We start from the raw sequence: 69,687 nt of genomic DNA on the forward strand, positions 1-69,687 counted from the left end.
AATATAACTCCCTTTTTCCAGCCCTGGCATGCTTACCTTGAATTTGATGGATATGCTGCAAATCTTTGCTCACAAAACTGCAGTTTCCTCAGCTAGTTTTGAAAAAACACAAATATGGAGGCGAGCTGGTGAGCTCCAGTCTTGCTGCAATAGAGCTTCTCAAGTTTTGCTTCTGCCTTAATACAAAAATCTACTGTTCTCCACCCTTTCTTCTATCCTCTACTCCCACCTTTTTCAGCATCATCCTTCTCATTGAGAAATGATATGAGGCAGCTGTAAAGACCCAGACACAGCACTGTGGTGAGCTTTAGCAGCACTGTGGTGAGCACTGAAGGTGGCATGAGGAGTGCATCAGCCAGGCACCCACCACTATGCTCTCCTGATGAATTAAATGCTACAGGTTAGGCTAGCAGACAGGTGAATTTCTCAAAAAGGGGGAACTTGAGAAGTGACTGTATAACTTCTGAATGAGAACCGAAATCCCCTGAAATTCATTACAGATTCTCCGACTGTACAGAAACATGCAGACACCTAAGCCAAGAATGTAAAGGAGTTATTAAATTTTCTCTGCTTCTGAAGAAGTGAAGGTAGTAATGGAGAAAAAAACTCTTAGATCCTGCAATATAGTTTTCAATGACATTTTGGTGACTGCTGCTGTTCAGAAGAACATGGATGTCACAGCTTAGGGAGTCACCCCCAAACCAAACAGGTCGTGCTGTTAGGAGATTCGCCTGTACTTGGAACAGAAGTAAGATGGGTCAAGTACGGCTACAGAGGGTGGCAAGCCAGCTGGAGAAGAGATGTTCATGAGGAAGGGCTTTACAGATGCTAATGCTGCTGTCAACATAGATGCATTTCCACAGGGCCAAGCAAAGCATACTACCCTTCTGACTTCCAACATTATGAAGGCACTGAACATTGGCTCATGGCAGATCAGCAGCACAAAATCACTGATACACACTAAAAATCAGGTGGGAAGGGACCTCCGGAAGTCTCTAGTCCAATCCCCTGATCATCACACCTTCCAAGCCCATCTGTGCATCTCTGCCTACTGCCCCCAACTAATTCAGGTACCACTGGAGACAACTTACTGAACATGTCAAGCCAGGTCTACCAGCCCTAGAAGCCAGCCAAGCAGGATCCCATGACACAAAGTACCACCTATATTAATGGCATGGCCACCGTGAACAGCACAGTTTCCAAACAGACAGCAGACAAAAGGTGTTCAAGCACAGAGCATACAGTGGCAACACGAGCAGATGGCCTGTAGTCATTATTGAAGGTCCAGGGGTGGGTGCCTTGTGTTAGGGTGGTGAGGAAGGAGAAAGAGAAAGAAATCAAGTGAGCTGAAAAAGAAGGGAAGAGCTGAGGTGGGAACATGACAGTCAGATGTGACTGTGGAGGAGGTAACAAGGATAGGAGCTGGAGCAGGCAGCCAACATGGAGGTGTGCGTTTGCCACCCTCGTGGGTCAAAGCTGTGTAGAAGAGCTTGTTACAAAGGTTGTGAGAGAGCAGCTGCCGTGGTAACTTTGGGCTCAGCTGGCTTTCTCCACACATTTTCTTTTCTGAGCTTGCCAGGAGCTGGTGCCCTCAGCAGGAGGTGGACACCCGGCTGTGCTACTTGCATGCTTCTGCTCCCAGGAGGGAGGCCCCACTAACCTCCACCTACCACCCCCTCCAGCGCTCAGTTACCTCCTGCAGTCACTTTTACATTGCTGATGCTTATTTTCTTACCGCACAATCATAAACCTCTCTCAGTCATCCCCTTTCCAGCTACCAGCCCAGGCTGTCAGTGCCACTGGGTGAACTCCACAGCTGGTGCAGCGTGGCCACCCCTCCTCACACAGCTCTGAGCCCTGAGATGGCATGCTCTGAACAACAAGAAGTTGTATAGATGGAGACTGTACCAAAGTTGAGTTTTCTAAGGAAATGAGCCGGTCTGGAGGCAGCCACTGAGCCTGGGGGTCTCTGCTACATGTATCATGCTACTTGCCCTGAGGCCAGCCCTCGGCCAAGCTCACCCCTGTGCACAAGCACGGAGTAAGGATGGCACCTCTTCACCACCCTGCTGCCCACACTGCTCCTCCCACCCCCAGCATCAGTGATTATACACAGGCTTTTAACCACCGCAGTCCTCAGCTGAGCCCAGCTGGTATACATTAGGAAATGCCAGAAGCCCTAAGCACATACATGTGGGATACAGGCACCCCTCACTGGGGAGAAACCTGCAGTGGTGGCCAGGATGCTCTTCCTTGGTGCAGAGAAGGAGCAAGGGCAGGCAGGATAAGTAAAGGGGGCAACGGAGTGCTGGGAAAGAGGGTGAAGAGATCAGTTGTACTCTCCAGAAACATACACCTGTATGTCTCTGATTTTGCCTCCTCCTAAGGAAAGGAGATAAGAGAAATGAAGTGTCTGTGACATGTTAGTCACGCTGCGTCACGTGCTACTGAAGGGTGCTCGGCAGTGTGGAGTGGGAGGGGGAGAAAACTCTAGGCATGGTAAGAAAAAATTAACCACTTTGTCCCACTCCTCAGTTGGCAATTATGACTTTTCTTGTCCAGTATAGGGCATTTTGACAAGCTCTCACAGTTACCAAGCCTAGGCCAGCCCTCTTCTTGGAGGAGACTCTTGGTCTTATTTCTTTCTAGGCAGCACGCAGAGAGGAAGGAGGAAAACCAAGAGGCTACAGGGGACTCTGGAGCAAAGAAGAGGCAAAAGAGACGTCAGGCCAGAGTTCCTCTTCCAAGGCATAAGATTGAATACATTTGCCACATTGCAGAGTGAGAAGGGAAATGTCACCTTCAGAGGTGATCTGACAATCACAAAAATAAACTACATGGGGGGGAAGAGCATTTGTGAATATTCATGAGCAAGTCAACCCCCCCAAATTAACAAGGAAATTAATTTCCAAACTGATTAGGCTTCCAACTCCTTTTATTTAAGTAAATCAACAATTGCCTTCATGTGACTCCTGCTGAGGAATGCAGAGCTAATCCTGGCTCCTCCTAGGAGGAAGTTTTGTGCTGCCTGGGATGACCAATACCCCAGCACCTTCTGGGGACAGGTGGGCGCTGCAGCTCCAGCTGCCTGCCTCTCAGCCGCCAGGAGATTTCCCTTTGCCCACTGCTCCGGATGTTGTGGTTTCATGATCGCCTGAGCCAATCTAACCGCTGGCTGCTATAGTCATGCTCTCCCTCTCTCCCTGGTCCCACCCTCTTACTCATGCTGGCTCTGAAAAAGCTGTTCCAGCATGCCAAGCTGGCAGAAAACTCATGCAACAATTAAAAAAAATATATTTTTCCCAAATCAGAGCACTGAAACAGCTCAGCCAAGTGCCCAGTGAGCAACACCACAGGTGAGGAAGGTAACCTAACCTGACTTGGGAGGTGCACCCAATGCCAAAGTGAGTTCTGCTACGAGCAGTGGAATGAAGTAGATGTTATCTAAAAGTCTCTTTCCACCAAAATGTTAAGAGTCTAAGAGCAGAGCTGCAACAGCCATCTTGGCGATCTTGTGGGGTGTCTCCAGTTTGGTGGTGGGGTGATCAGCCAGCCTGGCTTAGCAATCTCGTGGAGTGCCTCTGTATTGTCTTCTCCAGGAACAGCCTCATGCCTTCTCCTGCACCATCACCAAGGCTCAAGGGACTGACTGCTGCTTCGAGTGCAGTAACTCACGCTGCACAGAAATGCGCCTGGTAGTGCCAGCACACAGGAGGCAGCGGGAAACTGCCAGCCAAAACTTAGGTGGGTTGAATCTGTGAAATCAATGAGCGAGAATGAGGGTGATTTGCAGCCCCCTCTGGGGTCAAGTTGTGAATGGTTACAAATTAAAAAAAATAGTTTTGGGTGTGGTTATATAAGCCACTGGCTTGCAACTATGGAAGGAGGGTTATGCCACTCCCCTTCACGCCTGATCTTGGTCTCCTGTTCCCTACAGCACTTACGGGACTGAGACGGTCCAGTTTGCCGACCTGGCACAAAACCAGCTTGCTAAAAGTCCTTTCTGTTGGGTTAGCATGACAAACACGCTTAGCATTTAGCCAGAGAAGCGCTAGAGCCAGCACATGCAAAGGGACAGGCAGGGACCGCCCCAGGTGGTGGCAGCGACCCGTTGGGTCAACTCGTCTGTAACGACGAACCTGCCCCATCTCGACGGGCTGGCGTGGCCGCCCGAGCTGACCCGGCGACTCCTTCCTGCGCTGCCACCAGAGGCGGCGCCAGCCGGGCCCTCATAGAGCCACCAGGCACAGCAGGCTGGCGGGAAGCCGGGCCGAGGCAAAGCCGGAGCCCTCTACCAGCTCAGCACGCTGAGGCAGCTCGGAGGCAGCCGACAGGGCAGCCTCGCCGGCGGCGGGCAGCCATCGGCCGCGGGGCAGGAGGAGCAGCCCGGGTGGTCACTACTGCCGGCACGCCCTCACGCGTGCCCCAGGCCGCCTCAGCCGGGCGCCGAAGCAGGGCCAACAACACCCGCCCGCAGATAAGCGAGGGCGGCGGGCGGGGGCACGGAGGAGGTGGCAGCCGAATTATTCATGAGTGCTCATGAATATTCATCAGGGCGGCTGTCCCGCACTGCGCACGTCACGCCGGGAAGGCTGCCTCGGCCGGAAGTGGTCTCGCGGCCGGGCTCGGGGATGCCGCGCGCCCGCCCCCGCTAGCACAACTACTTCCGCCCTTCCTCCAGCCCAGGCTCCCCGCGCGCCGGCACCCCGCACTTCCGGTAAGCGCGCGCGCGCGCCTCTGCCCCCGTCGCCGCCCGGTGCCCGGTCCCCGCTTCCAGCCCGGCCGCCCGCGACAACCCCGCTGAGTGGAGACCTGTCCCGAGCCGGCGGTCGCCGCCGCTCCGCCTCTTTTTCAAGCGAAGCCGCCGATGACGCCGTTCCGCTCCGGTCGGCGCCCCGGAAGAGCTGAGGCGCGCTCCGCCCCCTGATCCGGAAGCGACTCGCCGCTCCTCTTTCCGGTGAGGAGGCCGCTGCCGCCGCTGGAGTCGGGGTCGGGGTCGCCGCTGGGGGGTGGTGCCCGGTAATCTGCCGGGTGGCGGGTGTGAGGGCAGGGGGGCCCGGGGGAGCGGGACTTCCGGGGCCGAAGCGATCCGGAAGCGGAAACGGAGGAGGGCTGGCTGGCTGGCTGCTCGCTCGCTCGCTCGCTCGCCCGCCCGCCCGCCCGCCCGTCCCTCCGTCCCGGTGTCGGGTGCAGAGCGCGCTCGGGGGCTCCGCCGCGGGGAAGCCGCGCTCCGGGCCGGCCTCGCCTCGCCCGCCCCGCGCCGCGGGGGGCGACCGGGCGGCGCGCCCCGTCCTCGGCCGCCGCCGCCGTGTGCGCGCGGGGCCCCGCGGGGGGAGGTGGGTCCGGGCCCCCCCTCCCACCCCGGCCGGTCCCCGCGGGGAGCGCCCTCCCCCGCCCATGGCCGCTCCCCCGGGGGCTGGACGTGGACGGCGGCTCCGGGGGCCGCGCGTTGCGCCGCCCACTGTCATGCAGGGCCCCGGGCGCCCCCGTAACCCTGGCGGTTTGTTTGCAGAGACGGCCCTGGAAGGAGGAGAAATGCAAGAAGAGGGAGAGTGAGAGGGGTAAGGAGCTCCCGGAGCTGCGTGAGTGACCCCTGCCCCTCGTCTCGGGGACTCCCTCCAGCCGCACTGGGGGGGACGGGATGGGATGGGATGGGCAGCAGGTCCCGACGTCGGGTGCTTGAGGCCACTTGTGCTCCGGGGTGCGGGAGAGGGGATTGGCTGCCCGGGGGAACCCTGCCAGGCACCTGTTCTCACAGAGGCTCAGTCGGCTGGGGAGGAGGCTACGCATGTGTCAGGGAATGGCACCAAAGTTGTTCTAGCTCTGCTGTGCGGGTTTGGGATTCAGGACTTGGTCAGGCATGTTTGGGGTATTCCTGATGTGCATCCAGATGTGCTTGTTCTAAAGATGTAGCGGTGCTTGAACTTTTTGGTGCTTATGAGCTTTGTGGAGGCATTTTTTGCATTTGATCTGATAGCCTGCATGGCCTTCAGCATCCTTAGTATTTTGCAGCAATTAAGCCTAAAAGTTCCTTGTTATTGAACAAAGATCTTGGGCAGACATAAAACGACATTGTAAATCATTCCCAAGTGTTATATTCGGGGCCTTTTGTCAACTGAAAACTCTACACTGAATAGAAAATAAAAGTTAGGTATCTGGAGAATAAAGAAAAACGTATTAAAAGTCAACCTCTAAATACCTGCATATCCAGCCTTGATTGTGCCTTCCAGAAACACAGCCTCTACCTCACTGTATACTTACACATGCTTTTATCTGTGTGTTTATGATTGAAGAGATTACCTGCAAAGAAGTATAAGTCCAGCACGTTAAGTATGTGATTCTGTGAAGTACTCTGAGATCTAAACTCCAGATTCCTTGTCCCTTGTGAGTTCTCTGGTTCACTCAGTTGTTTATTTGGTGTATGTACATTTGTGGTCTGTACATAGAAGGTGTTTTTGGTTTACATCAGGAGGGTACGTTGACATCTGTCTGATACTAGACTGGTGAATAGGAAGAAGGTCCCATCTCTGGCCTGTTTGTGAAGTTGGGATGATGAAGGCACTGCAGTGGGAACGTGCTGTGGTACAGGGTTGAAGCTCCAGCCCATGTCTGGTAGTTATAGAGCAATTGGAAGGGTTACGTGCAGAGTTCTGGTAAAGTAAGTGTGAGCAGCATTAAAGTGGGGGCTGAAAATAGGGGTGCATGTTTTCAAAATACCCTTTAGCCTAAAAGCGGGGTAGGGGAGGGACAGCTGGGGGTATTAGGGCAGTAGTTTGGTGGAGGAATCTTATCTTTGTTTTCTCCCTTTGGAAGACTGGCTTGCTAGTGAAGATTGCATGAAAGCTTCAACTCTTACACCATTTCTCCTTTTCCTCCACATTCTTATAACTTCATCACACTTCAGCCTTTCAAGCCAAAAGTTTTGAGGCCTGATATCCACTCAAGCATGAAGATTTTTGGATGGGGAGGTGGATTCTAAGAGAGTTTAACGAAAACAGTGTAGTCATCTTTTGAGAATCAAGAAGAGCCTTATTTTGACTTGCACACTTTGTAAACTAAGCAAACAAAAGTTAGGTGCTATATGAAGTTCTGGTAGGGGACTAGATGGAGACAGGCAGCCACTGAGTGCCCTCGTCTGTGCTAGTCTGGAGTTTAGAATCTGGAAATGGACTTGCCTTTCATACCTTGTACTCTTCAAATAAGAAAGCTGTTGTGAGATTTTTGTTTAAATTGGCATCTTTCTGTTTAACTCCTGAAGTTTGCAGTGGAATCCAGGGGAGTCTTGGACAATTACAAAGTTTATTTGGAAAATGCATCTGATTATTATATGAGAGTTTTATATTTTTACAGAATCAGGTTCACTTCGATGTTTTTGATGTGCAAGCTGAGCAAATAAGGGCTTACTTATTTTAAAAACAAACACAAACAAACAAAACTCCCCAAAACCCAAACTTGACATTCCAAACAAAAACCCCCTCTTGATTCGGGTGGTACTCAGTTGCCAAGAATCTTTTCATGTGTGTCCATCCTGTGGAAGGAAAAAGTCATGTAATTAAGCGTTACATACATGGGGCCTTGCTGTGGGCAGTGTACTTAATTATTAATTTGGCTCAGAAAAGAAAGCAGAGGAAGGAAGGTAAGAGTCTTGCCCCATCAGATTCTGATTGAATCACAGCAATGTAAATCCAGAGTAATTCAGCCAGGCAGCTGGCAGTCTGACTGCATGCCACCGATGCAAGGTAAATAATTCATCCTTAAGTGTGTTTATTGGTTGCTTTGTAGTGAGTAAATGAGGCAGGAATACTTGGCTTTGCTGTTGCGTGAGCAATTCATAAAAACAAAATCATCAGGTAACTTGGTTCATTTAAATACTTCTTCTCTACATAGAGGAAAATCATCTTTGCATATTGGCTCACATGCAGCAATTCCACATGTATTTATTCTGCCCTAATATACTTCTGGGAAGTGTTTCATGCTACTCGGGGCATGCTCCTCAGCTTATCTGATGATTGAGATAGGCCCTTCAGAAACAATATTTACTCATTAATTAGACTAGTGCCACACCATAACAGAAATAGGAGTGGGACAATTTGCAGGTAGCTGCATGAGAAACTTACAGTGCTTGCTTTCTCTAAGCAGATTGCTCTGCCATATGTTCTCTGAGCATAGTTTTTACCACATGTCTTTTACCTACCAGTTTTGCCATATTTGTTCAGCAATGGGTGCATCTTCTGCTTCACGACATATTATTTTGTGAATTTCTTTAGCTTTTGAATAGCGTTTTCACGAGTGTAACAAACTTTGTCCACTAATGTTATTACATAGAGGAATGTAAGGATTAGAATGGAAAGGGCTTCTTCAGCTGGGTGCTCCTGAAGAGATTACGCCTCTGTCTTCAGAGGGTTATCTTTTGGTGTCTAGCTGGTCCTCTGACTGCATGGAGAGTTGAGATGGAGCAGCGGGCACTTGACTGGGGACAGACTCCTACAGAATCTTGTCCCAAAGATGGGAATGAAATGGGCAATAGAGAGCCGTGACATGATCTCACTTGGAAATGAGGTATCTCAGGAGCAGGGTAGTCAGATTGTTTTCCCGCTGCCTAGTTTCGTTGGATGAGAGGGGAGGATCTTGTCTGTCGGGAATATTGAGTGATATTTCCGGGTTTCTTCCGAGAGTGGGGCTGCGGTGGTCAGAGCAGTGGGCAGCGGGAAGTTAGGAGCCCTAAGTTTGACTTCTTGGTCTGCTGTGGCTGTCTGTTATCTTGGGCAAGTCTATTTCCCTGTTTCTGTCTGTCTTTCTTCCTGTGTAACACAATGCTAATGTCCCCTTGCTGCATCTGGGTCCTTAGTGTTGAGTTGGGGTGGAGGGATAAGCAGGGTCCAAAATTTTCACTGCTTGTGGGGTCAGACTGTCTGTGACAGTGAAAAATGGTTTTCAGCTGTATTTGCCTGGTTGCAGATGCACAGATTTCATCATTTATGCCATGTACTTGGGTGGATGATAAGTGGGGAATTTTGGAGGTGTTCTGGGTTTGTAGTTAGTCCTTTTTTGCATGGAGGACTATTGGGCAACGGGCATTTGAGATGGACCCAAGCCTGTGGGAATAGCAGACACCTTTTTCCCCTGAAAATAATTTTTTGATTTGGGCAGGTAGCTCAAAAGTGGGGAGAAATTGCTCAAGTAAGAAAGGGGAGATTAAGGAACTGTCACAGCATTAGACTGAGTTCCATGTTGGAGTCTCTTTGGGTTTAATGTTCTTTTTGTGTCTGTGTGTCTGTCTGTCTGTTTGTCTTCCTTCTCATCCATTCCTCTTCCCTCCCCCTTTCCTCTTCCCCCCTGTGCCCAGCTAGGATGGAAGAATCTCATTTCAACTCCTCCCCGTACTTCTGGCCAGCAGTGCCCACTGTCTCGGGACAGGTAAGATCTTTGTCTTCCAACCTATTATGCTGGTCTTGCTTCCTATTAGAAGTTCATGCATGATAAGTGTTGCTATTGCATTTCTTGCTCAGCCAACTGCTGGGAGAAGCTGTGCCAGGGTATTCTAAAAAGTGTTCTTCCTACCCATTTAGATTGAGAACACCATGTTTATTAACAAGATGAAGGAGCAGCTATTGCCCACAGAGAAGGGCTGCAGCCTGGCTCCCCCCCACTACCCTGCCTTGCTGACGGTACCGACCTCTGTGGCCCTGCCCACTGGTATCTCCATGGACTCCGACACCAAGCCAGAGCAGTTGACACCGCACAGCCAAGCCCCTGTGACTCAGAACATCACTGTGGTGCCAGTGCAGTCTGCTGGGCTCATGACAGCAGGTAGGGGACTCCAAAGACTTTGGCAACATATGAAGGAGACTCTGGGATGGGGAAGATGGAGGGTCCTGGAGATTCCTTTTCAGGCTGTAGATTATTCCTAGCCTTACTGATGGTGTGGACTGCCTTGGCATGGTTTCACTGTGAATCTCTAGGCACTCCATACATCCACCCACTTTATGGAAGTTTGACTTCCAGCAGTGGAGACTGGGAACATGTAGGCTACTGTTCTGTTTGGGTTGTAGTCAAAAGTACGTGTATAAAGCTTGCTTCTGTGGGATAAGGAGGTTAGACATAATTAGAGGTGTAATAACTGACTTCCTCCATCTTTCTTTCCTTGCAGGTCCTGGTCTGGTGATAACTTCCCCATCAGGTTCCCTGGTGACCACAGCCTCCTCTGCCCAAACCTTTCCCATCTCAGCTCCCATGATTGTCTCTGCGCTACCCCCTGGCTCCCAGGCAGCCCTTCAGGTGGTACCTGACTTGTCCAAGAAAGGGACAACTGCCCTCTCTGAAGGTGGTGGGGGTGGGGGAGTTGCCCCCAAACCACCCCGGGGCCGGAAGAAGAAACGATTGCAAGAGTCGGGGCTGCCAGAGATGAGCGACCCCTTTGTGCTGTCAAACGAGGATGATGAGGACCAGCACAAGGATGGCAAGACATACAGGTGGGGAGTGGCGTTAAACCTTGACTGTAACATTGCATGGGAATGGGGGTGTGTTTAACCCTTCAGAGGATTACATGGGGAAGAGATCTCTGCCTTTTCCCTATAGAGTCCCTGAGCAGAGAATATTTCAGCTGCAGAAAGAGTTGAGTTTTCTCTTTAATCATGAACGTTTGCAAGCTGGTGGGTTGACCCAAAACTAAGGATCTCCTTCTTAGTGGACAACCTTGATTTCCTGAAAATACAGATGTTAATGGTACTAGGTTAGTTAATGACCAGGATGTTATGGAGGCTGAACCATATCCTTGATGCCACAGCTGGGTAGTATGGCTGGTGTACTGCAGAATGCAGTACTGTCTGGTGCAACTGGAGCACTTCTGATGTAGCTGAGAGCCCTAGTGTACCCAGGTGCCCCAAATTAGGACTCCAGTTTGTCCAGTGTAAAGACTACAAATTGGAGGCATACAGCAGGAAGTGAACTGTGGTGATAGTGTCTGCTCCTGTGTGCATTGCCCCTTGTGATCTCCTCGTATTTCAGCGTTCCCAACAACAACAACAACAAAGTATTTCTGAATTAGGTATAAGGGTGTTTCTGAGCCTTAAGGGTATCAGATAAGAGGGGAGGAGACTTCTGAGCCCTGAGGTTGGGTTTCTGAGCTTGGAGGGATGTGGCTTGAGTTTACAAGTGAGTGGTGGGAAAGGGAGAGATTAACTAGGAAGGAATCTTAAACCAGAGGATAAGGAATGTGGGTCTTTTCGAAAAGGTGGGAACTGGACAGAGCAGGCAAGTGCTAGGGAGGAAATGTGGTGGTCTGTCTTAGTTGGGAAGCAGGAGCACATACGGGTGATTTAGTGATAGGTGTTTCTGAGGGATGGTTAAGATCAATAAGAGGCAAAGTAGTAGCCAGATGGAAACAGAAATAGGAGATGGTCCCTAGCTCTTCTCACCTCCCTACTATGTGCCCATGATCCTCTCTCAAACAGTTACCCTTTAATCATCCTAGACCCTCTTTTTTTTTTTGTACAGATTTAGTTATGTTTCTGGAATTAAGAAAAATATATAACAATATGAAGGCATCTACACAAAGTCAGTGCATCCACCCCAGGCACTGTTTCATTTTTAAACATAGCATTTAAAAAATGTTTACATTTTTAAATCAGTCCATTAAATGGGTACAAAACCAGAGCTTGGATCAGCCTTTTTATTCTCTTACCCAATGTCCCAGTTCTTCCACTTTGAAAATATAATCAGTGTATGGTGAAGAGGGGTGGGAGTGTTAGGTAGCTTGCTATTTGTAATCCCACCATTTATTTTGGGCCTTAGCCACAATTCCACACTACTCAAGCTGCTTACAGTCTGGGTTGCTAATTAGGTTGTTAAATATGTATTTACAGGGGACACAATTGGCAGCGAACACTAGAATTAAAGCTGAACCAAGACTTTAATTATAGCTCCTTGTTTACTTGTAAGTTTGGAAAAAAATGCCCAAGACCAGGTGGAGTGACTCAGCAGAAACTTTATGAACATGCATAGTCTGTGTAACAACTCGTGAAAAAGACTTTGCAGGAAAAAAACGAATTATTTTATATGTAGGAACATGTAATCAGGAAGATTTCCTGTCTTCATGTTTAATCAGAGTGTAATATCTCTGCCTCTTTCTCCAGCCTCCATCCCAAGCAGGCTTTCCTCTGAGCAGAGCTAAGGTGCAAGATAGCTAAATTGAGATTTATTGAAGACCACCAAGGAGTACTTCTGCCTTCCTTGGGATCTTCTCTTTGGCTGATGCTTTCTATGTGCAAGTTTCAAACTAAAAATAAGGGTTGAAAAAATAAAGGAAAATGCTATCTTCTCTCAGAGCTGTGGGAGAGAAAACCTTTGTGAAATACAGTAAAATTGTTTCTCCATAATACAGATATGAATAGACTTGGAAGTTAAAACTTTGAGGACTCCTGGGTTCCTTCTGCATTCTAGAGGATGATATGGGTAGTTCCCGTTACTGCATTATGCAGGCATATCGTAGCTAAATTAAGACTGTGGGTGAGGTTCATCTACTCCTGCTCCCTTCTGAGGCTGGAGGAGGAGTTGCTTGTGGTATTCATATGTCTACGTTTGTATGATTTCACTGATTCTTATGATGATACACTGAGGACAATCTAGTCAGATGCCTGAAAGGAGTTGTACTGTATTGATCGATATGCCTTTTTTTTTTTTTAATCCCAGGCCTTAGGAATTAGGTATTATTTTGTCAAATTTAATTAATTTTTGGTTTTAAGTTTCTTTTTGAGCTCTGTGAGCTCTCTTGTCCTGAGTGCCTGGGCAGGTGGATGATTTCCCTAATTTCTGACTACCTAGTGTATTGGTGAAGACAGAGTAAGGCCTTGAATGGGCAGCACAGCAAGGCAGACTTGGAAGGAATTGGAGTGCAAAGGTGATACTCGTATTGCAGCTCATCCCATTCTCTACCAAATGGAGAGATTCCTGCTCCAGCAAATGGCAGCTGTTTTGCTGTCATATCATCTCTAGAAGTGAATTAGTAGTCTGCTGTGAAAGTGGTGCAAGAATCTTTGTGACTAGGTTTTTCTTTGTAAGGAAAGGTGTGAGGCTTTTGCTAATGATGGTGTTGCTTTTAGATCTTGGACATCTAGCCTTAGGATTAGTCTGGCAGAGTCCTTGGTACTTTGCTTTGTGCTATTAGAAGAATGCTTGCACCTGCAGGGGACAGCATCTAACCCAGTCCTGTGAAACATTTTCCTTCACGAGTAATGTCACTTCAGACTTGTCTGGATTCATTGTCAGCTCTTTGTTAATCTTCCCTGACATCTTTGTAGAATTTACTTTTTATGTGGAAAATGAGATCGGCGTCAAGTGTCTTTCTAGTAAGATCCTGGTAGTGTGAAGCACATGGCTTCTTCTCAGTACTTTAAAAGGTGCTGAGGAAGAGAGAGCGAGCATAGGTCCTGGAGACAGTAGTATTATTTCTTAGTACCGTTTTGGTGCCTGTACCTGTGCACTTTTAGAAGTTTGTGGTGTCGTGATCAGTGGACAAGACATGTGGACGTGTCATCAGTGATGAAGTGGTTCAGCCTATCTGGGCCAGGTCATCAGTTCTCTCTCTCTGACAAACAGTTCTCCAAATAGTTTCTTCTTTGCAAGAGAAAGAGAGCTCTTTATAGGCGTTGCTTGGTTCCAGTATTAAGTTTGTAAAGGCTAGGATGAATACCAGTTTATAGTCTGGAATGGTTTTGTAAGCTGTGCTTTGAAGCCTAGGACACCAGCAGAAAAGTTGTAGGCTTGAGAAGGGCCTTGCCATCATACTGTAACCAACAAGCTCTCTGTTCCCCACCACTAGTTCTGAGTTTCTGTACTTTCACTAGGTTGTGGGAACAGCAAGAGGTTTGGGAGACAATAAGCAGCTGAGAGACATAGGAAGCTTCTGAGGTAAGTCCAGGGTGAAAAAGTGCACAGAAGCCTTTGAAGCCGTAGCAAGAGGCAGAGTTGAGCTGTAGAGTGTGAAGAAGCTCGATGGAGGCCCCTTTTAGTGAGGAAATTAGGGACACAAGGGGAGTCAGTGGTTTGAATATAGCAGGTGGATATGTTCTCAGACGTCTCATTTTAAGCCTTTTTTTCTGCCCTATACTGGATTTAGCATTGCTGTTTGGTGAACTTCCCATGCTTTTGAATAGATTTGAAATCTGGTGGCTATGGCTTTTGTAAGCCACATATATCTGTGAAAATATGGTCAAATTTGGCCAAGTTGTAAGCTTGGAAAAAATCTGTCAAGCATGCTCTGAGATGCTTTGTAGTTTGGTAGTTGAAATATGCGAAGATTATATCCTCTTTGACATTCCTTGAGGCTTGCATTACTCCAGGCACTGACCAGACTGTCTGTCTCCACAGAACAGATAAATACACTCCCACCTCTCTCAGTTTCTATATGAGGCTGGACTATATGTGTATTCTCTTTGCAGCAAAAAGCATCTTCTAGACTAGCACTGAAAGGTCAAGCATGGTTTTCCTTCAGTCACAACTGCTCTTTCTGCTTCAGAAGGGAGACTTTTGTGCCTAATGTTGACAGTAACCTCCCCCTTCTGATGGGCACAAAGGCAAGGTGCAAGAAGACATTGCTTGGTTCAAATGTAGTAGGGACAAGAACGAGATATGGGCAGGGCCTGGAGCTGATTTTGTCCAGGATGTCTGGAAACTTGGTAGGGCAGAGGTGGGAGTCAAAAAGGAGAAGAGAGAAAAGAGTAGAGCCTACAAACTAGGGAATGCAGCAGAGTATGTGATGGGGAGTCTATTTGCAAGGGAGAGATGGCACAGAGATAAGCTGTGAAGGACCAAGACTGAGGAGAGGAAGAAAGAGGCAGATCTGCTAGGGGCTGGAAAATGAGGAGATACCTAGAATTGGCAGAACAGATGGGGACAAGAGCATAGGATATGGACAGACAGATAGAAGCATGGTGGAGCGGAGACAGATGTTACATAACTGGGAGAATGGAATAGGGAAGAGGCACTGCAGTAGAGGATAAGGAGGCTGGGGCATATGGGTAGAGAGCTTGGGCCTGGGTCTTGGTGCAGGAGAGAGGGGATTGCAACAGGCTAGAAGGCTAAGGGCAAAGGGGGAATTAAGTTTGAAGTGTCAGGCAGAAAGTTTGACCACATTCCCTCCAAAGCCTAGAAATATTCAACCCAATATTCCTAAATTTTGCTGTGTCTCTCATGTCGGCACAAGAATGTGACCTCCTCTGGCAAAGAACCTCACCCCCCTCTAAGGCTAGTAAAAGGTGACAAACTACCATTGCTATCACTGATCATCCTAGCTGCAGTGGCAGAGGTCTGTGTAGTGGATCTTAAGATTGCTGATGACCAACGTGGCTGTCAGTATGATGCCACATGTTGGAATTTCTGTTTGCTTTTTTTAACAAGTAGTTCCGTGAGCAGCGGAACTAATGAAGCCTGGTTTCCAGTGGCGCTCTCCTGTGTGGATTCTCTGATGTCTAATCAAGGGTGAGCTTACTAGCCTTTCCCTCAGCAGGGGGCTCCAAGAGGGTGTCTCTTCTTTCCCAGCTGCATATTTTTATGAGACTTGTGGTGACTTTAAGATCCTTACCCCTTTTCCAGATTTGGTTGAAATTGGCTTCTGATCTCAAAACTCTAAGGAGGACAGGTGCACATGCACATCCAAATATACACACTCAGTTTGTACACATAAGCTTTGCTTTGTATATGAATGCTGTGCCTGGAGGTTAGAAAATGTCAGAATTAAGACTGACCACATTCCTCAGGATATAATAAGGTAAAAACTTGAGTTATGGTAAGTTCTCCCTTCTGCTGAGATGTTGTAACTGTGTGTGTGTGTGCATATGTGCGTGCTCTCAGTTCATCGTAGTGCCAAGCAGAAGGAATTAACAGTAAAGGTTCTGTAGTAGTGAGTTTTAATTTTAGCACGTTACTTGCATGTCAATGGAGTGAGTGTGTGCAAGGGAATGAGGGGGGCAGTTACAGTTTCAACTGGGCAGAGAACTTCAAAACTATTCCGTCACACATCTTATTTGATCACACCTTAATTTGGCCCTATTGAGTCAATGCACTTTGATACCATCCTTGATTATCTGATTGTAGTCATTGTGTCATGATGGCCTGTCAGAGTCCTGCATGTTTACTTAGAGCACCTGAAAGGAGTGTTTAAAAAAAAATATATATATATATTGACATAGGGTTGCAGAATTGAGAAGGATTATTTGAGGAAGGCATTTGACTGCTAGTCTGAAACATTGTGGATTACGCTTGCTCTGCCACAGATTTGCTATGGTATCCTACAGCCATGTGGTTCAGGCCCGCACATAATCTTTCCTTGAAGCGTGTGCAAATATAAATTAGGTCTCATCTTCAGTGGATTTGCATTTGCTGCAGGCTAAAAATGACCACAGGCAGTTATCCTGAAATAATTAACATTTGGTGTTCCCAAAACCGTAATCTCTTCTCAAGTATCATTGAATAGTCCTCTGTTAGATGTCAGGCCTGTTTTGCTTTGCAGAAGCATTGCATCTCATAGCTGTAGCATAGAAATCTACAGGAGCTGTGATTTGAATGTATGTAATATGAATTTTCCTTTAAAGGAAAAAAAAAAGTGGTCACAGGTATCAGTTTGGCCACTTGGAATTAGTGGGTACGTCTGTCTTCCTGTGTTTTACTCCCTTCCCTTAGAAAAAATTAAACAGGGACATTGTGGGGATAGATGAGTGCTTATGGAGCACTGATACTTCTGTGGTGGGTACAACAGATGAGTGATTCTGCTTCATGAGGTTGGAATTGCATGTGTTTGGCGAGGCTTGAGGCTATACACAGAGTGGTGATGAAAAAAACTGAACACTTGCTTGTTAAGTATCTGTGCAACATAATAAGGATGCAGTTCTGTGGAAACAGTCAATAAGGCTGTATCAGAATGCACCTGCATTGCGGAGCCAAATTATGGTGACGTAGATGACCTTAATTCTGGCGTTTCTGAATTTGCTAGTGCTTTCTCATTGTTTTGTTAGTCTTTTTGCTAATGGTGACTGATTTCAAGAATTGGTAGACAAGGTCTTAGGCCTGATGTTGTTCAGTGATTTGGAGGTCAACAGAAAGTCATGGCTGATGATTTACAGATAGAAGCAATCCTGATGGATAGCTTAAAAAAAAAAAAAGTAGGGAAGCTTTATGTGGTTGTTAAACTGGAACTATTCAAGCAAAATGTATTTTAATACAGCCCAATGGCAGACTTAGCCTTTTGGGTAATACTGTGTGACTTGCCAGCAGTCAGGGATTGAGGCCTATGTGTTTGCACACAGTGGAAAACAATATCACACAGAAGTGTCCTGTTGGATACTATTGAATGTCTTTGATCTAAAGATAAGGAACATGGGGAAACAGTATCCTGGAAAGCAATGACTGTGAAAAAGTCTTTTAGGAATTAAGTGACATCATGTGAGCTCCCAGTGCGAGGCTGTGACAGAAGAGGGTGAATGTAGTTGTTGAAAACATAAATGCTGGAGTCATTAAAAGAAGACAGGCAACTTGTGAAGCATGCTGAAATACCACAGAATTCTGGGTCTGGTATTTTTAAAAGATCATTTGGAAGAATGGACAAAATGTAGGAATGCCCTTAAATCTAGAGAACTGGAAGAGTGCTTTATGGTGAGAGCATTTTAAAACACTTGCTGCCTTGCCAGGAGAGTATGATTTTCTGTAGCCTTATCAAGCCACCAAGTGACTGAAGGACTGTGGAAATAAGTTGACTAAGATCTCTGAACATAGCTGAAAGATTTGATAATATGCATGCCAGTAGTGTAAATTGGTAAATGGAAGCGTAATATTAACTTTTGAATAGGAGTTGATGCTGGGTGTAGAAGTATGGAAGCAGAGGTACAATTCATATGCTTTCATTTGGCATCTTCATACTCGTTGGCTTTATTTAGGTCTTACCTGAGTTTTCTAGCTGTGTATCTTGGATGTTAGTTCTGTCTTCTTTCCCCTGCCTCTTACAAAATATTAGCAAGAAAATGTTTAACTTCAGCTTTAAAAAAAAATGGGGAATGCAAGGGTTAAATTAGCATTTATCATGAACTGTGCATCCATTATTATGCTATGCTTGCATTAGTTACTTCATTAACTCTGCATTGCAAAGGCAGTGCATTTCTTTCCTTGCTAAATGAACTGCTGACTCTGACAGCCTAAACTTACTGTTTCATGTAGTTTAACTTCAGACCTTCCTGATTGGATTTTTTTTTTTTAACTTGTGGTCTAACTTGTATTTGTAGCCTAACAGAAGGAGCAAGGGCTCAATTAACTTCTAAGACTAATCTCAGCAGATACTAGGAATTTGGATTCTCAAAGCCATGTAAAAGCTTACATAGTTTTCACAACTGTGATACTGATTAATTAAGCACTTGATTGAAAAATGCTGTTAATTCATGTCAGGCAAATTTTACTATGAGCTGGTATTTTAGATGGTATTTTATTATGGTATTATATTCAGATGGTATTTTATCTCATAACAGCATCTGATGAATGAGGCGGAACATTCCATGAAAGTGGAAAAAAATATGGCACTGTGTGCCACAGAGTTGTAGTCTAGTTGCTATAAGCATCATTTTGTTTATGACTCATCATGATGACTTTCATATGGGAGCAGAATTAGAATTGTACATCCACCTTTTACTGGCATTTCATGATTTTTAAGGGTGTTTGTCTAACATGAACAGTCTCTGAATGTCTCACTTATTTCCCTGCAGATTCCCTATAAAAAGAAAGGATTATAAACATTGAAGGGGGTTACTTTTGATCTTTGTCATATGGCCGGGTGCTAAATTAACTATTTATATGAAGAGATACACTTCTGTGTTATTAAGAATATGTTCTCCTAGGCTGTCTAAATTTGCAGAGCTTTAACAAGCAGCTGTAGGGATGTTGTGTCACACTGTGTATGGGAATGCTGCAGTAATTTCTGTTACTTGCTCTCAGAAAGAATACAGTGGAAGTAGTGGTAGTTTAGGAGCACAGTGGGGGAAAAAGATTAAAAATTGATATTAAACAGAGGGAAAAAAATTTTTTTCAGATAGTGTTTTGTTCATGCTTAGCAAGGAGCACTCCCAACTTTTCCTCTCCCTACCCAGGAGAATTTCACTGAAGTAGAATACTGAAATGCTGCTAGTGTCAGATGCAATGTTCTCATTATCCACAGATTTAACATTTTTTTTAATCCATAGTTGCCCACTAGAGGGCTGATTTCATCTTCTCCTTTAATATTTGATGTTGTCTGAGGCAGAATGCGAAGCCCTTAATTAAATGGATCATTTGTTCCCTTGAAAATGCCTGATAACACACAATACAAAACTCTCTGAAATGCAGCTTCCTGCTATATTCCAGGGCTTTTTTTAACTCATAAGGCTCATGAATTTGTTAATGCTACATAACATTCTTGCCCTCTCAGGGCTGATGCTAATTAGATGATTGGAAAATGAGTCCTTGCAAGACTTTCTTTTTAAATGTTGTTTGAAAAACAATACTGGAATTTCTATAGCTGATAAATTCAGACAAGAAGGGTTTGTTGCAGGGCGGGGGGCGGATGTTTTTGCTAACAGTCAGATTTATCTTCCATTTTTATGCAAGTACCAGAGAGGTTTTGAATTATGTTCTTCATATTTTTATTTTGAAAATGGAAAAGGACAGTCAGTCTGTTTCCCTTCATTAAGGTTTATTCTAGGGAATTTCTGACCTGAAGGCAGATTCCTGACAAAGCAAATAAGTAAAGGAAAGGATGCACAGAAGTTATGGAAAATAAAGTAGATGGCTTTATGGCACTACAGATTTAATGCATGGGACTACTTAGACTTGATGGCGTAGTGAAGTTCATGAATTCTTCAGAACAGAATAGGCTGTTTAAAATATATAGTCATGTGTACAGCACCAAAGAGATTAATGCCCAGCATTGTACTTAAACTAGAGCAAAACTTCTAGAAAGGTATTTCTTTTGGAAAGGTAGCTGGATTCTCAAAATATTGATTGTAGGGGCCAAGTGATTGAGACCATACTATAGCCTCCGAGCGTTATTCCAAAGTTGCATTATTCTCATGGTTGGAAAGATCCTATTTCCTCTTGGATTTTTTAACTTCTACTGTCAGTTATTGTTTTTCATTCTACTGTTATTTGCTCATAAAACAAGCCCCTAGTAACTGATATTTTTCTCCCTACATAGATTTATATGGGTATTGACCAAGCTATCTTTTAAGCTTTTCTCCAAACCTAGATAGACTGGACTCAGTGAATCTTTACTGTGAAGCCAATTTTTCCACATGCCATCATTCTTTAAGTTCGCTGAACTTGTCTGAGTTTTTCAATAATTGTTGACTACATGGACTTCAGAATTAGACATGCTGTTGCAAGAACAGTCACACCATTCCTGTTTACAAAATGATACCTGCTATTCCCCTTTGTTTTGGTTAGGTATATTAGCACAGTATTGCACTGGGAGCTTGTTCTCAATTGAATGGTTCCTTATCAGACGACTGATATTGTGGAACCAGAGTTTAACTGAGAGTAATGGAAGTAAGCATCTGCTGAGAAGGAGCTTGATAAGTCATGCATGGGATTATGCCATAATTGCTTGCATTAGCAGGGAACGGGACTTGGTGACTCAGAGGTATTTTTCAGTTCAGTATTCACCTCAAAGTTCTTTCTAGTGTTGCTGCTTTCAAAGATACAATCCTCATCCTGTAAGTATGACTTGATGACTGCAAAATGCATATGCTGTATTCAAGTCTAGCTTTAAACATTTCAGAAAGTCTGGAACAAACTGCACAAGTGTTTGGAGATAGTTGGGTTTATAAACCAAGAGCTACTTCTTTGAAAAGATGATTCTGATGTTCCTTTTTACTCCTTGTATCTCTAATAGACCTAGGGATAAACAGCCAAATTGCTTCTGTTTGTTGATTCCAGAAGGGATTGTTGTGTGTATGTGAGGGGGGATTTATGTAAGGACGTATTTAGCTTGCATGTTCTGTTAGGGTTTGCAATTAAAGTGGATTAAGAGAAAGATGAAGGTAGGAAACGTGGGAACAACTGTTAGAGATTATAATGAATTTAAAAGAACAACAATGGAGAGGAAAAAATGTTACGGCGGGTGTGTGGTAGAGTGCTTTCTAGGGAAGTATGGCTTCCAGTTAAATGGCTTAAAATCAAACTGGCTTGGAAGGGCCTGTGGAAGTTAAGGTAGGTTCTGGATAAATATTGCCTATATTACATACGCTAATCAGCACACTTCATAAAGCTTCTGGCTCCAACGTAAATAGTCACAATAGTAGATGTAAAGAAGTATCCTCCTGGGAGGAGATAGATATGGGGAAGAGCAGGATCAACTCTCTGTGGCGTGTGACACCTGCAGAGACTTTTGTCACTGAGCAGTTTTGTAAAACTTGAGGAAATTCCCAGACAAAAACATAAGTCAACCTGCTGTGAAGGTTGAATTCATGTTAGCCAGTCTTCTGGGTGGCATTTTTTCTCTCAAATGTGACCCTGGAAGTTCCAAGTGCAGGTTCAATTTCATCTTGCTTAATTGAAAAGTCTGCAAATGGAAAAACTAAGTTCAGAGAAGCCTTAACTCTGCCCCTTGGTTGGCACACATTTGGGGAGAAAAAAGAAAGAAGTCCAGTAACTTGGATGCAGCTTCTATCTCTGTCAAATTATCAACCACAAAAGCTTTTACCATCTTGAATTGTGTAACAGTGCAAGCTTCTCTTAACAGCCTGGTGTCATGATGGAGGAACAGTTTTTAACAGCAGCATCCATAGCAGATAGATGCCAACTGCTTCTTCCCGTTCAAAGAGTCTGTGTGTTACCAAATACGTTTTTGATCATTACGGGAACAGAGGGGTCCAGACTCCTAGACAAAACATTTTCCATCACATCAGTAAGGCAGAAATGATGAAAACCCATTAGACCAGTGAAATACCACATTTGATATCCAGAGTATCTTTGTGAGACCCACTAGGAAAGCAGCACTGTTGTTATTCTCAGCATTTTGTATTTTAAATACTCGAGTGTCTTCTCCAAAAACAGGAGCAGTGTTAAGTGGGTTTGGTCATAAGTGCTTTTGCAGACTTTGCAGTACATGGAATTAACTTTTATTATGAAGATGAACCTTAACCTGGGATTTCCAGGTTTTCCAACCTTTTTTTGACTGAAATAAATCATAGATTAACAAAGTGGGTTTTGTCTGGGAATTATTATTCCTGTCCCCTTCAGATTGCTGTTGGAAAATTTCCAAAGTGCTGCCCTGTCTCCCTTGTAAGCCCAACAAATTAACCTCTTTGATTCTTCCAAGACCTTTACTTGTCTGGCTGCAAGGTATTGTTTGTTCTCTTCTGCCAGTTCCTAGCTTAAGTTTGTCCCCCTGGGACTGGAGTACTCACAGCCAAGCACAGTGTCCCAGGTGAAACCTCCCCAGAACCACATAGTGAGAAAACATCCCTTCTTCACTCAGTGTGGAAGACCCCGTCCAGTTAGAGTTGATACATATTGGGGCTTGCCCCCGTGTGACACTATCTCTTCCCCTCACCCCGGTCCCAGGTGCCGGATGTGTTCGCTGACCTTCTACTCCAAGTCGGAGATGCAGATCCACTCCAAGTCCCACACGGAGACAAAGCCACACAAGTGTCCTCACTGCTCCAAGAGCTTCGCCAACAGCTCCTACCTGGCCCAGCACATTCGCATCCACTCAGGGGCCAAGCCCTACACGTGCAGCTACTGCCAGAAGGCCTTCCGCCAGCTCTCTCACCTGCAGCAGCACACACGGTAAGGGCCAGAGGAGGCTGGGGGCCCTCCGCATTGCATGTTGCTGTCATCCCAGCATGCTGTGAGCACCCTCAGTGGGCGACTGCCTGGGGAGACTGTGCTGTTTTCCCCAGGCTGGTCAGGTCTTGTACACAACGAACAGGCAGTAGTGATATCCGACACATGAGACTTGTCACTTGCTGTGAGGGGCTGGGTGTGCACAGAGGTTAGCGCTGCTCACTCTAAGGGGTGTCAGCAATGGAGTAACACTTTCTGACAGAAGGTAGGGCTGGTTGTGTCAGAGTGAGAGTAGAGTGGGCATAGGAGGACTGTTCCCTGTGACCCCAGCGTAGTTCTGCCAAACGTTTCAGTCCAGACTTGCAGCCCCCCTGCTATTTCAGCCGTAGGCTTCCCACACACAGCTCTGCCAATGCCCCTCAGTCCAAACTCTATAGTTCCTCTCTCTGGATCCTCCCCCGGTGCGGACAGACCATGGTCTCTTGAATCCAAGGGGAGCATCATGGTTTGAGACTGAGCGAGCCCATGCCGTGTTTGGAGTTCCTCCGTGTAGCAGATAGCGTGGTGCTGTCCCACCCCCTTTGTGCCCTCATTCCATCAGCACTAGCCAGATGGCGGTCGTGTCCAACTGCTGCTGCTCCTCCTCCTCTTCGGCAGGATCCACTCCAAGCTCCACACGGCGATTGTCAAGCCGCACAAGTGTCCTCACTGCTCCAAGAGCTTCGCCAACACATCCTACCTGGCCCAGCACCTCCGCATCCACTCGGGGGCCAAGCCCTACACCTGCCGCTACTGCCAGAAGGCCTTCCGCCAGCTCTCCCACCTGCAGCAGCACACACGGTAAGGGCCAGAGGAGTCTGGGGGCCTGGCCCTGGCCCCCCCGCGCTGCCGGCATGCACCTGTGGAGCACGCGCGCCAAGCATGCGGGGGGCGGGCGGGGAATGCGGCCGGCTGCACCCTCAGAAGGAGGTGACCCACCAGAGTGGACGGAGTGGAGGCTGCGCAGGAGACACTGACCACGTCAGGGCTGAGGTGGGCACACGCTGTCCCTGGGGATCCTTGGTCTTGCACCGTGGGGGGCACAGAGAGAGAGCGATAGAGAGAGAGGCATTGGCTGTAGGGGATCCCAGCTTGGCACCACGGGGGTTGGACTGAGTGTGTGGAAGCTTCTCCTGGCGTTGCAGGGGGACAGGGACAGATGAACACTGTAGGTGATCTCAGCCTGATAATGTAAAGGGAAAAGTGTTTGAGTGTCTATCCTGAGAAGGAACAGAGCTGCTTTCTTGGTACTGCAGAAGCAAGAGAACAGACTCCTCTTGGTCCTATGGGACTCCTGACCTTGGAGGAGGGACGCTGGACCTTCATACCCCTTCCCAACCCATTTTCAGGTGGTCCACATGCTAAGCTGGCCAGGCATTCATAAGCTCTTGCTCCTCAGTCCTAGTCACTCTCTGAAATCTGCTTGACTGCCTGTCTTCTCTAACTTCTAGCTGGACACAGGAGCTGGGCAGAGCTCTCTTTGTCCAGATAGAACAGCATCTGGAGGCAACATCATCCCCTTTCCTGCTCTCCTGAGTGGCTGTGAGATTTGATCACAGCATCAGGCCCTGGCAGCCTGCCCTGTCTGCTTGCTCACTGCCTCCCATTTGTGCTCTTTCTCCTCAACAGTATCCACACCGGGGACCGACCCTACAAATGCGCTCACCCTGGGTGTGAAAAGGCTTTCACCCAGCTTTCCAACCTGCAGGTAAGAGTCTGGGCTTGTCCTGCTCACCAATGGGAGTTGCAAGGGCAGCTGTCAAGTGGGAGGAGAGGCTACTTCCCTGTGGTGGAGGAGATGGAGAAATTGGGGCAGCTGGGAGGAGGGTGAAAGAATACAGAAAAGCTGTTGCAGCCCTGGGCGGGGAAGAGATTCCTGGCTTTTGTGGCACTAGTGACCCAAAGAAGTCACATATAAACAGTCACGTCCTATAAAATTGTAAACTTGACTTGAAAGCGGTGAGACCTTGGTAAAGTTCCTTCCATCTGTTCTGCAGAGTTTTCTAACTTAACTGGGGCAAGACTTTTGCTAAATGTCATACAGAATAAAATCTGGGTATCTGATTGGTTTTTTTGTTTGTTTTACAATGAAATGGAGGGCATAAGAGTAGGGATTTAGGGAAGCAGAGGTGGTGTGTCCTGTTGCAGTATCCTGGAGGAGGGGAGCTGTAGGGTGTGCCAAATGGCACACAGCTGTAAATGCCTGTGAGCAGTTAAAGCAGATCCTGCCCTGAAGGGCAGTGACAGATGTGGGGAGCAAATGTGTAGTGAGGCATAAGAGGAGAGAAAAGGAAAAGATTGAGAAAGAGTTGCATGGAGACTGAGAAAATGGGGGTTGTGGAGAGTTGAGAGACCCTGCTCTTCAAATGCCTAGTATGCCTGAGGAAAAAGGGCATCTGTGGGGAAGATGTGGTGGGCTGGAGGGAAAAGCTCTGTTCCCTACGCTAGGAGCCAGGTGTACCTCCCTCAGCAGGCGGGGGCCTAGAGAGCTTGGGGCCTGGCTGGAAGGGGGTGTCAGAGGTAAAGCCTTCTCCGGTACTAATACTCACTTCCTTCCCTGCACTTGCTTTGTCTTTCCTCCACCTGGCTGCTGCCCCCCAGTCCCACAGACGGCAGCACAACAAAGACAAACCCTTCAAGTGCCACAACTGCCACCGTGCTTACACGGATGCTGCCTCGTTGGAGGTACACCTCGCTACACACACGGTGAAACACGCCAAGGTCTACACCTGCTCCATCTGCAGCCGGGCCTACACCTCGGTGAGTGTTTGCTGCCCTGGGGGGTAGCAGAAGTGGACACACTTCCCAGGGAGTAGATCCTCCAGATCAAACGGCAGCAGCCGCTGAGCTGTCGTATCCCTCCCCGTTGGCTTTGGCTTTTGTCAACATCATTCTCTCCTCTCACATAATTCTTCCCATTGCAGGAGACGTACCTGATGAAGCACATGCGGAAACACAACATCCCTGACCCACAGCAGCAGGTGGTTCAGGCACAAGCCCAGGCCTCTCAGCAGCAGCAGCACTTCCAGCCGCAGGGTGGGGGGGCAGCAGGGGGCCCTTCTGGAGACACTAACCAACCCAACCCTCCCCCCCAGTGCTCCTTTGACCTGACTCCTTACAAGACTTCAGAGCATCACAAGGACATCTGCCTCACTGTCAGCACCAGCGCCATCCAAGTGGAGCACCTCTCCAGCTCCTAGAGAGACCTCAACCCAGGGAGCAGAAAGCCTCTTGTGCATAGCCTGCGCCTAGGGGCACCGCTTGTGCAGCGGCCCTCCTCGTGCAACAGTCTCCGGCCTCTCCTCCTGCAACAGCCTCTTCTGGCCGTGTTACCCTGTTCATGGCAGCCCCTTGAACAACAGCCTATCTCAAGGGGGTGCTCCTTCTGTGCAACAGCCTGCCTGGTAGGAGGATGCTTCCTTGTGCAAGAGCCCCTTTCCTGTGCTGGGATCACTTCCTCATGCAAGAGCCCCTCCTTTCAAACCCAAAGAAGGGCCCCCGTTTTGCCTTCTCTCCCACTGTAGGATGCATATGAAGGGGGGTGCATGTTGAGACATGCATGGTGGATGGGATGGAGAGACGGTCCTTGTACATGCAGGGGCTCGGACACATGTTTTCAGCAGGCCACAGAAGAATGTGGCAGGGTTCCCAGCTGGATGGGGTTCTTTGAGGATTTCCTTGAGTGTCTAAGAGAGAAATATCCATTCCTGTCCCTCCTGCTTGTGAAAGGGAGGAGGGGTCGCTCGTCCTGCCCCAAGGACTGGATGGGAGAAACCTTCTCCCCAGTGGAAGGTGAGACCAGTGGCGGGAGAGAGGTGAGGCGTGTTCTCTGGGCCGGACAGGTGCCTACACTGCCCAAGGGCTGTGGAGTATTGCACTCTTTCTCCTCCCCTGGTGGAGAGCAATAGAGAGGAGTCTGTCTGAACTGGCTGCTGCCTCTCTCTCCCAGCTGTCTGAGCAGCACGATGGCCAAGGCCCCATAGGAATGTGGGTTCCTGTTCATTGCTCTTCCTGCCTGTTGTGGATGATGTCCTAGCAGCTTGTACTCCTCCTGCTCTCCCTCCTGCTTCCCCCCCACCTCCTCAGAAAAGCCTGCAGGCATCAACAACAAACCAAAAAGCAACTGGAGGGAGGGTAAGAGACTGCCAAAATAATCATCACCCTTCTCTCTACTCCCTTTCCTGAAAGGCGGAACCACAGCAGTTCTGACTCTCACATGCCTGTCCTGCCCCCAGTTTCCCAAAGGGAAGGAGGAGGAGGAATAGACCAGTCTTTTCAAGGAGCCAGCAGGAGGCAGGGAAAGGCTAGCTTCTCCTGCTCACCTCCCGTCAGAGTGCTCTCCCAGGCTCCCTCTTGCCAAGACGGGCTGGACTCACATGGCAGTGGTGGCCTCTTCTGGACCCTGGTCATGGAAGAGAATCCCCAAAAGGTGGACAGTGGAGAGAAGGGGATGAAGATCCCCACAGAGACACCAATCTAATGAGAAGGGGGAGCCAACAAGAATAAACTGAAGGCCCCTTGAATTTATATATATATATATATATATAAATATCTATTCCCCACCCCTGGCCCGCTCTGTCCTTGCTGTAACTGTTTCTATCTCTGTGTTTATAAAACGCATTATCCTGGCGAATTTTTATTTTCCATCTTCGTTTGTTTTTCCCTTTCTCTTCGTCTTCAATTCTCCTTCCCTTTTTTTTTTTTAATTGGTCCACGTGACTATTAGTCTTGTGTGTCACTTGTTAGTTTCTTTGGATCATGGAGGCTGACTCAGAAGAGAATGAGAAGGCAAGGGAAAAAGCATGTGTTGTTGGGATTTAAAACCAATCACCCACCCAAAGCCTATAGAATCCCAGACTTCTGTATGAACAACCAATAGGGGCTTCTTTTTTTTTTAACCACCTTGTATAGAAATAAATTGGTGTAAAAGGCTCCTTGAAGGTGCTGCTTTGAGCACCCTGCCCCTGTGACGTGTGTTCCTTCCCCCTGCACCAGACCACTGCACGAGCACCTTGCTGCTGTGAGTCCCGAGCGGCTGTGTGGGCGGATGCAAGGGTAGCACATTCCAGCCTTTGGGCAGCCTTGCGGTTCGCACAAGGAAAGCGAGGAGCTCTGCCCTCTGTGCTCTGCACCTGTGGAGCCTGTGGCAGAAACCTTTTTCTCTGCATTTAGTCACCAGGGTTGGCTGTGAACGGTTGGAGTGTTTTGTAGATCCATAGGTTAGGCTAGAAGAAGCTGTCTGATTTGACTCCTGCATTTCACAGGTGACATTTCAACCCATTTAATCCTGTATTGAGCCCCAGGAACTAATGGATATTTGAAGTATGTGTTGACAAAATGCATTGGCTTGATTTTGAGGCACTGGGACACAGAGAATCCCTTCTGTTGGTAGCCTGCTGCAAGGGAGTCACGTTCTCACTGTTTAAATATTTAAGCCTGATTTCTCCTTTGGATCTGTTTGGCTTTGGCTTCCAGTTACTAGTTCTGGATATGTCCATCCCGCTGATTCAGAGAGCCTTAGAGCACGGTGGGGCTTTTTCCCCTGGACTGGTATTTAAACACTGTAATATCCCTTCTCAATCCACTTTTTGACAAGCTAAATAGATGGAACTCCTTAAATCTTCTACTGTAAGAGATTTCCTCCAGCCCATGAATAATTCTTGTCTTTTCTTTCTACATCTTGTCAAATTTTTCAGTATCTTGTAAAAATGTTCCTTTCAGAATTGAGTGTTCAAGCCCCGGTGCCATGGACAAGGTCCCCCTGCCCTTTGCCTTAAGTCTGCAGAGGACTGTGTTTGCCCTTTTCTCGCAGCATTATACGGGAGCTCACGTTAGCTGCTTGTCTGGTGTGACCCCTAGATCATCCTAAGTCTCGGCTTTCCGTGATAGTGTTTCCCCCTTTCTACAGGTATGGTCTGAGTTCTTATTTCCTAGATACTTAATGTGAGGCTGTATCAAAGTCCGGTTTGTGTGAATGGGCCTGGCTTACTGATGGTCCAGGTTACTCAACGCTTTCCCAGTTTTGTCACCCACAAACTGTATCAGTTGTTATTTTTTACTTTGGGATCCAGGTTGAAAATGCTATACTGCATCTGACCTACACTAACTTGAAAAGCATCATTTAGTGCAACTTTTAATTAGCTTCTTTTTGAGACTTGCAGGCTAGGCATTTCTTAATCCTCTTAGTATGTGATTATGTACAGTAAATCTTTTTGACTTATGGTGCTAGGTCAATGCCTTACAAAAATTTAAGTATGTTGCACCTATGCAGTCCCCTTTGTTAAACCAAATGTATAATGATGTCATCTTAAGAATGAAATTAAGGTTGTTTTTTTTTCTTTTCATTTTTCTACAAAATCTATATTTCATAAAACCTTTGGATTATAGGTTTTATTTTTCATTCATTAATTCTTCATCTCAACAGCTTTTCCATAATTTTGACGTTGAGTCATTTCATTTGCCTTTTGGGAATACTGTCATGAATGTCTTAAGGTATTTCTCTAATATCCCAAGTTTAATTAAAATTGGAATCAATGGGCTAGAGGGCTTGTTAGTGAAGTCTTTTAGGACTCCTGTTTCTTTGCTGACTTAAAAATGTACATCCCTACTAGATGTTGTCTAATCTCCTACTTTGATACTAAGGTACTGGATAGAAATTGCTATTTTTGTACCACTGCGACATCCTGTTTCTTTCTGAATATGGAATTGGAAGTATTTGTTGACTGATTTCCCCTGTCCTGTGTGACCAGAATTTTCACCATTTTTATCTAGCATGAATCAGTACTATTAGTATGAATTCTTGTTTATTTTTTATTTAAAGAAAGGAATGAAAGATCCAAAATCCCTTTCCTATTACCAGTAGTTTTGCTAGCCACAAAGCTCTCCTTACCAGTTTTCTCTATTTTATAAAATCTAATTTATGTCAGTTGCTGTCTGGCCTTCCCCTTTTCCATGTGTATGTTTCAGTTTTGTTTTTTTTTTTAATTTTGTTTCTTCTTACTCGCACACTTTCTCACTGAACCCAGGATGAGCTTTTACCAAAAGTTTTCCTCTTCCTTGATTGTGGAATTAGGGCTTTTTTGGCCACATAATAAATTTTTCTTACAGAAGAGTTTAATTCACTTTTTTCTGCCTTATTTCTTTTTTCTCATGGACAACTCAGTTTATAGTTTTGCCCACCTTGGAAATTAACACAGATTCAGCACAGGTTTATTACTGCTTGTGGCTTGCCTCTGCATGTCCATATTCCATATGAACAGGACAAAATTGCCAGTTTCATAGAATCATAGAATGGTTTGAGTTGGAAGGGATCTTTAAAGGCCATCTAGTCCAACCCCCCTGCGATGAGCAGGGACATCTTCAACTAGATTAGGTTGTTCAGAGACCTGCTCAAGTTATTTTCTTGTCTGGTATGCATCACCTTGCATTGACTGAAAAATTGACTTGTTTTGGGTGCAGCGTCTTGTATTAAGAAAGCTACAGTTTTAAAAGTTGGAAGGATATTTTGCCAACTGGTTGAGTTCCCTGGGGAATATCTCGCAAGTTAAAATTCCTTGCAGTGGTTTTTCATTTTATATGTTCAAGGTGCTTGAAATCACCTTTCCTGGTCCCTGGTTTGATGCGTTGTTTTCTAATGTCTGCTACCCTTCCCCTTCTTGGAATCTGTTACCTAGCATGGGGATCCATATGTATTTAAGGCTGTGTTATCCTGTGTTATCAGTTATTTCAAAGGTATTACTGCTTGTGTTTGTGCAGTTTGCCACTGCTCTTATAGCTTTTACTGTTGCCTAGGAACAGACTAATGATTTTTTCTAAGGGACTTTCCCATCTAGTTTCAGAAATGCCACTTTATTCCAGGAATCTATTTTTCTCATCAATGAGAATTTCTTACTTCTGTTTACCCAGAGTCCTGTTGCTGGTGTAGAAATAATTGATGATACCTTACTCTCATTATCTTTGTCATTTATTTGAGTTTGGATTAGGTCTTCCTCTTTGGATTCCCGAGGCTGTTTAACATATTCAGGGTGCTTCAGGTGGTTTAAAAAGTGTAGTTGCTACCTGTGGGATGCAAAACGTAACATCTATACAAAATTCTTCCCTCTTGAGATGAAGCCTCAGGTTCCACAGTCTGCAACTTTTCAGCTTTGTGCATTCAGGCCAACAATGGTTCAATTATTTAACTCCCACTCACAAGAGTGGAAGATTCTCTAACAAGATCCCATGGTCCTTCCTCTTCAGCTCCCTGAATTCTTTGACCCTGCATTTTCTTTGTGATGCCAGTCCATTTTTTTCTGTACATCTGTAGCCAAGAAGACTTGAAAATTACTCTAGAGCTCTGTATTAGGTTGCATCTTGTATCTTTGCTGGAAAGCAGTAGCACTATTTCTTCTTGTCCTTTACTGAATCGGTTGTCTGTTCTTAGCTGGATTTTGCAAATTATTGTCGCTTTAAAAGGAAATATCATGTAGGCTGGAAATAATTTAGAAAAGTCACCCACAAACAGTAACTGAATCTCAGCTGTGACTAATTATAGTATCACTGGTCTATAATTCAGTTAAATCTTCAAGAAAGATTTAAGACTTTCATAATTTAAAGCCTTATGGTTAATCAACCATGTCTCTTATTAGAGCTTTTTGTTGGTTATCCCTTCCATTAAAACTGCCATTCTATTTTACTACTTTTTTTAATCCATAGGGTGTTGTTATGCCTTTATTCAGTACATTAAAGTCTTCTGCTGTAAGAAGTCTCTTTTCTTCTGTAATGAATTACAGACCATGATCAAGTCACTGTATTCATCTTTCCAAACAGCTAAATTAAATTGAGCTGGTTTAGGTGTCTCACACTAAGGCTTGGCACCATCATGTAGTACTTACCTATTGCCTTTCTTTTTCCTTTATGAAAGACGAGGCTGTGTAGTGTTCAGTTATAAGTCTTGCTACATTAGGCCTAGATGGTTATCTTGAGTCCCCAAACTTACATTGCCATAAAAGGATATGTAGTTCTTTCAATGAGATCTTTTTCTTTAAATTAAAACAAATAGCATTATGTTTCTTTTCTTAGCTACGTGCAACCCGAATCAATTACACTGTGATTTTGAAACTCAGTGTTAGGTTAACTGGCTTATAGCAACTGGATGATCCCATTTACTTTTCAAATACTTTTTAAGTAAAGGATTTGCTGGTCTTCTAGAACACATTCAGAGCTCCAGAGCTGTTTGGAAAAGAAAGCCCATTGCTTCCATCTGCTTGCCAGATAATTCTTTTAAATTACTGATTGTGAGTTTCTAGCTATGCAACTTCTAGGATGTTTTATTTAATAAGTAGAACTAAACATCTTCCTAAATCTCATTGGCAATAGGTAATATTTCATTACTTCACAGATGTCTACATCATCCAACTTTCTTCCTAATATAGAATGTAATTATGAGATTCTGCCTGTCTTCTATATTTTTATTGATTATTTTATCAACTTTATATCAACTAAAGGATATATATCATGTTTAGGATTTTCTTCTAATATTTTGCAGGTAATGTACCCGAAAGCTGCCCAAGTTTACTAGTGCAGTTTCAGAACATAGAATGAAATTGCTTTGTACATTTCCTTAACTACAAGATAGGTACCTGTTCAGTCGTCATTTCAGGTACAACAGATTAAATTTGTGTGCATGGTTTCTTGTTTCTGTATAGTAGAACACCAAAGTGTAGAGAGATGTAGTAACTTGGTCCAACAAACATTTCTATTTCATGTAGTGTCTATGTAATGAATGAAAAAAAAAAACCTGCAAGAAAAGAAATCATGACACCAAAGAACTAGAGTCTATGCCTAGTTTTGCTACTGAATTAAGGTATGTTTTTGGAATGCAGACACAGCTATCATCTGGGGCCTTTGGCATCCTCTTCCATTTGTAAAGCTGATTAACCACCTTGGGGGAAAGTGCTGCAGATCAATTGTTTGATGTTTGTGAGAATGAAGTGTGGGTACATCCAGTCTTTCCTGAAGAGAAGGAAATAGAGAGCAGGGACCTCTGAACTGAGAATGTTAGAGTGAGAAGAGCTGAATGTGTACCTCTACAGCAAAAAGGGAACCAAACAAGACTCTGAAGTTGTAGGCCTCCTACTGGCGTATGCATAAGGATCCCTCTCAAGCACTGGCCTTCACCTTGTGGTCCTTGGACAACATTTAAGAGGTTTGTAAGGTAACTGAAAAGCTGGAGGCTTAAATTTGGTATGCAGATGTTTACATTCCCAAGGGAAAATACACAGGCATCTGTATATCAATAAAGGTTGAGAACCACTACTCTAGACTACTTCTGTAGGCTGTTCACTTTCCCTTTGTGAGGTGCGTAGGCCTTCTGGGCAGTACACCCACTCATCAGTCAGGTCCTTCATCTAACTAGGAGGTATTTACCAGTTTAACAATAGGATGTAATTGAAGTACCAAACTCGAGGGTGGGGCGGGGGTAGTGTGTGATAACCATTGGGGTTAGCGTATGTAGCTTTGTTACTGCAGTAGTTACCTGAGTATCAACATATGAGGCTGGGTGGGGTGTAGACATAAATAGTCAGGTACCTCTAGAGCATATTTCAGCTGGGGAAGCATCTTCCTGTGAAATCATCTGCGCCCATGGCTTTCACTTTGCTGAAGTGTTTACTCTAAAAAATATCACACTTCTTACCAAATAACTACTGTGGTAACACTCCATCTGTGGGTGAGCATCCTTCTGGAACCCTGAGAAATGCACTTCATTAACTTTAGTGCCTCAGCTTTCTAAAGAAAGGAAAAATAGAGAGACAGCAAACTTCCAGGTTCAGAGCTCAGGAACTAGTTTTTGCTGGATTGGAAGAATTTCTACTGCTGTGAGACCACACAGGTGCACAAAACTGCCTCTCCCCTTTGTTTTCCAGCTTCACGGTGGCAGTTAATGAAGTTAAATGTACATTTGTACACTTCACTAAGGTCTACCATTTAGATTTTAGGCAAGTGTCTCCTCTTTTCCCTGTCTTTTGTATCAGGAGTGGCAACAAGCCCGGAGGGAGCTTGTCCTTCCATTTCAGTGGTCTAGTATTTTGACATCTCCCTAGCCTTGGCTTGGAGGATAAGATGGGATTCCCAGGTGGTCTCTTAACCAAATTGGCGATGTCTAAGAATGCCTGTTTCTTAACATCAGCTCCATTCAGCCTGGTAGCTCCAAGCAGGATGCATTTGAGGGATTCTGGTTTAGTACTGTGACCGGGTATAGGCAGCAGATTTTTTTTTTTTATAACAGCCACATCCTTCTCCTTAGTTGTGTAAGGCAATTTATACAAGAATTTTGAAGTACTTTAAAAACAAAGTGAGGCTTAATAATGTTCAGCTAACTGAAGCCAGCTGCTTCACACAGGAACTAAAAAGAGTAAGAAATGTGTTTTGAATAATTAAAAATTTCATAAATAAATGACTACAGGCATAGGACTGGAAAACACTGCATCTTCAGAACACAGTGGATCTCTGAATTAACCACATAGTGTAACAGCAAGGTGGTTTATAGTTCAAACATCTGCAATTAATTTTTATAACAGCCTCTCAGTCTTGCATTGCAGGCTGCTGGAAGACTTAATCCCAGTATATCCATATAAATAAAGGCACAGGGCCTTGGAAGATCTTTGGGAGGAAAGAGAAGAAGCTACGTGTGGTCACTTCTCCTCATGACAAGAATCTAGCAGCAAGCAGTCCTGAGCAATGACTGTCATTATACAGTCTATCAGGAAAAAACATAACGATGTACGTGAGTGGGCAGGAGGAAGGCAGATGAAATGTAACATTTGCCAAACCAACCCACTGCCTCCTAAACAGTACAGGATGCTAAATTAATGCTGACCTCTTGAAACAACAATCCTGAATATTATAGACTAGGGACCAAAAGAAGTAAGATAATTTTGTCTCAGTTGTTTCATAATCACGTGTGACCTCACCCTTTTGACCTAGCACAATACCATACCATGTCATGTGCAATCACTAGCAAAGGACCACCTGGGGAAGGGTTCCTGAACTCTAGCAAGAGGACCTTTAACCTAGAAGTCACTCGAGGTATATGGTCATGAAAGCGGGTCTGGCAAGGTGGAGAAAATAGAACATGGTCACGTGTTTAACTTCATTTCATTGCTTCATTGTTAGCTATGTTAAGTTTGTACCACAATAATTTCACAGTAAAGACAGTCTCTGTTTATAATATAGCAGCAGCTATTCCTCGCTGGTGAATTATATGGTGAATGGAAAGATACAGCACTGTAACAAACTAACAGCACTTCCTCACCCAGATTACCCAGCAGGAGTTCCCAGCCAAGTTGCTGAAAATTATTTGAAGCCAGGAGAGACCTCTGTAGCCTCCAAAAGACGAAGCCTGTTTCTTTTAGCATGGAGGTGAAGGCAGCAGGTATTTACCCTCCCGCAGCTCAGGGGAGTCGGATCAAGGCAGCCCTGGGGCTGCTCTCCCCCGCGCCCTGCGGCGGGGCCCGCCTCCTCCCCGCAACCAGCAGCAGAGCGGCCCCGGCTGAGCCCCTAGGGCACCCTCCCTCCGTCACCCCGGCGGAGCTCTGCGGCCGGTGCTGCTGAGAGACCGCCGGCGGAGCCCTGAGGCGGCGGGCGGGCAGGAGATACGGGAGGGGGGAGGGGGGGGGGCGAAGAGGCGGTCCCCCCTGCTGTCCTTCCCCGCCTCCGAGGACGGGGGCCGCCCCGGGCAGCCCCGCAGAGCACCAAACGGCAGCAGAAGCGGAGCAGCAGTGCTCGGGAAGGCGGGCGGAAGCGGCTTCTGCAGCTGGGCAGCGCTGCTTCCGGCTGGGGGGGCGCCGGTGTCCGGCTCCCGCCGGAAGCGTCCGTGTGTGCGGGGCCCAAGATGGCGGCGGGGATGTACCTGGAGCACTACCTGGATAGTAAGAGCCGCCGGGGGCGGGGCCGAGGGCCGCGGCTGGAGCTGCCCTGGCGAGGGGCCACGCGGGCACGGACAGACCGCGGCTCGGGGCGGGGCCCCGCGGGGGCAGAGCTCTGCCCGGGGGCTAACCGGTCCCCGGGGCGCCCGCGGCCTGCTCCGAGCCTCTCGGGCGGCAGCCTTACCCGGCTGTCCCCGGCCCGGCCGTGAGGGCTCCGCCGAGGCCCGGTCCTGGGGCCATGTGGAGAGTCCCCGGTCGCCGCCCGCTGCCCGGACGCGTAGAGGCGTCTCGGGGTCGCTTAGAAACGGCGGCAGCGTCTCCGGCGGCCCGTCCGGAGCGCCGGTACGGACTGCCCCTCCGTCGTGGGGCAGGGCTTGGCTGGGGTTCCCGCGGGAGCGCGGCCCCGCAGCCGTCCGTGAGCGCGCCGGGCTGACACCGGCGGCGAGCGCTTGGTTTGTTCCCGGAGAAAGGAGCCCGGTGCTGCTCCAGCCGCCTTTCGGGAGCGGCAGCTTGGCTGTCCTTGGCTTTGCCGGGACAAACTGCAGGGCTGGTGAAATAAAGCCGAAGATAGCTTTTGTATCTGCAGGGGGGTATTTTCAAGAGATTCCTTTGCTGTCGTTTTAAAAGTGCAGTCCTGTTTTGTTGGTCAAAGAAGTGCTCTGTAAATACTAATGGAGTTGGTGACATCTGAGCCCGCAGGAGGGCTCAGATGTCACCTCGTCCTGCATATCGCCCTGCATTAAGGTGCTTATAACTTTGTCAAACTCAGACTTTTGGGGAATAAGACCTTGAATGCATGTTTTTCCCCTGTGTTCTTAAAATAGTAGACTAATCAGAGGAGTTTCTTTGAAGGAATGTACTAATGGGTTAAGATTTAGTAACCTGTTCTTTGATGAATGCTGTTTTCTCATTTTCTTTCTGATCTGGTGTCAGTACTAGAAATGGGGGAGCATGATGATGGGGTGGTGTGTTTAAAGCATGGTAGTACTGTCAGTGTGTCTTTTACTTCACTATACCTGGCCAAGTTAAATCTCTTGCCATCTGCATATGCTTGGAAACACTAGAGCTTGGTTCTTCAGAAATTTCGCTACACTAGGTTTCCTCCAGCTCAGAGCTGATATGGTGTTGATATGGAGACAAAGGATCTCATTCTTTGTGTCTGCAGTGCTCCTTTTTCTCTTTAGGAAAGGAAACCTCTTGTGAATTAAATTAAGAAAGTTCAAGAACCATAATAAATTTCAGTGAAAGCTGAAAAGAAGGTGGAATTGAACAGGCAAGGATCTAGGAGTTGTGAGGTAGGAGGGTGCAAAAGCCAGGAGGAATAGTTGGATGAGGAGGCAGATTGTTGGAGAGGAGCCAGGATTGCTGAGCAAAGATGTATGTTCTTCTGCTTTTTTCATTCTGTTGTGGAAGACTGCAGTTGACTGAGGCTCCTCAGCAAAGATGGCCAGGAGTTGGGAGGACAGGGGCTATACAAGAGGGGAAAGAAGCAAATGGCAAGGAGCAAGTGCATGGGGAGGATGCGGGGTTTTCCTACTGGGAGAGCACAAGTATATTTTGAGTAAGAGCTGCAGTGTGAAGATAAAGGAGTGAAAGACTGGGATTTGTAGATGTTAGGCAAGGATGAGAAAGATGCAGCACTGATACGTGGTAGATACCAAGTTGGAGAGAAAAAGGAAGCTGGAGATGAGCTTGGTGGCTAGAGAGTGCTCCCACCATAGTCAAACACTTCTGGATCTTGTTGTCACTGCCAGCTAAAATCAATGAACCCCCTGAAAACTCTTCTGTTCCCCTCTAGTACAAGCATGCAGAGAAAATTACAAACTCTTATTTTCTCACTCAGCTGAGATGTGTGGTCCTGCAATTGAATTACAGATTCTTATCCTATTGAAGGTGGATATTAATATGGTGGTGTAGACTGTAATTTTTAAGGTGTCTTGCTTAAAAACACAGTAATGTGCACAATCTAAAATTACTTTTAAAAAATCTGGCTACAAAGATGTTAGGAAGAACAAAGTAACCTTCACTGCGATGGTTTAAGCTTTTTTGCATACTGGTAGAGCTCTTGAGGCCTTTCTCAGTTTTGTCTGGTGTCCTGTATAGAATATGCAACATTACTTCCCTTTGTTAGCTAATTGTAAGACAGTTGCTGTGCTTAATGTAGAGTTTCTTTCACAAAAGCATATCATATGAATTGTAACACTTACAGCCAAAGAGTATCTGTCTCAGTCTTCAGTAAGTTAGTTTGCTGATAGGATTTCCTGTCATGGTTTTGTGACTTTTGTCTGTAGCTACTTTTCACAGTTCCAATATTTAGTCATTGCACCTATAACGCCTTTTACGTGCCATGTTGCAGTGTCCCCTTATTAAAAGTTTCTTCCCTGTGTAGATTGCAATTGATTAAATCTTAACCTTCTTTCCGGTAACTTAGAAAAAAAAAAAAATTGCCTGTGATAACATATTTTTCAGTTTTCTAATTAGCCATTTGTTCTTCTCCAAGCCTGCTGTAATCTTTTGACATCCTACTTGAACTTCTGACTCTGAAAATGCATACAGTCCTTTAATAACCAATCTTGTTCATGGTACTAACTAAAGAAGTCAGGTTATCATTCTTCTGTTGGGTATGCCCTTATCCCTGTTCGCCATTGTGTTTCAGCTGGGAGCTCGTATTCAGGTAAATATCTACCACAATATTGGTATGATATAGTCTTTCTGTTTCTTAGAAATACGGTCCAGCATCCGTCAGTTATATTGCGCATTCCTAAATGTATTACCCTCCATAAGATATGATGGAAAGCGTCTGTTTGCAGCCCAGCCAGGGTGTCTCTTGCAGTCCCAGTGGTCTGTTCCTTCCATTCTCGTTCTTCCAGTCTGTATCTCACTTCCAAGTGACTAACTTTTCTTTTATTGGATCAAGAACTGCTTCGTGTGTCATTTGCATGAGTGGTGCAGCTACCACTGATAGTTCTCTGTAATGCATTCTAAAGCCTTACGTAGCCATTTGAAGTACTTTTAATATATCTTATATTTGTTTTTTTCTTATTCTAGCTTGTTATGCAAGATACTTTCTGATGCTACATTGAGTATTTGATGCAAGTTGTAGTTTAATTGCTTAAAAAAATATTTTCAGTAATGAAGTGTATTTTCTTACCAAAAAAGGTCCAGTCAGGCAAGTTTGTTTTAACACTTAATCTACGTTTTCACCCTCGTTTAATTCTTTGAGATGATCTCAGATCAGCTATTCCATTTATTTTCATGCCTACCTGACAGCATTCAGTTTCCCCCTCACTCCTGCCTCCCCCCCTTTTTTTTTACATTATTTCAGTATTTTAAAAACATTTGATTCAGTGTTAAAGTAGTTCACTAATGTTCCAAAACTTCCTGAAAATTCATACGAATAAATAGCCCAGAGCCAACCTTTGGTCAGCTCTTTTAAAAATGTCTAATATTTATATTTACTTCTTGGAATGGAATTATTTTAGTATTATAGTGCTAATGCAGACACAGTTTTCAGTTCAATTTTTTTTCCCCCCAGAGTTTCTCTTTCATATGGTTTACTGGCTCAATCTGCTCAGGGAATGAATGAGGAGTTTGTGATGAAGGAGGGCAGTTTTTTGTAGGACCTCTTCAAATCCTTGAAGAAAGGAAGGTGTATGATGAACTAAGTGAAGATTGTAGGAAGAAAAAAGGTGGCCTCATGCCTGAGGCAGTTGAATACTAGTCTGACAAAGTGAGTTTGACGGTTGTGTTTATTTTGGGTGTCACGCTTTTTACAGGTTCTCCTTGCATAGATTGTGGTTCCCTCAAATTATGAGTGAAAATTTGTAGTCAGAGGAGCAGATGCAGCTTCAGTTCAACTGAAGTCTGCTTTGAACAGATAATTCTGAGAAGTCAGGCTATGTAGCATTTTTAGACGTCTCAAGAGGTGTGTTTGTGATTAGCTGGCCTTTTTGGCCTTAATCTCTTTGCCTCAGTAAATCTCTTGACCTTCATTTTATTGGTAATGGAAGTGGGCTACTCCACAGCAGCGCTGTGAAAAAGCATTCTAATGTCACAGTAATGAACACCTTGAAAAGATTACCAAGGCAATTTTCAGATGGAGGTTTGGGTTGTGTATTTGTGACTCTGTATTGAGCAAAGAGAATAAAATAAAAGTTTGAATCACTGCTCAGTCACTGGGAATGAGAAATGCCTTGTATGAAAATCTTATGTGGTTAGGTAATTAAAAACTATATGTTAAAATGCACAAGAGGTCTGATACAGCTATGCATACAGCCTCAGTTGTTTCAATTCATAAAGTTTTAGTCCTCTACTTTGGACATCTAAAGTTATTTTCCAGGAGATTTTTGTGGAATAGCCAAGTTAACAACAGTTCTCCTAGTAAAAGGTGTCTGGCAGTCTCTTAGGTCTGGTATTTCAGTAGCTTTCAAGGCCTTCTGTAATTTGAAACTGGGTTTAGACCTAGGATTAGACGTGCCCTTGCCTCTGCTCTAGGCTGTTCATTTCAAAGTATATCTGTCTGAAATGTGTTATGCTCCTAGCAGATGTTTTTGCAGCAGAAAAATATGCACATTCCTTCCATGCTGAACATCCTGACAGAGGAATTCCATATCTTGTCTACTCTGATCACCCTCCTTCCTTCATCCTACTGAAGCTGCCACTTCAATGACTATACTGAGCCAAAGGATTCGGGGAAGGGGAGAAGAGGAATGTTTCTTGTTCCAGTTCTCTTCTTCCCGAGTGTTTTTCTTTGAGCATGGCTCTTTCCTCAGTTCTCTTCAGTGGCTGATGTTAAGCATGAAAAGATTTCCATTTCTTCAAATATTGTCCTCCTTCTGGTGTCTAAACCATTTTATGTCTGCTTCTGAGGGGAGAAAGCGAGATACTGAAGTGCTTTCCCTCACACCAAGAAAGCAGTGCAACTTTAGTAGGGGAAAAACTATGGGTGTAAAGGAGTTAGAGATTTAGAAAGGAATGGAGGAAGAATAAGAAGGAAGAAAACATAATGTTTTGTGATGAGAAGGTTGAATGTGCATGAAGGCTCATTAGAGGAGTTTGTGCTTGCTCAAACTTGAGCTGCTGTACTTGGCTCAGTATTTGCTCTCATACTGGGTTAGAAATACTGTAGTGGAGGCTTTGAGAGGAAGAAAGGAAGGGTGACTAATACAGATTTTCCAGAAGAGGAGATGCAAACACTGAGTTTTCTTCATGTTTGGAATTTTCAAGAGGATTGTAGAGCTGCTTTGTGATAGGCGTCATTGAAGTACACATACCCAGAAAACAGTCCCAAATAGTTTTCTACAAGTCTCTGTTTATATGCCAATGTACCATGAGTGTAGCCATTATCTTTAAAGCAGAGGGAACTGCTGTGCAACCACGTGTATTTTCTACCATCTTCCCTGCTTACCCACGTAGTGGGTATCAGAATAAAGTGGGTATACTTAGTGACAACACACAAGTTTATCTTTTATGGCAACAGAACCAAGGCACGTACCTCTCCTCAACTGTCTAGTGCCTGAATTTATTACGAAATGACCTCTCTGCTCACCTACCTATGCTCTACTGCTGAGGACATGTCTGCCCACTTGCTCAGATAGCTGAGGTGAATGGAAGGGTCATGTTTGTGGGTGTGCTTTCTGAAGCAATCAAACAGCACCTTCCCTGCTGGTTCCAGCCATCACTGTCTACCACATGTGTTCCTGCCTGGACTGATGAGGCTGTTGCTTTATTTGCCTTCCTCAATGGGGAGCACATGTTGTTCCATTTGGGAAGTGTGTGCCAGACTGGAAGGAAGTTCAGATTTCCATATGGTTGAACTGGTCTGTTACTGAATAAATGTCAGCAAAAAATGTTGGTAAGGAATGGTAACAAAACAATAAAAAATGTTTCCATCTTCCCCCACCCCAAACCTCTGAGGAAATAGATTCTGCCAACATTTGGTCTAAATTAGACCTAAGTGCTTGGGAGAGTTGTCGGCAGAGGGCTAGTAACCTTGGTGAGCTTGAGAGGTAGAAGGATGTTGCTGGCCTGTCTATGCAGATGGCTGCTTGATATTAATTCCATTGTCTTGGAGGCCACCAGTCAGGACCTGTTCCAGGAGCAGACACTAGGACATACCTGCCTCAGTGAAGAGCATGATGGGGACAACACACTTAGATGAGGAGTCCTCGGCTGGTAAGTTAACATGGTACTGTCTAGTAATTTCTTTTGGGTTTTTCCCCTTTTTTATACTGATTAGGGAGGCATCAAGTTTCCTTTGCTCCTTCTATTTGCATATGTCAATAGGCACATAGTGTTGCACCAGTTCAGGGCTTGTCAATACTAGAAAACTTATGCCAGCATAAGCACAGAGCAACAGGAGCAGCATACACCCTCTTGAAAGTCACCTTCCTTCTCCTACAACTGACATGGGAATGTCCTTTCATTCCTTGATAACATTAGCTAACCCAGTAAAATAGGATTATTCTTTCATAATAGCTACATCTGTCTGGATTTTCCCCTGTATAGCTTCATCAAATGAGAGTATGATGTGTATTGTCATCTTAATACTCTTAGAGGACATGGGTGTGATGTCAGAACTTGCTGTGGGCTAGCCCTTGGTTCTTTCCCAGTCCTGGCTGCATTCCAAATTCCCCAGCAGTCCTTTTATCTCTCACTTTACCTACGGTCATTACTCTTATCCCCTCCCCAATGTAGCAGGTAACTATACCCTCCTGTTCTTGCCTCTAAAGTTTCTCATGTCATAACTTCAGATATGCAAATCTCTTAATAAATTGTTTCTATATTCAACACTGTTTTAGTGTAGTGAAAGATGCCTTTCACCTTACTGAGACATTGGATTAGTTGCATCTGTGATGCAGCACATATGATCTATGGAAAATTACAAAAGATCTCATGCAGGGGAGAGGATTTGGTAATTCATAGGCATCATTTGTTTCTGCGTGAAAGCTACTGGCACAGCCCACACTAAGCTAATACATTTATTATTGTTAATGACCAGTTTATTTAGAATTGATTTTGTTGTTGACTGGTATTTTTATCAGAGGTGATACAGGATGGCTTTACAAGACAAAGCATACTGCATTTTCTCTGCATTTCTTCACCAAGAGCAAATCTGATGTGACCGTTTTGGCAAACAGCCCTGCGATCTCTTTGGTGGTGGTCCCTGCCTTTGGAAATCTGTGACAGGCTGGAAATGCCTGGAGTGGTGCGAGTCTCATTTGACATGTCAGTCTTCCAAGTCCTCCAATCTGAAATCAAGGTTGATCTTTAACACAGCAATAGAATCCCTTTTCTGAGACTTAACAACATTGCCTACTATCTTGGCTGTGGATGCTGTAGCATTGAACTAATGTAGTAAGAAAAAGACAAAAAGAGCCCCTCCCTCCCTGAGGAAAGGGTCCACTCTTTGGGGGAGTATTAGGTTTCTGTGGCTGTTACATTGACTGTCATTGCTGACTGATATCTGTTTCTTTGGACAGTGCCTGAAGTAGACAAGCCTGCGTGGACTAGTGTGCAGTGTATTGGCCCAGAGCTTGGGGTATATGACATGGCCACAAAATTCCTGGGCTTAGCCTGTGGCTAAGTCAGTCTACCATGCACCTGAGTACCCTGTTTGTAAAAACACAGGTAGTATTATCCCTTACAGAGCTGTTGTGAGGATAATGTTGCAGGTTAGGATGCATATATTGCAGTAGGGCTGAGCCATATATGAATAGAGAGGAAGGTATTTATTATGCTCATGCACCAATTTCATTAAACTGCATAGGAGAATAAATAATTACCGGAGAACACAGGACAGAGTAGAAGCAGCAGTTTAAAAGCGTTATACCCTCTAAAAGGAGGAATTGAGGGATATAAAAGACATCTTTCCCCGTAATGAGGAAGCAAGGAAGCTCCTGAAGATTGCTGTAAGCCAGTTGTCCTGCAGTATACTTCAAATGCTACAAAATTATGAGAATCACGGAGTACTGAAAAGTCCAGTGTGCTTCCCCCACAAGATCCCAGCCAGTTTCCTATCTCATGGGGTAAAGAACTTACCCTCTCATTGTGGCAGTCCGTGGCACAAGCAGGATTTTTTTTATTACCATCAGCAATGTGGTGTTTAAAGTGTTTGCTGAAATCTGTACTGTTCAATAAAGCAACTGTGGTTATGTTTCGAAATGTATTTTCACATTTTTTTAATAAATTTAAACATGCATCTGAACATGGTGGGTGAACAGATGTCTCAGGAAAGGCACCGTGTATTTGTATAGTGCTTGGTGCAATGGATCTTTTTAGGAATTTGGATATTGTCACAGTACAGACCCATTGTTTGGCACAGTTAAAAGACATGCTATGGGAGAGTGAAGCACAGTGAAAGTTAGAAGGTTGTGTAGGCTTGCTCTCTGTGTGTGTATGTCAGAGTTAACATCTGAGTTAAGTAGCTGAAGTTTAAATATCAGTTGCCTACACTTGACACCCCACGTGTTTCTAAAAAGAAATAAAATAATAATAATTGGAGGGGAAGGAGGGTGGTGATGGATTCTGACTTTTGGAGAGTCAGAGAGCATGGTTCTTAAGGGACAGGACAACGTGGTTACGGATGCCTGCAGAAGAATGAATGGGGGAAGGAATGACAAGGAAAGAGGAGAACAAAGGAGATGAAAGAAGAATGGGGGTAGTGAATGGGTAAGAATTGAGGAAGGGAAGGACGAAGGTAGGTAGAGAGACTTAACTTGTGATAAGAAATGAAAACAAGGTAAGAAGGAAGGGGTGGGAAAAACTCAATGAGAGATCTGCACCGATGATTTTCAGAGTAATCATACTGCGACAGGAATGAGTAGGGCACAGTGGGGCTGCGTGTGGCTCTGCACTTTTTTGTCAGATTGTTGCCTATCTAGGACAGAGCGACTGCCCTTCACTGCACTCTTGATCAAGGATCAAGGTGATCAAGGATGCCTGTAGGGTGTTTTTTCTTTACTATGATCCATTTCAGAATCTGAAAATTATTTGAGTATTTTACAATGCGCAGTATTTAGTTATGAAAAGTTTAGGTGCATCTTACAATAAGAAGAAAGAGCAAATGAATTGTAAAGGAAAAAGGAGAAATTCAGGAGGAAATGGAACTACATAAATAACATGAATGTTTTTAGAAAGACTGAGGGAAAGCATGTTGTGTTAGTAGGAAAACAGACCCATTAATGGGACTGTTAATGGGTGGTGATGTCTGATAGCCAGCACAGCACAGGACAAGCAATTTCAGCAACTGTTCTGAACCACTGAGAGAAATTCTGATGCAGACCATCACTTTTTTTTAAAGGGTAGATGAGAGCTTTTGAGTTAAGCTGCAGGTAGTAGAAAACTTCCCCATACTTAGATATATACCAGACAAATAGTTAGTTGCTCAGTTAAAACTTGCTTAGCTGCAGCTTTATCTTGTTTTTGTTCTTGCCAAACTCTCTCTGGATCATAATTTTTAATGTTGTACTCAGCTTCTTTCCACCTTTAGTTTACTAAATTAAGTATCTTTATAACAGTTCTAATTATTAAGTCACTGTACTGTTAATTGTTTAGTTTTCTCCCAATTTATTGACAAAGCAATTACAGAACATTGGTCCAATAATAGATTTGCAGAGTGAAACGTTTTGCTGGGGTTTTAGGAAATCATATTGTGCTGGTTTTAGCAGGGAAGGAATTCAAATGACAGGGGTTTGTCTCATCAGTCCCCGTGGAAACCTGCCCAGCTAATGAGCCTCTGGAAGATCATTGCTTGTATGTGCTTGATTGGTAAATGATCCGCCGATTGTGTCTGTGTCTAGGCCGGAGCCAGAACTGGGTAACGCCTCCCTCTGCACTGCCTAGAGCCACCGGGAGCACATAGCTCTGCATGCGTGGAGGCAGGTAACGAGGCAGGGGAGCCACTGGCCTAGCTGAGGGGCTGGCAGTGATGGGAGGAGGTTGCTGGGGAAGAGAGAGTCTCTGAAGGACAGATGGCCCGGGCTGAAAAGACAAGACCAGGCACATAGCAGCAAAGGGAGGACAGAGGCTTTCCCAATGAGGGCATGTGCTGGCAGATTTTTACAGTAACGGCTGTAAAAACTAGAGCACAGTCCCATTCAGGTTCTGTAGCAGAAGCAAACTCCTGCCTGAGTTTCTCCTGCTGCTAGAACATCACTGTGAAACATGGCCATAACCTCTGTGGGGTTGCTCTGCCCAATAGCATCCTACTGGTTTTTGTGCTGGCTCAGGTGCTTGCTCTATTGAAAAGGTTTCTAGCCCTGCTGAGGGAAAACTGACTGTACCTGGTGGAATTTGTGCTTTTACTGACTTTCCTTTTTAGAAGAGCAAAAGAAATTACATTAATCTTTTTTTAAAACTACAAAGTCAAGAATTTAAAAGTTATGATCTTCCAAGATTAATAAACTCAGTGTAAATTTGACATATTGTGTGCAGTGCAAGAACAGATACTGTTTTCCTCTAGAGGATACCTGTCTTGTCTTCTGCAGGGGATGCTTTGGAGAGGAATGAAAAGTAACATGCTGCAGTATGACCCATGTTTCATTTGCTGTACAAATTGAAAGGTTTGGAGTTGATGAGTCTGGGGATTGCAGGAAGGAAAAAGGCATGGTCTTGAGATTCCCAAGCTGGATTTCATCCCTGCCATAAGTTCCCTTTGTAAGCAAGGATAACTTTCAGCATTGTGCCCCGATTGTCTTCTGAGATGCTTTTTTGAGCCATAGGGATGTAATCTGGTAGTTGGCTGCTGGAACCTTGTGTGAAGTCTGTCATGCCAGATAAACGTGGAAGTATCAAATTTAGGAAAGTGCAGACAGCTTTAATTTTGCTGCTTACTAATTTTTTGAGAATTTTATTTTGCACTGTTAACTGTCCTTGAATGCAGGGGGGCAATGTGTATGTTGTGTGTGATTATGTATCTGGGTACTTAAGGACACCTACTATCTGAGCATTTCTCAGATATTTAAATTAGAAATGGCAACAGAAATCTATTGAAGCAATAGCTTGATTACTTATAAGGATTCTGTATGTAACTTATTATATTCTCTTTGTGCAAAAAAATAAGTTAAAGGAACAGCATCTGAGCACAGTGAGGCCCACAGTTGTTTTTACCTCTTATAGGAATTAATTTCATGGCCTGTTTGTAGTACTTGTTAAAACTTGCCTCTTGCCTACAGACCTTCCCTGCCGGCTGATTGCTTTTCAGGGAAATGTCTCTACTGTAGAAACATATGGCAGTGAAAATACAAGCAGCTGCCGGGACTGATGTATTAGACAGTTTTGGTGATGGGTAGACACACCTTCAGTTACACCCTCCATGTGTTGGAGAGTGGGTTCAGGAAGCAGACATGCTTATGTTGTGTTTCTGAAGAGCTTTTCCCCCCCACCTTTTTTTTTTTTACACCTGCAAGAGAGATGGTTTTTTTAATTAGGTATAAAGGTGACAACAATCAAGCTTGGACTTCAGCTTAATGCAGTGACAGTAGATCTCAGTTTGATTAGACAGGCATGGAAAAATGAGAATTGTTTTTATCAGCTTTGTCAGTTGAGCATCTGGTGATGCCTAGGGTGTGAGTAGCATAGCACATTGAAAATTAATTGACTGTCAACTTCACATTGCTCATTCAGAGCCCTACAAACATTTATTATTCACAATATATAGCATAATTCCAGGTGTTGGACAGACCACACTAAGATTACGGTGCAGAAGGCAGAACAAGGAACACATGACAGAGGGTTAAGACTGCTGTTCACTGCTCCCTGTCCTGCCTCAGACTTGCTCTTTGGCTCTGCACAAAGCGTCTCCTGGCTCCTGTATGTAAAATCAGTGCACTAAAACAGACTCAGTTTTTAGTGAATTAGCATTTTATCAACTTTGATTTTGACATCCTTGTATAGCAATAACTACATGGCGTTGTTTACCAGCTGTTGTCCTATTTTTTTCATTACTGAATGGAGTTCTTGGATGGATATGTTGTATTATGATGACTGACTTCATTACAAATTTTGGGTTTCTGCTTGCTTAATGTAGGCCTTTCTGCATGGCAGCAGTTTTCTGTTAACTAGTATGTATTATAGAACTATGCTCCTGGATTAAATATATCAAGTTTTTATAGTCTGTCTCCTTTGGAGTTGACAACGAATGGAGGCACACTAATGTGCAGCAGGAGAGGGTGTTGGGAATTGCTGGACTGGTGTATGTATTGTTACCAGTCAAGTTAGCTTTGTTCCTGCCTTGGCATTGTGGACAGGAACCTGACTTATATCCTGCTTTGACTTATATCCTCTTTTCCCTGCAGGTATTGAGAACCTGCCATTTGAATTGCAGAGAAACTTCCAGCTCATGCGAGATCTGGATCAGAGAACAGAAGGTGAGGATTAGAGATGGTTTCGTTGATGAGACAGGAAGCATGCAGCTTGACCAGCTTTTCTTTCCTTTGCCTTTATCACGGGGATCTCAGGGCAGGGGAGGAAGCCTGCAGCTGCTCTGATCCTTCAGTCTTTCTTAATGGAGGGCGCTGTAGCGTGTGTGTATGTACGTGTATTTATGTATTTAATGGTAAACTTGTTTCAGACCTCAAGTCAGAGATCGATAAGTTGGCCACGGAGTATATCAGCAATGCACGGACTTTGTCTTCAGAGGAAAAACTGGGGCTTCTCAAGCAAATCCAGGAGGCCTATGGGAAATGCAAGGAGTTTGGGGATGACAAGGTTCAGCTGGCTATGCAGACGTATGAGATGGTATGAAGGGAAGTGTCTAGTGCTTATCGTATGAAAGACTGTACTAAAGCCCCCAAGCCTGGAAGGCCATGATCTCTCTTTTTAGGCCCTGCCCACTCTTGCTTCTCAGCTCTTAGTGCAAGCCCCATGCCCTCTCCTCTTTGCCTGCTTGGGCTCTGTTCTGTGGTAATTCCTGGTCACTGTCATCTCTGCAGGTTGATAAGCACATCCGGCGGCTGGACACAGACCTTGCTCGCTTTGAAGCAGACCTGAAGGAGAAGCAGATAGAGTCGAGTGACTATGACAGTTCTTCTAGCAAGGGCAAGAAGAGTGAGTACCACCACTGGGCTGCAGATTGATACAGGAGGCAGCCAAGTGACTATGAAAGTGGTGGGGATGAAGGCAGGCACTGGAGTGGTACAGATCAAAGACTGTTACGCTGGAATCTGAAGGACAGGTAAAAAGATGGTGACCTGGGCTCTTCTTGTGTGAGCATATTCAAGGCCGCTAGATAAAATTAAGATGGGGTGCATGGCCCAAAGCCAATATACACTCTGAAGTAGGAGTGTATTTTAGTGCTGGAGAGGTTGTTACTATCAGGTATCTATTTTGATGGGGTGGCAGATGCTACACCTTTCTCTCTTCTTACCAGAGGGCCGAGCCCAAAAAGAGAAGAAAGCTGCCCGTGCTCGCTCTAAGGGGAAGAACTCTGATGAGGAGGCACCAAAAACTGCCCAAAAGAAATTGAAGCTTGTCCGCACGTAAGTGTTTAAGAGATTTGCGGGAATGAGGAGCATCACTGCAAATCAGACCAAGGGAGGCCTAGCCAGACTTTCCTGCAAAGGATCTGATCCCCACCCAGGCCAAATGGTGTGTCCCCTGTCCCTTCTTGGGAAGCAAGAGGAAAGAGACCTTTTAATTCTTTTAGGGGAGTGCAGCATGAAGGGGGAAGCAGGTCACTTCAGTGGAGTTGGGTGTATGTGCTTAAAAAGAGAGAAGTGGCTGTCTCTGGCAAAAAAGAGCATTGTCTTGAGAGACATGAAGGGACTCGAAGCCAGTTATTTTGCTGACCCATTTTATTCCTGTCCTGCAGTAGCACAGAGTATGGGATGCCTTCAGTCACCTTTGGAAATGTGCACCCTTCGGATGTATTGGATATGCCTGTGGACCCCAATGAGCCTACTTACTGCCTCTGCCACCAGGTCTCCTATGGGGAGATGATTGGCTGCGACAACCCAGATGTAAGAGCCTGCACTTGATGGAAATGGGGGAGAAGGGAGTGGGAAGAGTCTTGCATGGAAAGTCTTGTCCTGCTTAGGCGGGGCCTGATACAGCAAGCAGTGACAAAAAGAGGGCTTACCTCAGATAGTTTGGAAGGGCAGAGGGGTGGATTGCTAGGGCCTGGTAAGTGCATCTTTCTTCAGGGTTTTCCTTAAAATGACAGGTTGTTTCTTTCCCCCACACTTAGCAAGGGAGGAGGGGAGTTCTGCTTGCTAACAATGTGTAAGCTGGGTGTGAGTCTTCATTCCCTGATCGCTGCTAGGGATTTAGGAGTTTGTGATCAGATGCTAGGAAGCTTCGGTACCCAGAAGCAATGGTTTCAAAAGAAAACTGCTCTTTAACTGACTGCTCTCCATCCCAACAGTGTTCCATTGAATGGTTTCATTTTGCCTGTGTGGGTCTGACAACAAAACCAAGAGGAAAATGGTGAGTGAACAAGCAACCTGGAGGGCCCACTGGTCTTTGGAAAGGGGAGGTCCTGGGTGGCAGAAGGGAGAGTACTGTATTATACACACTTAGAAGACCTCTTAAAAAGGAAAATTTTAATTAAGGCTTTGTCTGGGACCTAGGAAAAGGTCCTCTGGGACTGTATGTTTGAGGTTCACGTCATGCCCTAAATTCTGGCTTTTTACTTCCCTTTCTACCAGGTTCTGCCCTCGCTGTTCCCAGGAGAGGAAGAAGAAGTAAAATCCCGTGAACCCTCAGAGCAGGAGCTCTCTTCCCCCTGCCAGGGCCTTGTCCCAGCTCCCCCAGCCCTTGGGGCCTTGGCTGGGGTGGAGTCTTGCCCTGTTTGTGGTTTGGGCCATCCCTGGAATGGTGTGTACCCTCACAGCGGTTCCTGCGTGTTCTGTATCCCTGGTTGCTTCCGAATCCCCAAGCGAGGCCCTCTCTGTGTGCTATTCCAAACAGGTCTCTGAACCTCAAAGGGAATGAATGAGGGCACCAGGGTAGCCACCAGATTCCCAGGGATTCAGGTAGCCCCTGATTTTCCTTGGCTTTCCTTCAGCCTCCTCAGAGTTCATTGCCCACTCTCTGCTTAGAGAACAAGGCTATGGGATGGGGGAAGGAAAGGAGGTAAGTCTTCAGCATTTTAGGTTTTTGATTTTCCTGGATCTTTTTCAGGAGAGAGGGAGTAACCAGGCCACTTCTTAATCTAGTGGGCTGGATGAGAGACTAAAAATGTAACGTACTCCCTATCTTTAACCATTCCACTACTGACATTGAGCAGCCTCTTTTGCTGAGGAGAGGAGGAGGAGGGAGGATTGTTTAGAGCTAGCTTTGTCTCTCTTATTCCTGGGGTAAACCTGCTGGTCTGGGAAGCACATTGTGTGAAGGAGGAAGAATTTCTGACCACATGGGGAGAAATGGCTTGATCTAGCCTGTCTTCTGGCTCCAAAATTCTCCCTTCCTTTTGTGCAGTGGGGCTTCTCCACTATGTTGATGATGGGAAGTTTGGGGATTCAGATCCCACTTGTATAATACGGAATTAAATAAAGTTCATTGAAACAAATACTGTTTGCCTTGCTGTCACCTCCAAAGCAAACTGCGGCAATTGGTCTCTTTAGTTATTCTTTCTCTCTCAGCTCTGCTTTTATTCTAAATGATGAATGTGGCACAGCTTTTTCATGTAACAATCCTGAACATGTCAGTAAGTGACACTCTGCCTAAGTCAGGCTTGAAAATATACCTAATATACTTGCAAAAGGTTACTAAGCTTTCTAGTGGCTGTGAAAAATATCTGCCCCTTCAGTTGTGCCCCCACAAGAGGGTGGACGTGTATTCACGTTTTGTTGGATTGTTTACTTCATCAGTTCTCTTCTCTCAAATGAGGAGAGGTGGAGGTTATAGAAGGCCAACCCTCACTGTGGCTGTTGGGCAGCACAGCTGAGAAAACAAGCCATCAGGACAAACCACGCGCATCCAAGAATGTGGATAGGTTTGGCAGATATCCTGATAACTTGCTCCCCGGTGGGTCACTTTCATGTTGGATCACCTTGTTGACAGAAACTCCAGCTGCTGTTACTAAGATAATGTTAGGCTCCAAAACAATTACTGAAGACACATTCCTCTTTGTAGTGTCTGCAGGTAACTGTGAGGAAATGATCCATACTGAAGCTGCCCTTTGGCATGGCCTGGAGATTGATGAGTTTGAGTCTCTTCTTCCTGCTTGTTCTCTGCTATTCAGGAGGGTTTAAGCTTTTCACCTGAAATGTGAAATATTTTCCTTGTGTAGATAACTTGTATGAGGATCAATGGAGCATTTTTGTTCTTGTAGTCATGAAGCCAAAGCTCTTGTAGGGATTCATTATTAAAACCATTCAGAGGACTGTGTAGATGGAGAGCAGTGCTACTCTCGCCTTGTAATTGTATGGGGACCGTCAAAGCCATCAGCTCAGAAGCTGGTGTTAAGTCTTCTGTTAAAGTGAGTTAGCATTGAGTCAGTCTTTACTTTTGCTTCGAGAAGCGGTGCTCAGGTTCCCATTTTGCACAGAAAAAAATAGAGGTAAGTTCTTATCCAGACTCATATGGTTTGTGGTACCACTGCCACAGTCTGGATCTCAATCCCCAGATTGTCTTAAACCATTTTCTTGGGGCTGCCCTCCTTAAACAGAGAGGAAGTAAATCCTGGAAGATGTCGGTTGTATGTGTGGTACAGTCTTCATAACAGGAGATGCTGTGCCATCATCCAGTGGGTGAGAAGGCCGTGGCACGAGAACACATTTCTTCATCTGGGGTTTATCCAGATATCAGCTGGGTTCTCAGCTAGCAGAACAAAGGGAGGATGTGGTCTGAACTTGAAGATGGGCTTTAAGCAAAGTGCGAGGGTGGCAGGATGCAAACACTCCTCTAAGTGGTTTGGTTTTGATGGGGTAGGACACTGGATTGTAATGGCCACCATTAGCAGCAAGCTTTCTAGGAACTGTGGGCTAGAGAGGTGTTTTAAGTGGTGGCCCTGTAATGAAGCCACTGCTGATGAAAGATAGTAAGTAGTTTATGAATGCATGTGGTGTAATGTGAAAGCAGTGTAAGTGGGCAGGGTGTGTTGCACACCAAACCAGGAAACGAGATGGCCCATTGCTTAGGTGCTGCTTACTGCGCAGGAGTAACTCTGTTCAGAGTAGCTCTGGTTTGGGAAACACAAGTGTTGGGTCTTCTGCAGTCAGTGTAGGATACTGAGAGGGGGAGGTAGACCAGAATACTCCTGTTTTCAGCTTGGGCACAGGGTTATCTTTGTGCTTCCTGGGACACTGAGGATTGGAACATCCTGATGACTTTTAATGTAAAACACATGAGAAACACTTAGGCCGGGTTCTGATTCAGTGCCAGAAAATGGCGGGGAGTGCTAGGCAGGAAGCTCCACTTACCCCCCCGTCCTGGCGCTGCATCCTGCTTCTGTCTGATGAAGGGGTGCTTCAGCCAGCAGTGTGGAGCATTCAGGGGATGTTGGTGGCAGCTGAGGGAATGCTCTGAAGAAGACTTACAGGAAAAGGGAATTTATACAAAAATATGGCTGAAAACTGAGAATTTTTAAATGGCTTACAAGTATCAATGCAAATGAAAGGACATTGAAAACTAACCTTGGAAGAGAGGGAATAAGGGCAGTAACTGTGCAATATTTAATCACCAAAGGGGGGAAATAATCAAATCAATAGAAGCTAGAAATTACAAAATAAAAAAATGAAGCCAGTGGGAACAAAGCCTATAAGCGACAAATCTAGAAACATAAGCAGCTTTTTTTAGAATGCCTTTTGTTTTTCATGTAATTGAACATGGCACATGTCCATTACCAACTGCAGACAGCAGAATTGTTTGTAATGAGAGGAGGGGGAAGTGTTCTGTAAATATTTCTTCTGTGGTGTTGCTGGTGTCATATAGGGATGATGTACTTCCTAGGCAAGCAGTAAGGAGGATTTTAAATAGCATCTATTGGGGCAAACATTTTTTTGATCAGCAGTCTTCAGTAAATGGTGTTTGTCGTCCTGTGAAAGCCACCTGAAGGTGTCTGTGGTCTGCTCTCTGTCAGTCTCTGGACTGCCAGGGAAAGCCTAAAAGGTTGGAAAAGGGCCAGCTCTGTGCTGGTCCTTAACGATGTCAAGAAGGCTGCCATAGCAGTCCAGATGTGAAATACTGAAACAGCAGATAAGTAAATTGCTTCTTTTTAAAACAAGCAAGAAATCCAGGTCAACAAAGTAAAATCAGTTTGACTGGAAGTAGCAAAAAAGGTCAGTCAAAAATTACTTGATTTGATTAAAAAAAAAAAAAATCACTGTTAATAGTTACCTGTATCACTGTAGTGGTAACGGGATCTGAAAAGTTTACTTCACCTAGAACTGAAGTGCTTAAAAAGGGGATACACTAAGTTAAAGTAATCATGAACTCCTTTAAAGAACTGGCTAGCTTGCAGATTTCCTGGAACAGCTGTCAGTGCAACATAAACACTTTCTAAAATGGAGCTGGAGAAATTGCCCTTTTAGAGTGATAAGAAATAACCTAGTTGATGAGTAAAGTCAAGTGTGAGTTTCAGGAAGCTGGAGCTGTACAGCATGACAAGAGGGAAGACTTTTGCCAGCCTCTTTAAGCCCATTTATTATTAATAATTGGTCATGCACACAAGTGACTGGTTTATCTTGTCCAGCTGTGATTGCCCCAACTGTGGGCATCATTCCTAGGTAGCTGGGAAAGCATGGTTGATGAGGCTGTTCAGCAAAATATCCACCTTTCCAGCAAGCAGATGCATTCAGAAAGCTCCCGTCCCCCGGGCTCTGCCACTACTATGTCCACTGTGTGATGTGCACAGAAACCATCCCAGCCATGACCATCACCTTCCACCAGTGGGACCTTCTTTTTCATCTGTTACAAATATAGCAAGTGATTAAACTAGCCCCACAGCTCAGCAACATTCAGCCTTTAATTAAGTGCTCTTAAGGTATTATTTACCTAACTATACATTCAGAGCCGTGTGGTAGACAGTCTCTCACTGTCTGTTAAACAGGTTGTGTAAGGCTTCTGTGCTTAAGCAGACTATTTGAGGCTCAATTGTAGAGTGTGTTTTGGTGATACTCAGATTATCGGGGATGAATTCTTACGAGACAATTACTGCATATAAATATATATATCTTAGAATGGGAAACACTGACTGGAAGGTACCCCTGGAGGTCATCTGGCCCAGCTTCCCCTTCAAAGCAGAGCTGCTGTTGGTCCTAAATCAGGTCAGATATATGCTGAGTAGCAAGACACTCTGTAGCAGAGCAAGCTAGGGTAAGAAGCAGCAGTTGCATGGCTCCAGGCGAAAGGTGATGTTGCTGAAGATCTTAAGGCTCAATTCAAATGCTGGCTAAATCAGTCCAGAGATCTCAAGTTGGCAGCAGAGAAGAAAAACATTCCCAAGAGATAACTTGCTTATACTAGCTGAAAATAAGACCAGGTCCTCCCACGATGTTTCTCATTGCAAATATGCACATATACGTTGTCAAATAGCGGTAGTTACAGATGATGGCAGGATTGCTCCCCTCTGACATCTACAGAGAAACAGGTGGCACTTCCTCCAAGTCCCAGAAAGGAGGGATATGAAGGGCATCTAGTCATTCTCTTGGCTAAGTGAAGCTTCAGCCAAAGCACAGCAGGATGTTGAGGTGACTGAGCCCAGACAACAATGCAACCATGGTGAACAGTCTTGTGTGAACTGGCAACAGGAGCACTGATGTTTCATTCCTCCTGGAGCAGGGCAAGGCACACTGGTCACATACCAAGTGCTCGTCAGAAGATCATTTAACATAGCATGATTACCCAAACTTCTGAGCAAGCTTAGATTGAGGGCCCTGCATGAAGCAGACCTGGCTGGTTTGACAGTTTCTGAGCCGTTGTCCTTTGTATAATCAACCATGGCTCTACTTTTTCCTTGCCCCGTGAACCAGGACGACAAACTGTGGAGACATTCACAATCTGAGTGGCAACATCTGGGGAGCATGCGATCCCCAGCTGCTCTAAAGCAGCTGCAGTAAGCAAGAAGGACTGCAGCATGTAAAGAGTTAAAGACTAATAGAAGGAAACAAAATGTCCTATTATTCTTTCCAAAGACAACTGAAGGAAGTTTCTCCAACTCTGTTGCCTAGTAGTTACAGTATCAGAAGAAACATAGCTGTTTTTATAAAATAAAATGCATTTCATTTATAAAAATAGACAAAAATCTTGATTAATTTATGCTAATTTATGTTTATTCTTCTGAATACATAAAAGAAATTTAAGTCTTAGTTTAAAAAAGACATTTTTGCCCAAGTCTTAAGGACAGGCAAACCTGTGACAAACACTAAGTTCCGAAAGCCTACTGTGAAAAAATGCTCAGCAAGTTGCCCACTTCAGTCTGTTTTTGCAGATGTACAATTTAATTTCAGTGGTTTGGGTTGCTGTCATTGAAGGAATAACTCATTCAAAGCTGAAAACCAGGCTGGGAAGAGAAAGGGCTGGAATTATTTTTTACACATTGACAACAAGCAAGAAAAAAAGTGCGAGCCCATGAGATTTCCTCATCCTGAAAGCCTGAAGGACCCAGTCATCCAGTCATTGGAAGAACCCATTTAGTTACTACAGAAAGATTTAGGTGGGAAGAGACCTCTCTGGAGCTCTGTAGTCCAAGCCCCTCTAACTTTGTGGTTAGATCAGGTTGTTCTTGCACTAAACCAGCCTGCCTAAAAAGAGTAGAGCAGTTCATTCATGCATGCTTTTATGAATCCAATCCATTTTAGGTTGTATTATTAATTCAAGAAACCATTTTTAAATGCTGTTTTTGCAATCAATTAAATATTCCATTTTCTAAATGACAAGTAAAAAAATGCTTCATTCACTATTTCCTAACAAAATAAAATGTAAATTAAGTATCTGAATTAATGCATGTTATAACTGTATAGTACTTGTATAAACGTGAACAGATATCCACCAAGTTAAAATGAGTGCCAATTTTAATGTAAAGTCTATATTTATCAGCATATTCGCATAGCTCTCAGCCAGTGACAGTAAACCTACAAAAATAAAGTACAGCTGTGGAATGAAGATTATTTAACCTGTGATTAAAGTCAGCAATTCATATAATTTTGGTTTAAATCAGCACACTTTCTAATGCTTTTGTCTCTGGAGATGGAGACCTCAGCCCTTCTCTGAGTGGGCTGATCCCCACATCCCTTCCCACAGGGCCGTAGCTACCAGGATGAAGGTGTTCAGCATCAGGCTCTTCCGTTGAAGTAGGTTCTGCTTCATGGAAGACCTAGAGATGAACTGGAAGAGGACCTTTACTTGTCTGCTGTGCAATGGCTCTGCTGGTTTCTTGGCTGGGCTGTCCACTCTTCCATTAGTACCAGATGGCAGCTGATCTTAGCAGCTGAGGCACGCTCCTGAGATGCAGAGCCACATCCTCCAGATGCAGCACTGGAGGACATCTAAATCCATGTCCTGTAGGCGCTGGGGTAGGGACTGCTGTCTCAGCCAGCAGCTTTGCTGTCCCACATCTCAGACCAACAGTATTCCCATCTTTCACCTCTCTTTGAGATTCCCCCATCAGGATGTTTGATTTGTGGGCAGATGGCTGCACTCCGGCTCTGAAGCTGCTTTTGCTTGTGACTTTATGGTCACTGGAAAAAGTCACAGGGCCTGTGCTGTACACACAGACAGGGCCAGTGCACAGGGGCATGGGGAGGGGAGATCAGACGTATGATGGGCAGAGGATTGTAGGTGCCAGCGCTGTTTTATCAGAGCCTTCCTCTGTATTTTCCAGCACCTCATGTGAATGGAGCAAACGTGCTCTTGTTTGAAGCTGCTGCACTCTCAAGTGAGACCCAGCAGTGTCACCAACAGAGCTGCAGCCACCATGGAGCAAGGGCACCTGTGCAAGCCTGAGTTCCTGGGAGCTGCCAAATGATTGCTGGTTGCTGAGACCAGAGCAAAACCATATGCCCTGGGAACTGGGATCTAGCAAGAAAGTGAGCCTGGTGGGCAAGGAGAGAGAGGGGACCCCAAGGAGAGCCAGAGCCATTGCTCTTGAATGTTGTCATCCGTGGAGGGGAGAGGGTAGAACTGTGATGGGCTTTGGCCCCCCTTCTCTACCCATTCACAGTGTTGCTGTTCTCTTAGGTCTATGTTTTAATAAATGAAAGTCTCACAGTTTTCCCTTTCCTTTGATGCTCTGGAAGCAATACATAACCTGGCACGTCTCAGGGGCTCTGCTGGTCCCTTCCTTAGTCTGCCCTAACAGCTACACAAGCAAAATTGCTCATGGCCTCCTCCATAAGCAAAGAGCCTAGTGCTTATTTTCTAGCAACATATTGATATACAAACATATTGCAGTTAACTGCACCATTATGGCTGTACCAGTACTCTGATTTTTCACTCCCGCTAATAGGAGAAAAGAGATTTAGGTATTTTTACCAGAATTTCCTTTATGAAATATTTTTTTTTCCCATAATAGGTGGTTTTGGAAGCATTTTTCTATCATCTCTGCTTACATTTCAAATTAAGACACATGCTTTCTAGGGTTGCTGCTTGACAAAGCACTGAGTCTGGAATTCACACCTAATCTTTGTAGCCTCCATCTTCATGAGTTTCTTGAGCTGATCAGACATCTTTTCCCCCCTTGCCCCTCCCAATTTAACTCACAGAGCTGACAGTCTAACAAACATTAGCCATCATTCCTTCTTCTTTGGTTAAGTGCTCTGTGTGCCTGAGTGTGCTTTTTTCTTGGCAAGTTAGGCTAGTTTGCGTGTTGAGGAACCATGCTATGCATCTCTGTGACCTGGCTCTGCAGTCACCCTTTCCCCATTGGTCCGTTGCTCACTATAGCCTATAGCTCACTATAGGCTTGGCATTGCACTGCTAGGGCGAGGTCAGCCTCTCTGGCTGTATTTGCCATCTCTAGCTATGGCCCTTAGCTGTCCTGGGTTGAGGGTTGTGCACCATACACCATGCATCTGCACAAGGTAGAAGAGAACAAAGAGTTGGGAGATTGGATTGGCATGTCGTGTCCCAGATGGTGATATTTTGGGGCACTTACCTTGATCTTGTGATGTTTTCTATCAGCCTGATGAAGGAAGGGGCAATATAACCCTTGCAGCAGAAGAAGAAGGGTCTGTGAGCCACAGTCTTGGGATTTTCAAGAAGTTTTCAGACATTGCTGCTTGGTGGTGGTGTTTGTAGTGGAACATGCAGAGCGGAAAATACTGAGAAATAACTGAGGTATTGAAAACAGCAACAAGACTAACTTGGAAGAGGAGCTTGTCTGCCAAAGGGTCGTCCCTCACAAACCAGACAGGCTCTTCCGAAGTTCAGCATCAACACAGCAATCAGATAGCAACATGGAAAATGCAGCTCCTTTCCTTGTAACAGCAGTGAGTTGTTATCTGCTGTTACATGTACTTACTGCTAGCGTCACGCACGCTGTAGGCCTGGGGGGTTATAGCTGCATACCTGCAAGCCTGCCAAGCTCAGGCTAGTGCAGGAACACCGTCTGCAGGAAACGCCATTTTGTGGTGGCTCTGAAAACAAGGTTGCAAATCTGCTTCAGTGCATGAATTATACAGCTTGTAATGTGTCATCAGTGGTAGAGCCTTATAGGTGCCAAGTTAACCCTCAGAAATCAGAAAATATTGGAATTAACATCACCCCTATGCTGCGCATTACTGACCACTGTAATTGCTTGACACAGCAGTAGGGAGTAGACTACCCCCCTAGCTTGCCACATTGATGCTTCCTGTCCAAACTACTGTTCCTCCTGTCCTCAACCCTCCCCCAAAGATTACTTCTTTTTTATGGAAACTTAAAACACAAGTGCCCCATAGCTAGCTGGCACAAAGAAAGCTGAACAGTATAGAGCAATGTCTCCTGCACTCGCAGTCTCCTGACCCTGCCAAAGTGCACACCGCAGACTAGCTGGCTTCTGAACACTCTTGTGGACCATAAGAGTTCCCTGATGGATTTTTGACAACCTGAATCAAATCTAGTGTATGCCACAGTGCATGAGAAGTGCTAAGTAGCCAACCTGTCCTCACATCACTAACTGCCTTCTTTCCAAATATACAGTAGCTCCCCACAGGCATTGCTTCTAGAGCATCAACCAAGGATGTCTTCTTTGACAGCTCCTTCATCTTCTGCCTTGTGTTTGAGTTCTCAGTGTATGTCCGGGGACTCTGGTCTGTTCATTCTTGTTTCTTGTTTTCATGCGCCATAAATCTCTTGCTGGCACGTGTAGATGCAGGCCGTGTAGCCAGCACCTGCCAGACATTAATAACACTGCATGACATGCCACGTTGGTGTGCTTTCCTAGGTCATGCATTTCCATCAGCCACTGAGGTCAGCATTGAGTTCCCCTGGGAAGCTGCTCAAGTCAGGATGACAAAATTCAGCCTGGGCTCTGTTGTCATTGGGGAGCTGAAGGCTCTGGAGTTGTCTAAAATCAGCTAGTAAGCAAGATGTCTCGAGCTAAGCAATGGAAGACTAGGAACTGGCTAAAATTTGCAAGCCCCAGCAGTGTTGCCTGTTTTAATGTGAGTGGCAAGAGCTACCTGGAAAATGTCTCCTGCTCACTGTGTTTCTAAGAAGCTGCAAAAGCATCCAGAAATTCAATGCTGTTGTTAAATGGTTGGGCTTCAAGCTTCTCAGAAATGTTACCTTCCAACAAGACATCTTAGAGCAAACTACAGCTTGTCTCCTGCAAGGAACAACAGAGCTACATGCTGTTGCCAGACACCTTTCTAATGAACTGCATGGCTGCGGTGATACGAGCTTTCACCTTGATAGCCTGTATGGCCACTCAGGGTACTGGCAGGCGATGTGTCGGCCTTGCAGTCACAGCCGGCACATCTGCAGCATTCTGCAGCCATTGCATACAGCAGAGCTGCTCGAATCTCCTGGGATTTGCAACAGAAGTGACTTTTCAGTGGTATCCTGCTACGCTGTTGAAAACTTTGTTCTCTTTGCCTGCAGCTCCTCTTCGGTTCTGCAAGGGTGTCATTTCCCAGCCAAGCTGAGGCTGTGGGGTGATGCGACAGGTACACAAAGCTGCTATGCCACCCTGCATTTTGCTGACAGGTGCAGTTCTTGGAGCTGCTGTGCCAAGCATGTTCCTTCCAACCACCCTGACAGCTGCTTGCCCGTGACGGTTATGGTCGTGTCTTTCCCTCTCATGTCAGAAAGTGCCCAACTGTGGGAAGCACTGTGTCAGCTGCTTCTCCATGGGGTGCACACGTGGGTCACTGCATCTGTGCCCCGCACTTCGGTCTCTGTAGTAAGAGCCGGGCCCAGGCACGTGGGTGTGGGTCTCCCTCAAAAGCAGCCCTGTGGGGCTCTGGGCACCTCTGGTCCCAAAGCCTCTTTCACTGGCACCATTCCCCCTTTTGCCTGGGAAGGTTTTAACATGCAGAGAGTGGCACTCAGGGCACCCACGCCGGAGGCAGAGGAAGACCAGTTGGTGCTCCCATGACTCACTGGGGGTTCAGAAAGTGGCACAGCTGCCCAGGAGAGATCAAGCCAGCTTCCCACAGCGTCCTGAAGCAAGCCAGTGCTGGGATGCTCCCCGGGGAGGCACAGGGTGCATCTCAATCCCCACAAGTGGAACAGGAACAGATTTTGTCCCCTTTCTCCTGCAGAAGAGCACAAAACAGTTTGGGTGCAAGGTACCCCAAAGGTATTGCTTTTGTGGTACCCTCAGCTCAGGGGCAGCCTGGACAGGCCTCAAATGCTGTTGCAGGTTGTTGCCAGCCACCACCATGTCCCGGAGCAGAGGGGGGAGCTCCCAGGTTGGCTCCCGCTCCTCCTGCTTGCCTTGTCTCCATGGCTCTGGCTTCTTCCTTCCTCATGGGGTGCCTGTCTCTCCTCACACCCCCACAGGCATGAGCCTGTACCTTGGCTCCCCTCCCCAGCCCTGCTGTCCCCTTCTCGTTCTGCAGTTGCTGGGGCTACCAAGTGGGACAGAGGTGCTGGGGCCTGGGGCAGACATGTTGAGGCTGCCCTGCCTGGTGGGTGAGTGACCCCTGCCCAGCCCCTACCCACCCTCCTGGGGCCACCTCAGAGCCTGGGGGCTGGGGCTGGAGGGAGGCCTGAAGCCCCTGCTGCTGCTACCCTCTGCTTCTGCCCCCCGTCTCTCACAAGACCACCCCGCTGGGCCCACTGGCTGCACCAGCCCTTGGCTCTGCTCGCCCAAGGGGTGGCTGGAGGCTCTCAGAGGGGACATGGGGCGGGGGGGCCAGACCTGGGCCTGTGGAGGGTGCTGGAGGCAGGAGAGGAGGGGGCCCAGCTGAAGGCAAAGGAGGGAAGGGAGGGGATGGAGAGATGTCCCCATGGAGGGGCATGGGCCCTTGGTGTGGTGAAGGGGGCAGCTCACAGGGGTGGGCAGTGGAGCCTGAGCCATTGCGGGTACTTCCAGAGGCACCAGGCAAGTGAGGCTGGGGCTTTTGGGGGCAGGGGGGGAACAACAAAAACCCAAACAAAACCAAAAATCAAAACACCCCCCCAAATCCAAACCAAACCAAACTCACAAAAAAACCCCAATTTTTAATTTTTTTTCTTCTTTTTCTTTTTTCTTTTTAAATGTTTTCCTTTTTTCTTTTTTCTTTTTCTATTTTCTTTCTTCATTCTTTTTTCTTCTTTTCTTTTTTCTTTTTTCTCTTTTTCCCTTTTTATCTTTTTCTTTTCTTCTTTTTCATTCTTTTCCCCGCTTTGCCCCAGGGCTCCTGGTTCCCCCAAGGTGCTGCAAACTGGCATGATGGAGGGAGACCTCAGGCCAGCTCGTTCCGGCACCCCACTCAGCACAAGCAGATGGGAGCAGGCTACCCTGCCAGCCGCTCTTTCATTTCCACCCACCACTTGCCCCTGTTAAAGAGGGTTAAGCGGAGCCTGCCTTCTCCCCCAGGGCTGCTGATCTTGCTGATGTCCTCTGTTGCTCCACTGGTACCTCCCACTCCAGGCAGCCCCCTGTCAGACAGGGAGTACCAGCTCTTCTTTGCCAGCCTGCAGCCCCCCTGGAAGGCGGACATGTCCTGCCATCTGCGCCAGGCACATGGCTGCCTCAGCCCCACCATCCTGCAGCTGGACCAGGAGGAGAACCATGGCTGTATCCCTGAAGGTAGGGGCATCACCCCACCTCCAGGTTATGGAGGTGGGCAGAGGTGGGCATCACCCCAGCTGGAGCAACACTGGCTGTTTCTCTGCCCCGAAATGCCACAGAATTATGGGAACTGTGGTGGGATGGGTCTCTAGTCCAAAGTTTATCTTGGAGCAGGACACTCCCAGCACTAGAGCACCGTGCCTTTGTGCAAGGGGGTTTGGTTTTGTGGCCTCTCTGGGCACCCCTTCCAGTGCTGCACTGCTTTCCTGGATAAAAAAGCTTTTCCTAATGGCCAGTCCTAACCTCCCAAGCAGGAATTTGCAGTTTTTTCCCTCTTGTGTTGTCTGGCATCACCAAGAAGAGTTTGACTTCATCATCCTTTAGCTTTCCTTCAGGTCCTTGTGGGCTGCCATTAACTCACCTCCCCATCTCCTCTTCACCCAGCTGAAGCACAGCTGCCCCAGCCTCTTTTCATGGGTCATAGGCTGAAAACTGTGGCCACTTTGGTGGCTCAGCTCTTCAGTTTCTCCACATCTCCATTGGCGCGATGGCAGGGGAAAAAAACTGGCCACAGTTTTCTGAAGCTCACTGAAGCTCATCATCTTTTCCCAACAGTTCATCTTACAACCTGACCGTCTCCTTCTAGCTTGATCTGGGGTTTAACACAGAAGCTTGGCTCATGGGCTCTCATGAGCCTTTAAGAAAGCTTGAGCTGATAAGCTGCTTTTTTAAGTGTTTAACATTTCAGGAGCCAAGAAACATCCCAGTTCAGAAAGCGCCATAGCAACAGCACCCTTTAAATCTCTGCAGTCATACTTTCCCTGCACCCCTGCATCAGTGAATTTAAGTGGTATAATTATATCTGTGCAGCTGAAAAACTTGCGACTACTTCTGTTGTATTTTTCTTCAGAGGAAAAAAAAATAGGAACAATTTTCTCATTAAAAAATATGTCTTTATATTTAGCTATGAACGTCAATGAACTGAATGATCAGCCAACTGTGCTTATTTGGACTGCAGCTTGAGGGCAACTATTTCTTGCTTTTTTCTGCAGCTGTGTCAGGGGAACGGGTCCCACCCCGCATCACCAGACACAGGGATGCAGCCTGGGCTCCTCCCTTGCTTGCGGGCACCTGCAATCTACGCCGTGGTGCTAGGTGCACCCGGGGGCTGTCTCTGGTTCCTCTCCTGGTGATGCCCAGTGCCCTGGCACGGTTCTTCAGCATATCCAGCCACTCTCCCACTGCTGCTGTCTTCAGAGGCTCAGCTGCCAAGAGCAGGAGCATCTGGGAATGCCAGGAGATGGGACGATTTTGCAGGATGCCCTCTTTGCCTTCTTTTCCTCCATCCCTCAGCCCAACAGACCCATCCAGCTGACTTTATTCCCCTCCGTGTTCCCTTTCTTCCAGTTTTGGGGCTATTTTGGCATGCATTGCAGCCAGGCTGAGAGGCCGAGCAGACACAACAAAGCATGTGCCCTACATGTTTTGTCTCTACTGTCCTCACAGATAAATGGCAGTGCTGTCTACGTCCAAATATTCATAAGCATTAATTGTGCCTCTTCAGGTATGGTGCTGAGGAAAGCAGTTACCTTGTGTTTCAAACAAGGGAAGCCTACATGTAGCCTTTCAACACTCTTTGTTGTGGCAGATGAGAGTCAGGAAGATGTTTCATGATGAGAGTATGCAAATATCTTGGCTGGTTCCATCTTTTAGTGATGATGCAATTGTTAATTAATTGCTGCCACCCCCACCCCCCCCCGTGCTGGGAGCTCCTGTGAGTGGAGTTGGCCACAAAGCCCAAGGGGGTGGCTTCCTGACACCCAGCAGAAGCTGTAGCTGTTTGCAGCAAACACATGGGCAGGAGGAGCAGAGGAAATGGGCAAAAGATCATATTGATTAAACTAAGCAGCTGGTGCTGGGAAGGGCTCCCCTTGGCAGGAAGGTCAGAGAATTGAAAGAAAGATGAGTATTTCCATAGGGCAGATGAGCTGAGAGAAAACAGGAGATGGGGATCAGTGCTAAAGGAGGCAAGCTGCTTGTCAGGCCATGCCATCAGCATTCAACAGGCTGTGGGAAAGCTGAGCCATGGTGAAAATCAAGAGACCAGAAAAGAGAGCCCACGGGAAACTTTATCTGTGTCAAGTTTTCCTTCACTTCCCAGATGTTGGAATGAAAATGTGCTTTTCTTCTCCCCCCACCCCAAAATGGAAAGTTTCTGTATCATCATAGGAATGGTTTGTGACAGGACACAGCAAGCTGTAATACTCCAAGCCTGGCCCGGTATGCACTGCTGGGGATGCAGTCATGGCCCGGGAGAGCCAGGCTAACGCTGGAGTTAGCAAATGGTTGGGCTGCCTCCTCTGCCCAACAGCAGCGATGCTCCTTTGCAAGCAGTGGCTGCGTGGTGGAGTAAAACACTGCAGCTCCCAGTCCATCGCACTGGCTGAGTCCACGTCCCCCACGTCCTGGAGGGATTTCATAGGGCATTACCAAAGGACAGAGTGGGGATCTGGCTTATTCCCTACAAGTTGGGCATTCTTCTGGGCTGGGATCCTGGTGGATACCTGAAATTCTACTTTTGCTGGTGAATCTGTATGTTCAGCACAAGAGAATAAGTGTGTACTGTGTACAAGATGGTGTACAAGCAACCTACAGGAGAGCAGTGCAATTCCACTGCTAACCTCCTCCATCTCAGCCAGCACTTGACCCATTTGGTCTGCGCAAACGGATGTCTGTGCTAGCTGCACCATGCACCCACAGAGCAGGGGGAGGACAGGATTACCCCCCTCCCCAAACCTCCCAGGGTTTTTGGCTCTCCTGCATGACCTCGGCTATCCTGCGATCACTGCAGGAAGAGCCACAGCTTTTGAGCCAGTAGGGTCAGCAGTGCTGGTCAAGACTATGGTGCATGTCTGTACAGGCACAGGCTTTGCCAGTAGCATCTCAGCCCTATGGACTTTCCTCCATCCCTGCACTGCTGGAATCACTGTCAAACTATTTTGCTCTGAAGAGGTTGTTTCCTCTGGTGTCCCCAGGTCCATTCTGGTCACCTTTTTAACCCATCACATTACTACTTGCTTTTTTTGGTGTTTTTTTTTAAACCCTTCAAGGACTAATAACAGAGTCCTTATCAGATTCCGGATATAGGAGGTTTGAGTCTCTGTAAAAGATTATAACCGTGTGAAAAAAGGCAGAAGGATGAACCACCCTGGGTGGTCTGGAGGGAAAGTGCATGTGGCACCTGGGAGCGGGAGCTATAACAGCAAAAGGCTGTGATCTCCACTTGGGGGCAGACAGCTTTGACTTTCCCTTCAACCACAAGCCTCTCTGAAAACAGCTACCTGAGAGGTCCCCATCTCTTATTGTGCCCCGGCCAAGGGGGCAGATGCCTAAACCTGCGGCCTGTTCCCATCTCGCATCTCTCTTTCACCCCTCTCCAGAGCCAGTCTGCTCTGACTTCCCAGAGGTGCCGTGGTTTCAGACCTTCTGCCAGTTTGCCCAGTACCGCTGCTTCAAATGCCAGTGCTACCCCAAGGTGGAGAGCAGGATTTGGACTGGGGAGGGTGGGACTGTCACTTGGGAGATAGAAGGGGTGAGGAGGAAGGGCAGATAACACAGCAGGACTCGTGTTTCTCCCTCTCTCCTCCGTTCAATGAATCCTGTGTCTGAGTTTTTCTCCTCCAAAAAACCTCCTCCTGATGGAGCGACCTCATGCTGTGGGCTCCTGGGCAAGGGGCGAAAGCTCCCCTACAGAAGAAGGTACGGCTGCACTGAGCTGCACTGGGTGCCCCTGCTCGCCTGCTGTTCTCCCATAGCCACTCTTCCTCCCCAGCAGCTCTCTGGCTGGCCTCAGAAAGGTGCCCTCAGCCCCCCCATCCACTCTCTCCCCAGCTCCAGAGCAGGCTTCTCTCTCGCCTGCTGATGCCCTACTGCACACCAACATGGATGCTCTCCTGAAGTACTCCTACGTGCTGTCGAGTCAGAAACCGCTGCCGAGGAAGCTCCCCCTGGCCATGCCAGGGGTGCCAAGACCCCCCACAGGACAGGGAGCTACCTGTGCTCCCACCGACCCTTCGAGTCCTGGCTGCCCCTGCCCCCTCACCTCCCAGGCTGGGATCCCCTGACCGGGCAGAGCAAGCCTGGGAGCAACGCCTGCAGAACAGCGTCTGGCAGCTGATCCACTTAGCCCTCTCCTTGGAGACGTCCCTAGGCACCAAGGGCTCTTCTCCGGACTCCAGCACCAAGTCAGACACAGGGAGCACGTCAGGCAGCACTGAGGAGGGCGTGCAGGAAATGGCCCCCCGTGGCAGGTGAGGGAAGACTGGTCTCCCCACCGGGCAGGGTACCACATGACCACTCATGCAGGGCCATCCTCACGCGCGCCAGCTGGTAGCCTCATGGCACTCATGGCCCTGCCCTGAGCAGCTGGTGAGTGCAGGCAGGCTTTCTGGAGCAAGCCATCCCATACAGAGCAGGAATGTACCCAGGGAGCCCCTCAGACACCCCCCGCTCCAGCACAGAGTGAACAGGGAGAGGGTGACCCAGCACTGCTGGCACCTGACAATGTTACTGTCCTTGTGTTCTGAGCAAAGTGCATTAAGGCTGGGCCTCAGCTGCAGGCAAGGCTTTATCCCATGCACGTGTACCCCCACACTGTGGCCATCTGCAATGTGCAATCACCTCTGCACTCATCCTCCTCCCAACTCACATCTCCTGTGAGTCCAGATGACCTGCAGAAATAGCTTCCTTGCGAACACGGGCCCTTGGGACACTGGAGTAAACGTGTGTCTCACTATGCTCCTCACCTCTCTGCATGCAACGTGAAGCAGATGTTTCTTGAAACAGTCTGACCTGAGGAGCACTCCAAGGAGTGCTCCATCCTCACCCAGGTAAAGCAAAAGCAGCCCCAGGCTAGGAAACAGAGCTGGGAGCACAGAGCCTTGCTCCTGGCTGTGCTGGACCACTACTTCTCCTCGAGCACGTGTACCTCTCTGCACTCTGGATCTGTGCATTGCTCTTCCTCAGGGGTTTCTGGCTCCCCATTCTGGCTTTGAAAGCAGCTGCATACCAGTTCAGCACAGGGCCCTGCAACAGTCCAGCTTACTGCTATCCTTTTACACACCCTTCTTAGTTCCTCTGGCCTAGGGATGCTTTAGGAGTTTGTCGAGCATGTTGAGCTCTTCTCAGCTGATCTGCCAGGATCCATTCGCCTCTGTGCTCAGGCAGCTGGGGCTGGTGAGCCCAAACAGAAAAGACCCACTAAAGGATCATATGTTTTCACTCAAATTTACTTTTTGATCCTTTAGTACATTGTGGCTGAGGACCACTTGCTTTAACTGAGATGCAAAGATTATTTTGCTTGCCAAGAGCAAAAAAAATACTGTCTAGATGTGGTTTTCATAGAGAAGTCATTTTGTTTTCGCTTTGTTGCTGGCTAATAATGTTCCTGTAAGCACACAGGTTTTGTGCATGATAACACATCTGTGGTTTCTATTAAAAACACTGCATACTATTACAGTTGAGCCAGAGATCCCACTTCTGCATGTAAAAATGAATTGCATCGTGTTCTTAAAGCTGTAAATGTTCTCTTGCAAGGCTGTAACTTCTGTGATCCTCCTTCCTAATATTGTAGGAGGCTTTTACTGCCCAACAAATTTTTCCTGGTGTTATGTACTCTAAGGTAAAATTAAGTTTCATTGAGGATATGTTCATTTTCCCTGCTTTTGAAGTTGAGGCTTGCTCTGATTTAGTTATATTGGGATTATTGAGGGACTTCTGTGATTGCAGATGACACTCGCTATTCTGCTGCAGAGTTTCTCAAAGACACTAATGCTGACTGTGTGTCTGTAACCTGGCAGCTGAGCCCCATCAATCATGTTAAGCAAAGCTTAAACTCAAGTGAGGATAAAAAGGCGAGATAGACCCCACCTGTCAGCTTTGCTGCTTGCCACATCCCACCTCCTCTCAAAGGGACTTCAAAGCATGACCTAAAAAAGGGAAAAAATGCTTTGAGGCATTTTCATTCCAGCAAGAGGAGCAATGCTGGCTGGGACTGGTTGGTGTGCACAGGTGCCATTCAGTATCTGGTTTAACACAAGGTGTGCACGGTTGTGACGGGCACTGAACCCAGAGCTGCATGTCTTCCCTAGGCTCTTATGTCCAGCAGGATATCCATCCCTTCTCACCCATCCCTGCTTGTGCCAGCTGCTCTGATAGCTCTACCAGCTTTCATGGTACGTGATGAAGGTAGCTGTGACCTTTAGATAGAGACATGGTGGTGGCAGCAAAATAACAAGGAGAAGAATTGGCAGCACACTTTTGTGGTGTTTCTGCTAGCAGTGAATCATTACAGGGGGAAAAAAGTGTCTCTTATTGCATTTATTTTCAATTTTTAGTCCTTATTGTGCTTTCTGCCCCCTTGATTAAAGAGCTATTTATTTCCCAGTATTTCCTCTCCTCAAAGTTATCTATATGCCATGATTCAGTCTTGTAGTAAGCTGAACAGAGCTCCATAGCTCTCCTGTTACAAAGTCTGCGCAACTCATTTTCTGTGGCAATTTTCAGTGCCCCTTTAAAACATCCACACGCTCCAGGTCTGCGTATACCATTCAGTTATGGGTTTCACCAGTTGGGTACACAGAAGGAGGTCAACTTCCCTTTCCTTCCCTGCTCTTCTGTTTGCACACAAGAATTGCATTTGCCCTTTTTCCCAGGGCTTCCTGCTGTTGTGTTGTTTGTCCACTACGACCCCTACACCCCTTTCAGCATCATGGCTGTCCCAGATACAGACCCTGTCCTGTTGGTATTCACGCACGAATGCTCATGGTTCACGTGAATCCAGCTTCCCTAGCAAGGCTCAGCTGA

At 46.1% G+C, this 69,687-nt stretch overlaps 3 protein-coding genes across 22 annotated transcripts in view; all 3 read left to right on the plus strand.

Annotated features, from left to right (window-relative positions):
• The first annotated feature begins 4,695 nt into the window (after window positions 1-4,695).
• ZNF384 (zinc finger protein 384) lies at window positions 4,696-33,285 on the plus strand. Of its 19 annotated transcripts, none has more exons than XM_072880179.1 (12): window positions 4,815-4,957; window positions 5,513-5,561; window positions 6,294-6,384; window positions 6,470-6,658; window positions 9,347-9,417; window positions 9,570-9,810; window positions 10,151-10,472; window positions 22,576-22,800; window positions 23,455-23,637; window positions 24,466-24,544; window positions 25,438-25,596; window positions 25,761-33,284. In XM_072880179.1, the coding sequence occupies exons 5-12, from the start codon at window positions 9,352-9,354 to the stop codon at window positions 26,034-26,036; spliced, it is 1,551 nt and encodes a 516-aa protein (XP_072736280.1). In that variant the 5' UTR covers window positions 4,815-4,957; window positions 5,513-5,561; window positions 6,294-6,384; window positions 6,470-6,658; window positions 9,347-9,351; the 3' UTR covers window positions 26,037-33,284. The 19 variants fall into 19 exon arrangements, with proteins under 19 accessions (XP_072736301.1, XP_072736253.1, XP_072736280.1 ...); XM_072880073.1 differs by having other exon boundaries at window positions 9,351-9,417; XM_072880091.1 differs by lacking the exon at window positions 4,815-4,957 and adding an exon at window positions 4,978-5,019 and having other exon boundaries at window positions 9,351-9,417.
• A 2,289-nt stretch (window positions 33,286-35,574) lies between these two features.
• Window positions 35,575-51,243, plus strand: ING4 (inhibitor of growth family member 4). 2 transcript variants are annotated; one of them, XM_072880262.1, is made up of 9 exons: window positions 35,644-35,744; window positions 41,815-41,915; window positions 48,038-48,109; window positions 48,313-48,479; window positions 48,674-48,788; window positions 49,111-49,219; window positions 49,552-49,699; window positions 50,104-50,165; window positions 50,387-51,243. In XM_072880262.1, the coding sequence occupies exons 2-9, from the start codon at window positions 41,876-41,878 to the stop codon at window positions 50,424-50,426; spliced, it is 753 nt and encodes a 250-aa protein (XP_072736363.1). In that variant the 5' UTR covers window positions 35,644-35,744; window positions 41,815-41,875; the 3' UTR covers window positions 50,427-51,243. The 2 variants fall into 2 exon arrangements, with proteins under 2 accessions (XP_072736371.1, XP_072736363.1); XM_072880270.1 differs by lacking the exon at window positions 41,815-41,915 and having other exon boundaries at window positions 35,575-35,744.
• A 10,471-nt stretch (window positions 51,244-61,714) lies between these two features.
• Window positions 61,715-69,687, plus strand: part of ACRBP (acrosin binding protein) — a 14,860-nt gene continuing 6,887 nt past the window's right edge. The window contains exons 1-5 of the mRNA XM_072851233.1: window positions 61,715-61,739; window positions 62,629-62,841; window positions 66,264-66,386; window positions 66,715-66,801; window positions 66,956-67,133. Of these exons, the coding sequence (XP_072707334.1) occupies window positions 61,715-61,739; window positions 62,629-62,841; window positions 66,264-66,386; window positions 66,715-66,801; window positions 66,956-67,133 (626 nt within the window). The remainder of the gene's footprint in view (window positions 61,740-62,628; window positions 62,842-66,263; window positions 66,387-66,714; window positions 66,802-66,955; window positions 67,134-69,687) is intronic.

Source organism: Ciconia boyciana, chromosome 1 (assembly GCF_034638445.1).
Source record: "Ciconia boyciana chromosome 1, ASM3463844v1, whole genome shotgun sequence".
Classification (NCBI taxonomy): domain Eukaryota; kingdom Metazoa; phylum Chordata; class Aves; order Ciconiiformes; family Ciconiidae; genus Ciconia; species Ciconia boyciana.

Coding starts and splice junctions, on each gene's coding strand:
- ZNF384 (XM_072880073.1), top strand. CDS start 6,606: ATGTCTGGTAGTTATAGAGCAATTGGAAGGGTTACGTGCAGAGTTCTG. Junction 9,418..9,569: donor TGCCCACTGTCTCGGGACAG/GTAAGATCTTTG, acceptor CTACCCATTTAG/ATTGAGAACACCATGTTTAT. Junction 22,801..23,454: donor CACCTGCAGCAGCACACACG/GTAAGGGCCAGA, acceptor CCTCTTCGGCAG/GATCCACTCCAAGCTCCACA.
- ING4 (XM_072880262.1), top strand. CDS start 41,876: ATGATGGGGACAACACACTTAGATGAGGAGTCCTCGGCTG. Junction 41,916..48,037: donor AGATGAGGAGTCCTCGGCTG/GTAAGTTAACAT, acceptor TTTTCCCTGCAG/GTATTGAGAACCTGCCATTT. Junction 48,789..49,110: donor TTCTAGCAAGGGCAAGAAGA/GTGAGTACCACC, acceptor TCTTCTTACCAG/AGGGCCGAGCCCAAAAAGAG.